Source organism: Stigmatopora nigra, unplaced genomic scaffold (genome assembly GCF_051989575.1).
Source record: "Stigmatopora nigra isolate UIUO_SnigA unplaced genomic scaffold, RoL_Snig_1.1 HiC_scaffold_27, whole genome shotgun sequence".
Lineage (NCBI taxonomy): Eukaryota > Metazoa > Chordata > Actinopteri > Syngnathiformes > Syngnathidae > Stigmatopora > Stigmatopora nigra.
This window is the reverse complement of record NW_027551606.1, coordinates 2,068,111-2,140,199: the sequence shown is the minus strand read 5'-3', so window position 1 is coordinate 2,140,199 and position 72,089 is coordinate 2,068,111. Positions and strand designations below refer to the sequence as shown.

At 38.8% G+C, this 72,089-nt stretch overlaps 1 protein-coding gene across 1 annotated transcript; it reads left to right on the top strand.

Annotated features, from left to right (window-relative positions):
* Nucleotides 1-37,634: 37,634 nt before the first annotated feature.
* Nucleotides 37,635-71,143, top strand: nkd1 (NKD inhibitor of WNT signaling pathway 1). Its single transcript, XM_077711721.1, has 10 exons — nt 37,635-37,836; nt 37,939-37,971; nt 38,125-38,231; nt 60,607-60,658; nt 63,366-63,472; nt 63,562-63,657; nt 65,730-65,874; nt 67,836-67,911; nt 68,077-68,210; nt 69,709-71,143. The coding sequence occupies exons 1-10, from the start codon at nt 37,812-37,814 to the stop codon at nt 70,233-70,235; spliced, it is 1,302 nt and encodes a 433-aa protein (XP_077567847.1). The 5' UTR covers nt 37,635-37,811; the 3' UTR covers nt 70,236-71,143.
* The last annotated feature ends 946 nt before the right edge of the window (nt 71,144-72,089 follow it).

Genomic DNA, 72,089 nt, shown 5'->3' with positions numbered 1-72,089 from the left:
TGAAGTCATCGTCCCCCCCCCCCTCCAATCCCTCCCCCCATACTCCTCATATCTCCTTCCTCAGAAAGTATCTTTGATGACGTAACAATTCCACAACCTTTGATTCTCCATCCACAGAAGATGTGGCGACCAAAAGACCGGCGACCAAAAGACCGGCGACCAAAAGACCGGCGACAAAAAGACCGGCGACCAAAAGACCGGCGACCAAAAGACCGGCGACCAAAAGACCGGCGACCAAAAGACCGGCGACCAAAAGACCGGCGACCAAAAGACCGGCGACCAAAAGACCGGCGACCAAAAGACCGGCGACCAAAAGACCGGCGACTAACAGACCACAAAATTTGAGTGCAAAAAGGTAAGTTATTGCAACAAACTGAGATTTAAAAGCTTAAGTTGCGCAACATACTGTTTATTTTTATACATACCGTATTTACTCGCATATAAGCCGCCCCGCGTATAAGCCACACCCTTAAAATTGACATTAAATCATTAAATTTTTACGATTTCTTGCATATAAGCCTCCCCCTAATTCACAATTATCACTTCCATATTCATCTAATCTAAGTTAACTCATTTTCAACTTAAAATTTCTTTTATAGTAACAACTTTTGCACAAATTTTAACATCAAAACTGGTTAAAAACAAGAAACTGTATATAATAATATAAATCAATACGGGGGCTGGACTTTGAAGGCATCCTTTTTAACTAGCGGATAAAAAAAAACACATTTATCACTGGATTCCTTCAAAAGACACAAAACCAAACAAGCCAGCCTACCTGATGTTTTTGTTAGCTTTTAAACATTTCTGAGTGTGTTTTTTTTTTTGCGGTTGTGACGGCGCATCGCATTACCCACTGAGTCTTTGAAGGCCCTCATTGCGGAGGCCTGGCCCGTGTGGCCCACGCCATCTGCCATGACAAAAAAAAAAACAGTGTGATGGGGGCTCCTCGCTTTTGTCCACTCGCACCTTTTTTTTATAATGTCATCCCGGCAGGACAATAATGGCCGCTCGTAATTAAGCTTTTCCCGCTTCGCTCGGACCAAACCAGACAATTATCGTCATCCCGTCGCGTTGATGTTCCAGTGTCGGGATTGGACAGTCACGTGGTTTCTTTTATTCTGACCAGCGGGGTGGAAACTGATACTGGCGGACTGGCGGGAGACATTTTGGTTTTGTTGTGGACAAAATAGCTAGAAGAAAGTTGGAAAAAGATAAGAGATTGGTGGAAATGGTAGGATAATAAAGTTGGGAAGTAATTGTAGGGATGTAATAATACAATACAAAGTAGTGAGTAGAAACATTGGCTACTTTATGTTTTCTGTTCTTGTTTACATCAAACTTTTTGGTTGATTCAATTGATTCCCTTTGTCACAAATTCGAAATTTTGCGAAAAATTGCTTTCCTGATTTCACAGTTTTCAGGCAAAAGAAACATTTACATTTTCAAATTGCTATTTTTTTCCTCCTCCTGCATTTTAAAAATCCAATTTACCTCATTTACACACACAAAAATTGTTGTATACAGTTTTTTTTTGCCAAAAACGTATGGCTATCCAAAATTTGTTGAAAACATATCCATTCATTTCCAAAAGGAAAAGGACCCAACAGAAAGTGACCTGAAATGACTAAAAATATAATCGTTTGTATACAGTTTTTGCCCAAAACGTATGGCACACGAAAATTTGTTGAAAACATCCCCATTCATTTCCAATAGGAAAACGTCCCAACAGAAAGTGACCTGAAATGGCGAAAAATATTCAGCAAGTGGCTCAAAATCCCCAAAAACCAATAAGGAATGATCCAAAACATCAAGGAAGTGACCCAGGAATGCCGCAAAATTACCAGGAAAATGACCCAAAATGTAACCCACTGCCCACTATTGACATTTAGAGTGGGAGGGCTTCAAAGTAAGTTATTTCTACTCCCTATTAGAACCATGTATAAAGAGGAGAAAATGGTGATGGCTTATACGAGAGAAATTGTCATTTTTTTATCAATTTTTTGTACTCCTATTAAAAACATGAATATGGAAGGGAAAATTGTGAATCAGGAGGCGGCTTATATGCGAGAAATTGTCAAATTAAATGATTTTAAGGCAATTTTTAGGGTACGGCTTATACTTAGAGGAGGCTTATATGCGAGAAATTGTAAAATTCAATGATTTTAAGTCAATTTTAAGGGTACGGCTTTACTTATAGGAGGCTTATATGCGAGAAAATACAGTAGTTAACAAGACGTGATCAAAAATAACACAAATTTCACAAGATTTCTGCCACATTTCCAGAAATAGTACATCCTAGGATTTAATTGCTACGTTATTCATGTTATCTTTTTCCAATATTGAAGTAAAATAACTGCCTTTTTTTCCTTGTGGGTGTTGTAAAGGCATCGCTTTTTGGACCTCATACTTTTTCTTTATCAAGGCTTTCTTCTCATATGAACTTTTTCAAAGGATCCAACGCACCGTCGTTGGCGCGCTAGCTAGCTTTGAACACCCCCTCCCCAAAAAATCCCCATCTGTCTTCAGATGTTCGGGAGGAGAATCCAAGCTATGATTGACAGAAATCACTGGGTTTCACACCCGTGTACCTTTCTTCTCTCTCCAACCCACACACACCCACACACGGCAACATCCCTTTGTCGTGTGTGACGCGACTGTACCCGCCTATTTTTTTAAAGGGAGGAACCATCAGTTAATAATTGAGTCTAAGGAAACGGAATAATACATTAAAAAAAGTAGCATGTGGCGTCGTGTATATACAACGTGATAAAAGTGAAATATTCATTACAAGGATTTAATAGAACATATGCATGCACAGTGAGAAAAAAATACCATTAAAATATGTCATAAAAATAAAGTCTTTTTTTGGGGGAATAGTACCGCATTTTCCTGACTATAAGGCGCACCGCATTTAAAGGCGCACCCTCAATGAATGGCACATTTTAATTGTTTCCATATATAAGGCGCGCTGGATTATAAGGCGCCCTGTCTATTTTGGAAAAAAAATCTAAGACTTAAGTGCGCCTTATAGTCGTGAAAATACAGTACGTTTTTTTTAGGATTTTTTTGTTTTTATTCTGCGTGGAGGCCACTATTGGTTGAAGTACTATTGTTTATTCAATATATTTTCTTGCATTTATCAGTGTCAGTAAAGATTTTGTTGTTTTCCAGCCTTATTCTATTTCAAACTTGACTGTAGAAGCTAAATACCGTATTTTCCATATTCCGTATTTTCACGACTATAAGGAGCACCACATTAAAAGGCGCACCCTCAATGAATGACATTTTTTCCATATATAAGGCGCACTGTATAATAAGGCGCACTGTATTATAAGGCGCACTGTATTATAAGGCGCACTGTTTATTTTGGAGAAAATTTAAGACTTAAGTGCGCCTTTTAGTGGTGAAAATACGGTAATTGCTATTGACTTCCAGGTATGAAGCACTCACTACTTTACTGTCACCTCTAGAGCCAGCCATTGTTGATGTTTTGGATTTTTTTGTATAAAATGTTGCAATGGGGAGGAGCTATATGATGGAAGATTTTGTGAACTAAGATGGCATCTGCATATTTAACAGTATTGTTTCAGTTCAGGCATTTGTGTTTTTTTTTTAATATCCGACAGTGGTGGTTTTTCGTTTTTGGTTTTCTGTTTTTTCCATAAATAAGGTGCACTGGATTATAAGGCGCCCAGTCTATTTTGGAGAAAATTTAAGACTTAAGTGCGCCTTATAGTCGTGAAAATACGGCATGAGTTTTCTTTAAAATCGCTTAAGATTTGTTCAATGTTGACAAGCCTGAGCAGTTCGGTAGCTTGTCGAGGGGGAAAAAAAAGGGGCAAAGGTGTTGAAATGAAGAGTGGCCTGCTTATTAAAGGGGGCTAAGGAATCCCTCATCTCTGAGGGGGGGCTGTGCAATCTTTGACAGAGCCACTCTCGCTCCACTGAAGCGATGGTAGTGAGCCCCCTTCTGTCGCCCCCACCGTCAGATATCAACTAGCTGTCAACACTTGTCGTCATATGGTCACTCGTGTGGAACGTTCACACTTTTGAATCTCTCATTGTTATGATACCAAAGTCATAACTAGAGCTATTCTACTCATTCTTTGTCCTTATCGTTCCTAAATATCAACAACATGGGGGTCTGTCCTTTAAAGAGGGCGTCTTTGTAATAATACAAGAAAATATAGTATTTAATTTGAAAAGAAGATTTTTTTTCATAATTGCAAATGCCAGTTCTTAATAGAACATGTCAACAAGGAACTGTTAGCATAATAAAAAGAAAACACCATAAAATGGGTGCATAGTATTTTAAAAACAAGAAATACAACATGACATAGAATTGTATTGAATGGTTTTATTTGGATTACATACGTATAATGAGATTTCAAGTGTCACCATGAATTGGACAAATGTCAACAAAAAAGAAACAGACAAATAAATAATCAATAAATGAGCAACAAATAAATAAGTAGTCAACCTAATAAGTAGTCAACAACAAAAATAAATAGACAATGCACAGATAACAAGAAAAAACTAACAAATATACAAACAAATACAAATAAATAATCAAAAAATAAGTAATCACTAAATAAGTAAAAAATAAGTAATCAAAATAAAAGATTAGTAGTCAACATTAAATAAGTAGGGAAGTGCACAAATAAGAAAAAATGAACAAACACAGATAAATAATAATAAAAAAGAAATAATCACTAAATAAGTACAAAATAAATAAGTAGTCAACATCATAGATAAGTAGTAGTCAACATCATAGATAAGTAGTAGTCAACATCATAGATAAGTAGTAGTCAACATCATAGATAAGTAGTAGTCAACATCATAGATACGTAGTAGTCAACATCATAGATACGTAGTAGTCAACATCATAGATACGTAGTAGTCAACATCATAGATACGTAGTAGTCAACATCATAGATACGTAGTAGTCAACATCATAGATACGTAGTAGTCAACATCATAGATACGTAGTAGTCAACATCATAGATACGTAGTAGTCAACATCATAGATACGTAGTAGTCAACATCATAGATACGTAGTAGTCAACATCATAGATACGTAGTAGTCAACATCATAGATACGTAGTAGTCAACATCATAGATACGTAGTAGTCAACATCATAGATACGTAGTAGTCAACATCATAGATACGTAGTAGTCAACATCATAGATACGTAGTAGTCAACATCATAGATACGTAGTAGTCAACATCATAGATACGTAGTAGTCAACATCATAGATACGTAGTAGTCAACATCATAGATACGTAGTAGTCAACATCATAGATACGTAGTAGTCAACATCATAGATACGTAGTAGTCAACATCATAGATACGTAGTAGTCAACATCATAGATACGTAGTAGTCAACATCATAGATACGTAGTAGTCAACATCATAGATACGTAGTAGTCAACATCATAGATACGTAGTAGTCAACATCATAGATACGTAGTAGTCAACATCATAGATACGTAGTAGTCAACATCATAGATACGTAGTAGTCAACATCATAGATACGTAGTAGTCAACATCATAGATACGTAGTAGTCAACATCATAGATACGTAGTAGTCAACATCATAGATACGTAGTAGTCAACATCATAGATATGTAGTAGTCAACATCATAGATACGTAGTAGTCAACATCATAGATACGTAGTAGTCAACATCATAGATACGTAGTAGTCAACATCATAGATACGTAGTAGTCAACATCATAGATACGTAGTAGTCAACATCATAGATACGTAGTAGTCAACATCATAGATACGTAGTAGTCAACATCATAGATACGTAGTAGTCAACATCATAGATACGTAGTAGTCAACATCATAGATACGTAGTAGTCAACATAAATATGGAAGTGTACAAATAACAGGAAAAAACAAACCAACATGAAGATGAATAATCAATAAATACCATTAAAAAAAGAAATAATCACTAAATAAGTAAAAAATAAATAAGTAGTCAACTTAATAGATAAGTCGTAATTAACATAAATAAGTAGGGAAGTGCACTAATAATAAGAAAACGAGAAACAAAAATACAGATAAATAATCAATAAATAATAAAAATCATATAATAACTAAATAAGTAAAAAAAAAAGTAGTCAACATAATAGCTAAGTACTAGAGTCCACATAAATAATTAGTGAACTGCACAAATAACAAGAAAAAAACAAACAGATAAATAATCAATAAATAATAAAGATGAAATAATCAATAAATAAGTAAGACATAAATAAGTAGTCAACATAATAGATAAGTAGTAGTCAACATAAATAAGATAAAATAAAATCTCAAGGGCTTTTCATTCCTTTGTCCATGTTACACTTTTATCGGCGCTCACCACCAAGCACGGCACTTTAATGGAGAAATAAAAACACTATTTACAAAAGCGTCCTACAAAAACAGCTGAAAAGGGGCAAAAAGACATGCTGGAGAAGCACTTCACTTGTTGACACGCGACAATGCAAACAGCGTCCCTACGGGGGGGAGGCCGTGATGGCGTCTTCTCGACCGTCAGCGCTTTCCAAGCGAAGCTCGTTAAAATGCCGACATCAAAACAAACAGTAAACAGCTGGAGACAAGTGGAGCACTGCTCTATGCTTACATTCACATGTATACATGTATTCCCTATGTTTTATTTACAATACTAAACTTACTAACCCTTGAATTGACAAATACTTTGGTTTAGAATATAACCTTTTTCCCACTGGACACATACAATTATTTAATTATGGAATTTTATCAGTGCTGCCGGATTGGGGGAGTTCAGAAGACTTACTATGGAGAGAAATAGATTCGGTGTGCATTTAAAATATATATATATTTTTTACAAACATTGGCGGTTTCAGGATTAAACGATAAAATTATTTGATTTTTTTGGTGTTTTTTAATCTTGAAGACTCGAATGATCCGAACTGGTATTTTAGCGTCTTAAAATGTGAGTTAATTATTTAATCAATTTGGCATTTCATCAGGGTTGCCAGATTGGGGGAGTTTGGAAGACTGATCATAGAGAGAAATAGATTTGGTGTGCATTTATAATATATATATGTTTTTACAAACTTTGGCGGTTTCAGAATGAAACAATAAAATTCTTTGAAATTTTTTAGTTTTTTAATCTTGTAGACTCTAATGACCCGAACTGGTATTTTAGCGTCTTAAAATATGTGAGTTAATTATTTAATCAATCTAGCATTTGATCAGGGTTGCCAGATTGGGGGAGTTTGTAAGACTAATTATGGAGAGAAATAGATTTGGTGTGCTTTTAAAATACTTATATATTTTTTACAAACTTTGGTGGTTTCAGGATTAAACGATAAAATTATTTGAATTTGTTTGTGTTTTTTAATCTTGAAGACTCGAATGACCCGAAATGGTATTTTAGCGTCCTAAAATGTGAGTTAATTATGTTATCAATCTGGCATTTCATCAGGGTTGCCAGATTGGGAGAGATTGGAAGACTGATCATGGAAAGAAATTATTTGGTGTTGAAATAATAAAATCTGGGTTATTTTTTTTCCGAACTTTGGCGGTTTCCGAATCAAACGATCAAATTACTTGAAACTTATTAAATCTCTTAATATTAATGTTCAGCAACATTGATTGCTAAAAGACACTCTAATAACCCCAAACTGGTATTTTAGCATCTTAAAATGTGTTAGTTGTTGTCAGGAGTCGCTGGATTGCCTCTCCTGACATGACGTCACGATAATTACCAGCTGTGACTAATTACGTGATTAGATTATTTTTGGTATTTAAGCATTGTGATTTTCTGTGGACGCCGTTGGATCGTCTGTTTTCGTCCTGGTGTAGTACTGGTTTAGTTCTGGTTTCGTTTCCTGTTAATCCTCGTAGTCATTGCTGTTTCCATGACGCCCCGCCGCATGTTGTTTTCGTTTGTAATGAGTGGTCAAGCTAAGTTGTTGAAGTTATGTTACCCCGTTCAATAAATCAACCTACAAGAGCTACAGACCTGCCTCACCTTTCCATTCCTTCGGCGACTCTGCATCTGGGTTCAACTTCCCCTGCGATCGTCTCGCACTACGCGGCGGCGATCGTAACAGCACGATCCAACCATTATGGACCCAGCGGAGCGCCACCCACGCTCGCGCCGACGCACTCGGCGACGCAAACCATCCACCTCGAAGACACCGGACTGCTTGGAATGTATAAGAAACCCCTCAGAATCGTTTAGGAATTTTGTAATGGACACACCGTGGTGCGGGGCTCTCAGGCACATCATCGCTAGAGATGAGCCACAGCTAGGAGGAGAGTTAGAGCCGCAGCGTACTCATACGCCCCACCACTGCTATGCACGCCGCCCTGGGAAGCCTTTACCGTTTCATCATGAGGCCCAGGTGCGTACAACCACCAGAGGCCGCCCAAGTTATCTTATGCCTATGCCCAGAGGTATTGATTCACCATGGAGGGAGCCTGAAGACTCTGGTGAGGAGGACATCGTTGAGGAAATTGATTTTTTCGCTGGCGTTTCGGAATCCGATGATGAATTCTTTGACCAATTCGGACCCCGAGACCTTCCACTGGAGGAGGATTATCCCGATTGTTCCCCCGATAATTCCTATTACAAATACCCCGACCAGCAATTGCAGAGTGGGCTGGCCACCAATTGTGGGGCGCGGCGTGGTGGCGGGGGTGCTGTGCAGTCCTCCCAGAGGAGGCGCCGAGCGCCACGCCGTAGAGCGAAGCGAAAGCAATGCCTGGACACACTAACCACTGTCCAAGTTACGCGCCCGCCCACGTCCTTCCAAGCTCCTTTTCCGACCACGTCCCTCCAAGCTCCTTTTCCGACCACGTCCCTCCAAGCTCCTTTTCCGACCACGTCCCTCCAAGCTCCTTTTCCGACCACGTCCCTCCAAGCTCCTTTTCCGACCACGTTCCTCCAAGCTCCTTTCCAAGTGCCCGAAGTTACTCGGCCGACCACGCCTTTCCAAGTGCCCGAAGTTACTCGGACGACCACGCCTTTCCAAGTGCCCGAAGTAACTCGGCCGACCACGCCTTTCCAAGTGCCCGAAGTTACTCGGCCGACCCCGCCTTTCCAAGTGCCCGAAGTTACTCGGCCGACCCCGCTGTACCAGCAGCTCCTAAGGACTATGCAGTCCTCCCCGATCCAAGTGGCCGAAGTCACTCGGCCGACCACGCTTTTCCAAGTGCCCGAAGTTACTCGGCCGACCCCGCTGTACCAGCAGCTCCTAAGGACTATGCAGCCCTCCCCGTTCCAAGTGCCCGAAGTCACTCGGCCGACCACGCCTGTCCAAGTGGCCGAAGTTACTCGGCCCAGCGCGCCGTTTCAAGTGCCCCAAGCTCCTGTGCCAAGGCCACGCAAATTACTCCCGTTGCCCTTGGGGTCGCCGGTCGCACCCGTACCGAAGCCACGGATCAGGTTTCTGGTGACGGACGGCCAATCTAGCACCGCTCTCCCAAGCACCGCTCTCCCAAGCACCGCTCTCCCAAGCACCGCTCTCCCTAGCACCGCTCTCCCTAGCACCGCTCTCCCAAGCACCGCTCTCCCTAGCACCGCTCTCCCAAGCACCGCTCTCCCAAGCACCGCTCTCCCAAGCACCGCTCTCCCAAGCACCGCTCTCCCAAGCACCGCTCTCCCAAGCACCGCTCTCCCAAGCACCGCTCTCCCAAGCACCGCTCTCCCAAGCACCGCTCTCCCAAGCACCGCTCTCCCAAGCACCGCTCTCCCAAGCACCGCTCTCCCAAGCGCCTGCCCGTCCAGCGCCTGCCCGCCCAGAAGTGGCGACGATGCTCCGGCGCTCGATGAAGACGGGGCCGGCGACGTCGAGAGTGGTATTTCGCCGGAGTCCCTGGAAGATGGGACTGGCGACATCGAGAGAGGCAATTCGCCGGAGTCCCTGGAGGAAGGGGCTGGCGACGTCGAGAGTGCCAATTCGCCGGTGCCCCGGGAGGAAGAAGCCGGTGACGTCGAGAGAGGCAATTCGCCGGAGTCCCTGGAGGAAGGGGCTGGCGATGTCGAGAGTGCCAATTCGCCGGTGCCCCTGGAGGAAGAAGCCGGTGACGTCGAGAGAGGCAATTCGCCGGAGTCCCTGGAGGAAGGGGCTGGCGATGTCGAGAGTGCCAATTCGCCGGTCCCCCTGGAGGAAGAAGCCGGTGACGTCGAGAGTGGTAATTCGCTGGTGCCCCTGGAGGAGGAAGCCGGTGACGTCGAGAGTGGTAATGCGCCGGAGTCCCTGGCAGTAGGGGCTGGCGAGGTCAAGAGTGGTAATTCGCCGGAGTCCCTGGAAGAAGGGACTGGCGACGTCGAGAGAAGCAATTCGCCGGAGTCCCTGGAGGAAGGGGCTGGCGACGTCGAGAGTGCCAATTCGCCGGTGCCCCTGGAGGAAGAAGCCGGTGACGTCGAGAGAGGCAATTCGCCGGTGCCCCGGGAGGAAGAAGCCGGTGACGTCGAGAGAGGCAATTCGCCGGAGGCCCTGGAGGAAGGGGCTGGCGATGTCGAGAGTGCCAATTCGCCGGTGCCCCTGGAGGAAGAAGCCGGTGACGTCGAGAGAGGCAATTCGCCGGAGTCCCTGGAGGAAGGGGCTGGCGATGTCGAGAGTGCCAATTCGCCGGTCCCCCTGGAGGAAGAAGCCGGTGACGTCGAGAGTGGTAATTCGCTGGTGCCCCTGGAGGAGGAAGCCGGTGACGTCGAGAGTGGTAATGCGCCGGAGTCCCTGGCAGTAGGGGCTGGCGAGGTCAAGAGTGGTAATTCGCCGGAGTACCTGGAAGAAGGGACTGGCGACGTCGAGAGAAGCAATTCGCCGGAGTCCCTGGAGGAAGGGGCTGGCGACGTCGAGAGTGCCAATTCGCCGGTGCGCCTGGAGGAAGAAGCCGGTGACGTCGAGAGAGGCAATTCGCCGGAGTCCCTGGAGGAAGGGGCTGGCGACGTCGAGAGTGCCAATTCGCCGGTGCTCCTGGAGGAAGGGACTGGCGACGTCAAATGTGGTAATTCGCCGGAGTCCCTGGATGAAGAAGCCGGCGACGTCGAGAGTGGCAATTCGCCGGTGCCCCTGGAGGACGGGGCCGGCGACGTCCAGAGAAGCAATGATCCGGGTTCCTGGGAGAAGAGGGCTGTCCACCCCTCGAGCAAACAGGGTAAGGTGCCCGACCGTACTAAACTTCTAATATTTCCTGAAGGCAGGCAGTTTGGCAAAGACTTAAGGGACCAGCTGGGATGCCTGCCGGACCGACCACTGCCTCGTCTCGTTTCTGGCTGGCGCGGACGCCCGCCGGATCGACCTCAGCCTCGTCTTGTATCCGGCCTGCGCGGACGCCCGCCGGATCGACCACTGCCTTGTCTCGTTTCTGGCCGGCGCGGACGCCCGCCGGATCGACCACTGCCTCGTCTCGTTTCTGGCCGGCGCGGACGCCCGCCGGACCGACCACAACCTCGTCTTGTTTCTGGCCGGCGCGGACGCCCGCCGGATCGACCACCGCCTCGTCTCGTTTCTGGCCGGCGCGGACGCCCGCCGGATCGACCTCAGCCTCGTTTCGTTTCTGGCCGGCGCGGACGCCCGCCAGACCTGCCACTGACTCGTCTCGTTTCTGGCCGGCGCGGACGCCCACCGGATCGACCACAGCCTCGTCTTGTTTCTGGCCGACACGGACGCCCGCCAGACTTGCCTCTGCCCCGTCTTGTTTCTGACCGGCACGGACGCCCGCCAGACCTGCCACTGACTTGTCTCGTTTCTGGCTGGCGCGGACGCCCGCCGGAGCGACCTCTCCGTCTGTTCTTGGGTTGGTGTGGAAGACCACCGGACAATTCTAGATCTCCCACCCACCCTCCCTGCTTGTTCCCGTTTCTCATGTTGTAATTGACCTTGGGACGTCTAGAATCCGTCCCTTAGAGGGGGTGTACTGTCAGGAGTCGCTGGATTGCCTCTCCTGACATGACGTCACGATAATTACCAGCTGTGACTAATTACGTGATTAGATTATTTTTGGTATTTAAGCATTGTGATTTTCTGTGGACGCCGTTGGATCGTCTGGTGTAGTACTGGTTAAGTTCTGGTTTCGTTTCCTGTTAATCCTCGTAGTCATTGCTGTTTCCATGACGCCCCGCCGCATGTTGTTTTCGTTTTTAATGAGTGGTCAAGCTAAGTTGTTGAAGTTATGTTACCCCGTTCAATAAATCAACCTACAAGAGCTACAGACCTGCCTCACCTTTCCATTCCTTCGGCGACTCTGCATCTGGGTTCAACTTCCCCTGCAATCGTCTCGCACTACGCGGCGGCGATCGTAACAGTTGTGATCTGTAATATTTCTAATTTGAATGTAAATCGTCAAATTTGACAAAATTCTTTCTAAAAATGACATAATATTAAAATGGAGTAGAAGCACTTTTTATTGATTATATTTGTTTTGGCTGAAAAATGATGTTTTTTTTCTAATTTGGCTATGAAAAATGTACTGTTGGATTTTTTTTAGGAGCAGTTCATTATAGATAAACACTTCTAATATGACAGTTATTAAAATAAAAAAAGGCATTTTGGGTAATTTCATTGGATCCACTTTGAAGCAACGATAAAGCCTGGCTCAAAGGTTCTTGGCAATCACATTATCTGGATCACGTGGACACTTGAATCAAATGAATATTAACATTTTGGATGTGAGCACGCGAGGGGCTTTAGGGCTCCATCGTGGTCGGAGGCGCATCCGAGGGGGGAAAAAAAAAAAGGAGCTTACATTTTCTTTAAAATTAAAATCGAAGGCAGCCTTTGATCTTTTAATCCGCCTGCTCGTAAGGTTGCGAGATAAGCAGCCGTGACTAACGTCTCTTTTTCTAATAGTCTTGAAAGAGCCCACGCCACATAATGAGTCCTTTTAGCCTCTTTTGAAGACATTGAAGTCACGTCCATATTTAGTGGATCTGCTGTTTAATAGACGCATTTGGAGGTGGTAGTAAAGCTTCGACGGGAGGGTCTTCAGATTCGTTTCTACCTCTCTTTTCTCTTTATTTCTTGGGTTTGTGGAGCCCAAGACATTGCTTGAAAGTTAGAAAGCTTAATTACCGTATTTATTTGAGAGTATTGCGCACCCGTGTATAACGCCCACCCATAATTTGTGACTAAAAATTGGTATAGTACATTTTTTATTGAGTTTTTCTCAGAGCATACCAAGTATTGCATTAGTACTGGTAACTGGGAAATGCTTAACACTTTTAAAACATTTATACACAACATGATTTGGAAACCTGGTATAACAAACTACAGTAATCCCTCGGTTATCACGGTTAATGTAGACCAGACATGGTCGTAAAAAAACAAAAAATCGCGAAGTAGGGTCACCCCTATTTAAAATGATTTTTTTTTAGTAAACTTTAGTAAAATATATAATATTCCTAAACAATACTTTGTTTTTAATGTCCAAAATGGAATATTTAGAGTCAGGAATGTTGTTGATGTTTTTTTATGATTGCATCCTTAAGAAGCCTTTTGACACTCTATTGTGATTACTGTATTTACTCGCATATAAGCCGCAATTATCGGCCAAAATTTTTTGGACTGAATCGAGGGTACGGCTTTTATGCGCATAAAAAGACAACAATGCATGAAACTTCAAGGTAACAAAGACGAAATGCCATATGCCGGACAAAGACGGGTTTTACGTCTCCCATTATAATGGATACGGATGGGACTTTTTCCACCGGTAGAGGGCAGTGTTTCACCAAGAATTTGTGTATACGCACCCGAACTTTGAGGCAGTTTTTTGGTACAAAATCTTGCGCATTATACTTGAATAAATACAGTAGTCTCTTGTAGCTTATTGGTTTGAGACGTTAATGAGGATAGAACTTTGGGTGCAACATTTTCTATGCGATCTCTGCATGGAAGAATCTCCTTCAGTACGCCACATCTCAAGAAAAGCTTTGTTACGCCGCCTCAATGGGTGTCATGTGGTGCCCTGTGGTTAACATGTAACACAACTGATGCTATTACCTTGTTAAAGGCGCTCCCTGCTTGGTGAGCCTGCTAATATGTCTTCTCCCACTTGTAGAGTATTTTTAAGGAGCTCTAAATGGGGACAAAAAAGGTCTCAATTATTAATATGCTTTGTTTAGCTCACAGGTATCAAAATGACGGCCAAATCTAGCTTGTCGGATCATTTTGCACGGCCTGAGAAAGTATATAATTTCTGTTTTATGATCAAATTCAAATGAAGATTATAGATGTATAGTGAATATTTCCTGTTTCCTCATTTTAAATCAATAATTGCAGTAGATTTGTACTATAATTTGAATGTTCAAAAATGATTTATCGATTAGCACGATTGGAAAACCTGTCAATTTATTAATCCATAAATTTTGGGAGTCTCAATGGAAGACATCATGGCCCTCCACAAGGGTCGCACAAGGGTCGCACAAGGGTGCTGGAGCCTATTCCAGTTGATTTTGGGCACCAGTTGGGCGACACCCTGAATTCTAAGGCCAGCCAATCACAGGGCACGATGAGACAAAGGACAATTATCGTATTTTCACGACTATAAGGCGCACCGCATTATAAGGCGCACCCTCAATTAATGACATTTTTTCCATATATAAGGTGCACTGTATTTTCAGGGGCACTGTATTATAAAGCGCACTGTCTATTTTGGAGAAAATTTAAGATTTTTGAGTGCGCCTTATAGTCGTGAAAATACAGTAATTGCTATTTACTTCCAGGTATGAAACATTCACTACACAGTTGTAAACTAAGATGGAATCTGCATAATTAACAGTATTGTTTCAGTTCAGGCGTTTGTGTTTTTTTTAATATCCGACAGTGGTGGTTTTTCGTTTTCTGTTTTCTACATATTTCAGGCGCACTGGATTATAAGGCGCACTGTCTATTTTGGAGAAAATGTAAGACTTTTAAGTGCGCCTTATAGTCGGGAAAATACGGTATTCACGCTGGAAGCAATTTAGCAGAGTCGGGAGCATTGTCAGGGACCCATACCACCCTGGTTATAACCTCTTCCAGTTGCTGCCCTCTGGCAGACGCTACAGGTAACACACAGTATGGACAAATAGGCTTAAGGACAGCTTTTTTTCCCCACAGCCATCATGACTCTAAACTTGCGGTAGCACGACACACAATCCCTTCTGTGTAATAACTTCGGGGTGAGGTAACATGCCAAAAATGTTAAAAAAAAATATCCAAATGAGAATATTTAATATCCTCTCTACTTTTTGGTCAATATAAAAAAATATAAGGGAGTTTATATCTTTATGTGGTTTGGATCTTCTTGCTTTGCCTGTAGTTCTTGTCAAGTACTTTTTATAATCTTGTGCAGCAAGGGAAAACAAGAAATCCTGCCGATGAACTCAGGTTGGCCTTCGTCTTCACTCACTCTGCCGCCTCCAAACAACGCCAGGAATGCTTCTAGTGATTGATGTCGTCTGTCTCCGTCTTTTGGCTGCATCTTTGCTCGCAGATGTCAGCAACATGTTGCCGACGATGTGCGAACGAGAAGTAAAAAAAAAACATGGACGACATGCCATAGACGATGATTACAATAGCCACCATCAAAGTCCCTTGAGATACTCGTTATAACCTCTAGGGGGGTTCTTCACCAGACTTTGATAGATTACACATCATTGAGCCATAAGACATTATAATTTTCTTTCAATAATTACCGAAAAAAAAAATCGCAAAACAATTTTAATCCGATTTTCGTTGTTGGCCAAGAAACCAAGAGTCACTTACGAGAAATGATGTAAGCAAAGATGGGATTTTTTTATCTGATTACTTTTATGACCCTTTACTGTGGTAGCCAGAATTGTAGTAGTTGTTTTGTTTCCAAGAAATTAGTTTAGCGGAAAAATGGTTATTACGTGTTGTGGAGGATATTGCTTTAACCCAAAGATCAATGATACTTTTTTCAAGTGCTTCCGGAAAAAATCCTGCTTTTAATATTATTAATATTATTTCTTTTGTATTATTTTATGGTAATTCTGCTTACTACAATTTGCCTTTTTAAGCAAAAATCTCCCCGGATCCCTGTTTTACGGTACTTCCTCCTATAACCCACATTCAAATCACTTACTTTTATAATATTACGACACATTACACGATATTAACAACGAGTCTTGACAACTTGAGACATCCGCCCTGTGCTGGTCAATCCAACCATCATTGGTTTGAATTATGAAGAGACATACCGTTAAATAAATTTATTTATTGTACAAATTTAACTGTTATGGACCTTTGTGGGGCTTTGAATCCTTTTTGACAAGATTCCATGACTTTAACGCCACATTCCAACAATTAGCAAATAGTTGTTGAATTTCAACATTGTCAACTCTGTCCATTTTACTCTTTATGTAACGGTACTTAAAGGTATTTATTGTACAAATTTAACTCTTATGGACCTTTGTGGGACTTCATAATCAATATTTGAATACTTTTTGACAAGATTCCATGATATAATTAGTGTAAAAACTTGACTTTAAGGCCACATTCCAGCAATTAGCAAATAGCTGTTGAATTTCAACATTGTCAACTCTGTCCATTTTACCCTTTATGTAACGGTACATAAAGGTATTTATTGTACAAATTTCACTGTTATGGACATTTGTGGCACTTCATAATCAATCTTTGAATACTTTTTGACAAGATTCCATGATAAAATTAGTATAAAAACTCGACTTTAAGGCCACATTCCAGCAATTAGCAAATAGCTGTTGAATTTCAACATTGTCAACAACTCTGTCCATTTTACCCTTAAATATGATTCTCGTAAGACGTTTTTACACCTTTATGTTCCAAATACTTCTTCGAAGTGGGTCTTATTTGAACGGAATCATCCCTTGGGTCCGTCTGAGGGGCCATTGCGTCGGTTCTAGCACAAAAAGCAATCGTTCGGGCTAATTGGCGGCGTGGCGCAATAGATGGCTAGCCCATCCCCGGTCTATCTTCCATCAAACGAATCACGACTGGGACGCGATGGTCATGTTTTATTCACGTCATTACGATGTTGCTGTCGTCGAAGCCGGTTTTTGAAGATGAAGCGACTGGCGTCAATTAAAGCCATCGAGTCTTTTTGAAGCTGCTGTGATCAAATATTGTTTCCGACGATTGTTTACTCGCAAGGAGTAGGGAGGCGCTCCGGTTCATTCCAGATCACTTGGAGGCGCAACATCACAGGGTGCAAGGCCGCAAATGTATCAGAGGGACTGCTTTCAAAGGCACGTTTGAGAGCCAAAAGCTTTGGAATGCGCCTAATCCGCAAACCGGGCCTCCGTGACAATGTGCTTTCAGTTTTTTGTTGCGATGGACACGTGCGGTCCTGATTTTTTTAGAGATAAAAACAACAAAAAATGTTGTGGCCATTGATTTATTTATCTATTTTATATTCTATAAGTGCTTCTTGTTTAGATCAAGCTAGAGTCTAAACCGATGTTTGACCAAAGAAACAGAACATAACCAAGACTGGTCACCATTTTGAAAAGGTTATTTTTTGAGGATTTAAAACTGCGTTGGTTCTTTTAACTTATTTTTGGGTCTCATAAATTTTGACTGAACTTTTAGGGCCCACAGAATATGTTATGATATTATTATATTTATATCTCAAATGAAAGAACTAGGAAAATATGTTTTATTCTCCCTTTTCTCATTTCTTAATTCTAATAAGGAGATAACGTTGATGAATTTTGAGATTTTGTGAAACTCAGTACTCACCTCATACTCTTACGTTTTCCTGTATTTTATACGTTTTTGATCATTTCAAATTGTGTCCGCCGTATACAGCTTTTTTTAAGTACACTTTTTTTTTTTTTAAACCGATCTGGTTTTACCCATTTCGGTTCTAATCCAGATATGAAACTCAGGACTCACCTCATACTCATACGATTTCCTGTATTTAAACGTTTTTGATCATTTTAAATTGTGTCCGCTGTATACAACTTTTTTAAGTACACGTTTTTTGTAAAACCGATCTCGTTTTACCCATTTCGCCTCTAATCCGGATTGTCTCGGTCATTGGTAGCAGACGAAAACGTCATTGTCGGCTGCTAATATTGTCATGCTTTAGCACCTTTTCATTATATAAATATAGCGTGTCAGCAAGCAATGTACCCAGAAAGTCAAGCTATCAGCGTCATACAGCGATATCCACAGAATCTTGAATTTAGTGCATTTAGTCCACTTGGGAGAAAATTTTAGACTTTTAAGTGCGCCTTATGTAAGTAAATACGTGCTGCATTACATTTGTACAGTTATTTATCGCTTAATAAGGCGAACTGTAATCATTAATAAGGGAAGCAATTGGTTTCTATACTGCATAAATCCAGATCAAGCTGTCAGCGTCATACAGCGATATCTAAAATATCTTGAATTTAGTGCATTTAGTCCACTTGGGAAAACATTTTAGACTTTTAAGTGCGCCTTATGTAGGTAAATATGTGCCTTGTTACATTTGTACAGTTATTTATCACTTAATAAGGCCAATTGCAATCATTAATAAGGGAAGCAATTGGTTGAGGTTGGCAGGTATGTCACCTTGATAGAGAACATTTGAATTTAACACCGTTTTTTAGCTCTTGTTTGGCTTCTAACATCTGAATAGCAGCTTCGTTTTTAAAAACATACAGAAAACATGTAATGATTGCATACCTGCCAACCTCTGCCGATAACTGCCCTTATAAATGATTATGATTCCCCATACAAACCCCCGTACGACGCATGTTTACTCGCTGTAACTCGTTTCTTACTAGGTGTCTCCTCCATGCTTGCTTCCACGATATTTACTCTATGTATATCTACGCATGCGCATGTCATCCTTTATCGATATTGCCGTATGCACCGCTAAAAAAATGGAGGATAATTTTTGCTGGTATACCGGGACAATAGTAACGATCGATGACAGTAGCGTCGTTGGCTACCAGCCTACGAGACTATCTGGATTTTTGCCAAAACGGTCTTGTTGGGATCGGTTTTCATAAATATTGGCAATTTAAAAAAAAATCCATGTACAAAAGGCGGTGTATGTCGTACATGATTTGAAATGGTAACGTATAAAAATGTATAAAATACGTATAAAACATACAAGTTGACAGGTATGTGATTGATTGAAAATGCTGTAGTGTTGCTAACGCTACAGCTACAAAACCAGCATCGTGGCCTTGGTGTTTATCGAAGCCTACACATGAAGTACAAAGAAGAATCCCCTCTTTAAAGTGGACAAAATTCTATACTGCATAAATCCAGATCAAACTCCAACATCCAACAACAACGACATAAAAAACCTGGACGTTTGATCACAATCTTAAAAGCGAATCAGTGACAAGTTTCGTTTTTTTGTTTTGTTTTTCAAGGCAGGCCAAACAATGAAAGCGAGGAGTCCGCGTTTAAGCGGGTCGACGCATTTTGATCAGCCCGGTCAAGCCATTGCGCTCCTCAAGAGGATTTACGTGCACAGACGACATGAAAGCAGTGAATCCTCGAGAGGTTGAAGTTCTTCGTTTAAACTTAAGAAGATTTAGATCAAAAGGTTAGAAAGGGAGGGTGGAAGAAGAAAAAAAATACACTCACAGGACGGGATGGAAGAAAGAAAGAAGAAAAAAACTGGTAGCCTTCATAGTGCTAAGCTGCACAAGTTCACAGGCATGTAGGACGCAGGAATCGCGTAGATGAAAGAGAAGAAGACTGTCCGTTCATTTGGATTCAAACTGACTGAACAAAGCTGAGAGAACGATTGCTTTCTTGCAGTTAAAATGGCTCCAATTGATGAAAACAAGAGGAGCCAAAATGGCCGACTTTTCGCTTTTCGGGAGTCTACTTATGCCAAATCTACAATTTATTAAGTTTTATGAGCTATATTAAGGGATATATTTTCCAGCATTTGGTTCTGCAATCAGGGAACTTATGTGTAAAATTAATCTTTAGTATTCAGGGAATAATTTGTGGGACAAATTGAATCTTTTTGACAAACTTTATGTTGATTGATAAATATTCCATTAGTAAGAACTGTTGTTCAAGTTAATTTTTAATAATTGATAAAACAATGTGCTATAATTTTTTTTGGTTGGCAGGCCACCAATTTAGTTATCTGGAATAGGCTCCAGCACCCCCCGCAACCCTTGCGAAGATAATCGGTACAGAAAATGAATGACTATAGCTCGTATATTATGCTATTATATTAATTTTTATTTCATTGTTTTTAATTCCTTTTATATTTTACATAAAATCTTTATGTATTATTATGGTTACTATTAATAAAAATGTGTAGTAATATTTATGTAATTTTATTTGGACATTTCTAGGCAGAACGAAGTAGTTGGATTTTGTTTGGGTACTCGTGGTTCCTCCAATACCTTAAAAAGAAAGATCTTATTAAATATTACAACTATTTTAGAAACTTAAAAAATATTTTTAAAAAGTTGCTAATAGGATAAAAAAAATCACGGAAAAGTGAAATCGCGATATCCGAGGGAAGACTGCACTGTACTTTGTCTACTACCCATAATAAGATGGGATAAGCCGCAGCACCCCCACAACTCTACCTGGACATCTCAAAATCATTTTACCTTTCCACCATTACCTCGAAACACTTTCAATTGAGAATGACCCTCTAACAGATATAGATATGGGCAAACTACGGCCCGCGGGCCACATCCAGCCCGCTATGCCTTTTTAATCCGGCCCGCCGACATTGTCCAAATGTTTTTTTTTCCCCAAGATGGCGCCGTCACGCGGAAGCCAGTGGCAATAGCTCTGTCCACTCTTATTTGTTTTTCATGTTTTACAGCCCCTCTATCTTTTTTTAAATTACATTTTAATATTTCTTAATACATTCCTTTTTACTTGACTTTGTACTTTATACTTTTTACCTTAATGATGAGTGATGAGTATGTTAATACTTTAGTCCTTTTTTTCTGTTCATGTTTCATATGCACTGTTAACGGATGCACTTTTTTTATATGTATCCTATCTTGTGCTGACCCGGCCCATCTGTCATATTTTTCAAGTCAATGTGGCCCCCGGGCCGAAAAGTTGCCCTATAACCTTTGATCAAATGGTCTTTTTTCTTATTTTTAGTGTATATACCATCTAACTATTACCCTAACACCCAATCCCCACGATGAAGTCGCACCTCACCCTCACTTTCCACGCTCTTTGTTGACAAGGCAAAGACATTCCAGTCAGTCCTAGTCCCGCATGGGCGCTCAACAGGCTTTTTTTTAATTCCATCTGGCGTCCATACAAAGCTCAATCACTGGCACTTTTTGGACGAACCGGTACGGACTTCTGGTGCCAAGCCAGCCGCGAGCCGTTGTTCTTTTCATCCCCCGTTAAGCCACTTGGCCCGAGGCAGCGGCGAGAAGGATACAAAGAAGAAAAGGAGGCCGAACGGGGACTCTCGATACTCTCACATCCCCCTGTACCGCATCACTCTCTTTCTCCCCATGTGCCCCGTGAATCCTCTTCATTTACATGTATGCCAACAGGCCTTTTAATGCATTTAAAACTTGGACGGGGTTCAAAGGCAGCTATAATTCCTCCAGAAACGAGTCTTTTGAAGACTTTATCTTGTTCTTTTTCTTCTGGCTAATCTTGTCGCTCCTCGCCACGCCACGCCAATTTTCCTCGCCGCCAATTAAGCTAGGACATTAGCATAAAAACGTTTTCCTTTTTCGTAAGAATGCCATTGAATAGTATGCCCTGGTCTAATCTTTTAGTCTTTGTCTGTTTTCCTACTGTTGCAAACAGGAATAACAAGGCCGAGGACTTCATTAATAACACGTCCACACGTTTTTTTCTTGCTAACTGGCGCTTTTTCCCCCAGCGCGCCGTCACCGATTCCAGTTATTAATGTGCTGTGTGTCAGAGCCGGCTTTCGTGTATCCCCAAGACGAAAGAAGAAGAAGTAGCGGCGTAATTGCCATGAGAAGCACTATAGGAATCAATTAATTATCGGTAGGGCGTACGGAAAATGGTTTTTTATGAGCTACAAATGTGTAAATGTGACCCAGAGGAAATTGAAAGCGCAATTTATTTGCTCAATGTAGATGACGGGAGGCGTTTATTGTTGTTTGGGAGTTTTGGAAATTATATTTAACAATGTTAAGGGTAGATTAATAGGATGTTGATGATGAGAAAACACACAGGAGTGAAGTTAGTTTTAAGTTAATGAATTGACACCCAGTTTTGACCTCAGTTTTCTTTTAAAAAACAGCAGAGAGTCCAAAAAACAGTTTGACGTTCCCATTGGTTGTGACAAGAATGACTTCTGGACAGGTCTTGATGGCTTTGTTGTGAGGAATCACCAAATTGTTGAGTTAGATCTGAAGTAGAAGTAATAGTAGTAGTAGTTGATCTACCTAGTTTCTCCATATCTGGATGTCTAGAAATCAACGTTAAAACCTCAGGCTAAGCTAATGTTCCAGCTGCTGCCCTCTGGCGGACGTTAAAGGCCTCACAAAGTACAGACAAATAGGCTTAAGGAAAGTTTTTCCCCCCACATCCATCAGGACTCTAAGCTTTCGGTAGCACGACACACAATCCCTTCTGTGTTATAACTTCAGGGTGAGGTAACATGAAAAGACGTTGGGCGGTGATCTGCCTCCTACTGGCTGACTGAAGGTAAGTGGGATGTATCCATCATGGCAGAATGCCAACGAGTCTGAAATGATCACTTATATTTGGGTCTTTTGCCGGGAGAGCGCACCTTATGAAGAAGTATTACCAATTTTGTCTTATGCAGCTGGGTATGATGACAATTAGGCTTTTGTCGAGTCAATGATGATGACAAAGCCTATATGCGATTATTATTATTAATGCTAGGCCTAAACGAGTCACAAATGTTGAATGGTTGAGTACATTGTAGAAGGGAACAAAACATTATATTAATGATAAAATACTGGTAGCTGAGAGGTAAGGTTTGGGTTGTGAAAACCACATATGCTCAAATAAGCAATATAGTGTTTCATTAACTGTAAGTTTGACTTTACAGATGTATTTATTTAATTTCTGGAGTAAGTACTGTGCATGTAGAAGTTTACAAAACCCATCTTTTAGGATTTATGGGCTAATTCTTTCACTGGTGTGAATACGCTTTAAAATAGCATGCTAAGGTTTGATTGACCTGTTAGCTCAGCAGTTAGCATGCTTGACAACCATGGTGCTTGTACTAATTGAAACCCAAGTCGGAGAAGAGAGAGAACAATTATAGTGATGTGATTGTTAAAATGTTCTTTTGATGGTAATTTTCTATTACATTTTTTCATTATTTTGAATGGTGAAAGTTCATCATGAACTTAAAATGTGTGAAATGTGTTCATTTACGCCCTTTTGAGCTGCCTGTAAGTAGTTGAGATTGATTCTTCACAGCGATGAGTCGGCACCGGTGTCAGTCGAGAGAGTCTAAGTCAATCGCAAAGCGAGAGCAAACTGGTTCATTTGCAAACTCAATAATTTCCTTGTAAAGGAAGAAAGAAGACTTTCCCGTGTAGGGAGCAAAGTGACAGAATCCCGCCGCCGCCCCCCGCCATCAACCCCTGGAAGATAAAGTGGGCGAGCACGCCATTAAGGAGCAAGTCGCTCGCGCTGATCGTCAGCATTAGAAGGCGCTTTTAACTCCCGCTAGCTGTCAGCAACACTGGCAGCTCCAAGGCAGCTTTAGCTTCGACTCGGCAGCTTTGCTAGAGAGGCGGCGGCTTTGGGGCTGCTGGAGGAGGGGATGACAAAATCAGTTTCTTGTGCGGAAGATCTGTAAAAAAAAGCGGGTTGGGGATCAAAGAAGGCCTAAGTGGGTCAAAATTACCTTGACCGTCTGAGAGAAGTCACATTTTCACTGGTGGGGGGCGGTGGTAGCGCTGGGTAATCTGCAATGTAGAGAACAGATTAACATTTTACAAAGAAGATTCCAGCCCAAAGTCATCAGATCAAAGCACCCCCCCCCTTCTCATCTCGCTCGCACATGGATGGATGGCTTGTTATCAGAAGTGAAAATATAGTGGAACCCCTTCTTACGAATGCTTTTACATATAAGATAGAGTCATACCTCTACTTACGAATGCTTTTACATATAAGATACAGTCAAACCTCTACTTACAAATGCTTTTACATATAAGAAACAGTCATACCTCTACTTATGAATGCTTTTACATATAAGATACAGTCATACGTCTACTTACGGATGCTTTTACATATAAGAAACAGTCATACCTCTACTTACGAATGCTTTTACAAATAAGATACAGTCATACCTCTACTTACGAATGCTTTTACATATAAGATACAGTCATACCTCTACTTATGAATGCTAAATAATAAATAATTTTCCTTATCATTTTCCCTAATTTTTGTGGGTTTCCTCACATTTTTTTATACAAAATTGGGACACTTTGAGCCATTTTAAAGGGTTTAATTGGTATTTGTTTGAGGACCGTGAAACGAATGAGAGAATTTACATATAAAGTACACCTCTACTTACGAAATTTCCAAATTACAAAAATAATCTTGTAACCAATTCATTAGAGAAGTAGAGGTGTGACTGTATTCAGGTTAGAAAAAGGCCACATGCCTCCAATTGCCGAGATGGAGAAGCATCTCTATGATTCTGTAACTGAGGTTAGCGTGTTGTCGCTGGCCGAGTGGAGTAGTGGGAGTATGGCGCCACCCTGACCCAAAAACATAGAGAATGGTTCTTTCATAAACAATCCCAAGAACGAGTAAGTTTTGGTCATTTTAAACTCACATTTGTAAATCAGCCATGATGGCTGTGTCGGCCACACCGCAAAATTTCAGCTGTACTTTCAGAAAGCAGTGCCATTGTTTCTACTCCTACGTGCGACATGTTTTTCTTTTTTGTACTCCACTGTGGGATGAGCATTGTCCAAAAGTAATCCAATCTGTTTTGGGAGGAGGGGGGAAAAACAAAATGGCTATCGGTGAGGCAGAAATAAACCTTGGCATTTACCCAATGGCAGTGCTTTGTGTGAGCAAGACAAGTCAGAATGGATTACAGTAATAGCTGTTGGGCCCTGTTGTGAATTATAAAAAAAAGTATGGATTAAACAACAAAATTAGGATTAAGATTTTTGCCAAAACTGGATATGAAATTAATTTACCGTATTTTTACGACTATAAGGCGCACCCTCAATGAATGACATTTTCTTCCCATACATAAGGTGCACTGTATTATAAGGCGCATTGTATTATAAGGCGCATTGTATTATAAGGCGCACTGTCTATTTTGGAGAAAATTTAAGACTTTTAAGTGCGCCTTGTAGTCGTGAAAATACGGTAATTGCTATCGACTTCCAGGTATAAAGCACTCGCTGACTACACAGTCACCTCTAGAGCCAGCCATTGTTGATGTTTTGCATGTTTTTTGTATAAAATCTTGCAGTGGGAGAGGAGCTATATGATGGAAGATTTTGTAAACTAAGATGACATCTGCATATTTAACAGTATTGTTTCAGTTCAAGCGTTTGTGTTTTTTTCTTATCCGACATTGGTGGTTTTTGGTTTTCTGTTTTTTCCATACATAAGACGCACTAGATTATAAGGCGCACTGTCTATTTTGGAGAAAATTCAAGACCTTTAAGTGCGCCTTATAGTCGTGAAAATACGGTAAATCTTACATTTAGGTAGCATTTTTTTTACTGTTTTTGCTCCACAAAATGCCTCTATTTCAGTTTCCGACACAGGCAAAATGTTAGCGGGAATTTCCGTAAAAGTATCTCTCCGCACTCCATTAGTGTGTGTCGTAATTTGTGCCCTTGCTAATTTGAGCCCGGCCTTGGGTGCATGTTGAGTCGTCCCTCTTTAAAAGCGCCTTCAAAAGCATTTGAAGCCTGCTGCTTGCCTCGTTTTCAAAGCTGCAGCTGTTTTTTTTCCTCCTGGTGTTTGGCGGCTTTAATTGATGTTTATTTTGGCATCGGCGGTTCCGATTCTTTCATGCAAATGGCCTACATGTGGCGCAGACTGGGTCAAGAGAGCTCTCGGCCTTTTACATGTGAAGAGTGCTTAACAAATGTATCATTCACATGAGACGAGATGGTTTGTACGATTGCTAAACGGCAGGCGCAAATCACAAATCCACATTCAACATTGAGGCTAATGATTTTCCCTTATGTTCGCTATTCAATCAATCAAAAGCCATAAATTCCACTGAAGTACAACTTCATGGAGATTTTTTTGTATTAAACAGTGTATTAAAAGATGCTTTGAAATGCCAGATAAATATGTAAAAAGACTATAACGTAAGAAACATATGTATCTGGTGAGGGAGCTTTGCAAGTGTACACATGGGCGGGAATACATTCAACCTGGCAACCCTCCGAATGTGAATTTATTATCAGTAGCCACTTTTACACTGGCTGTTAAATATTAATATTAATTATTTGATATTTTCTGTGGTCACTGGGCCTTTTTAAAAATGTTTTTTATGATGCTATGACTTTTCTTTTTCATCTCTTAATGATCACAAAATGGGTGAAGAAAGTAAGTCTGCTCATTTTCTGACTTTAGAAATAGTAGAGCTCCTGTTTTATTTTTTAGACTTTATAGTTCAAGAGTTAACATTTTATTTCATGTCACTAAAATCAGATAGATTTTCAACTTGATTAGATAGGTACTGTAATTTAAAAGTTTGAAAGTGATAGCCTAGTTCAAGGGTGTCAACTCGATTTCATGTGGGCCAAACCATTTTACATGTAATATTTAAAAAAATATATTATAAATGGATTAAAAGAACTGGATTAAAAGCCCTGAATATTATTTTTTTACAGATCAAAAACAATGTTTATTTTAGCTTTTTAAAAATATATTTTTAGATTTTACTAAATTATTTTTGAACTAAAAACACAGAAAAAATTGATTAAAAATGACAATTATTGATTTAAAAGGGGTAAAATCAGGAAATTTAATATACATCTATACTCTTCATTTTAAAACAGAAAGTCGGCACTCATGATTTACTTTCCCGGGCCACACAAAATGACGCGGCGGACCAGATTTGGCCCCCGTGCCGCCACTTTGACACAGGTGGCCTATTTAAATGTGGTGTCATGTTTTGGGATTAGCAGGAAAATTAGCTAGCATTCTAGCTAGCTTCACATGTAGATAAATCAGGTCGGAATTTAAAAAAATCACACATATACAAAGTCAGTTAGAAAGGTTATTTGAGGGTAAAAAAAGGAGGCTTTATGACAAAGAAATCAGCTGATGACTATTGTCATCAACATATTTTGTCGTGGCTCACGACTCGCCTTTTTCCCAGCAGCCCTTTCAGCCTCGCAACGAGCTGGGCTGTAATTGGGAGCAGATGAGGGGGCCCCTGCGTGCCTCCGCACTGATGTCAACCCGGCTGAGAGAAACACATGGAGGGGCTGGGAGACACTCAGGGTGCACGTGGCCCCAATCAAATCCGCCATATTCCTTACTGTTCTCCCCAAGAATCACGAGAATGCTTATAAAACCTGAAAACGCACTCAAACCAAGGAAAGAGCATGTTAACCACTGAGGTGTCATCATTCAAGTAAGACACATTCCTGTTTATAAAAGCCAATTCTGTTATATTAAGACTTTGGGAGGCCGATTGAGTCACTTTTTGTTGAAAAATAACAATACCACTAGTTATTTACCGTATTTTCACAACTATAAGGGACACATTTCATTTTTTTTCCATTTTTAAAGCACACTGGATTATAAGGCGCCCTGTCTATTTTAGAGAAAATTTAAGACTTTTAAGTGCGCCTTATCGTCGTGAAAATACAGTATTTATACTTTTAACCCTACTTGCATCTAGGCTGAAGTCGCTAGAGACGTTAAATGTTTTAAATACAATGTGGACAGTGTATTTTTCACCCTAAACTGATCCCTGTCTTGTTTGTTGGTGGATAGAAATTAAATATGTATTTGATGTGGGTGCAACATGGATTGGCAAATCACGTTATGTCATGAAAGGGCGATAAATATCACAATTGTTCGATTGTGTTGAGTACAGACAGACTTGTGAAAGAATGCGCTGACATTAGAAACTACATATTTGAGATTGAGATTAGATTTGGAAGAAAAAAAAGTAGAAATTAACCGGCATTGCATACATGCCATCAGTGATTTTTCATTCAGCCAGTAAAATATACATTAAAATGTAAACTGCTGTTGATTAATGTGTTTTCACGATTGAAAGGCGCACCACATTTAAAGGCGCATTGTCAATGAATGACACATTTGACATTTTTTTCCATATATAAAGCAACCTGGATTATAAAGCGCCTTGTCTATTTTGGAGAAAATTTAAGACTTTAAGTGCGCCTTATAGTCGTGAGGCGCACTTTTCTTATCTTAAATTTTATTTTATTACATAAACCATAATGTCATTGCAGATTATAGTTGATATTTCAATCGGGTTGCCTCCCAACAAGGTGTTTATTAATGGCGTGCCGCATGTACTTCCTCCTCCGCCTGATGCAGAATGACATCGCCTTTGACCTCCCCCTCATATAACCCCCACCTCGATGGCCTGGAACTGCCACTGTTGTCTGTGGGAACGCCATTTCATTACGTTGGAGATGAATTGTCTTATTGTGGAAAGCTCTAGTAGAGTTGGCCCTGGACATTGGAGGAATCATGCGGTGACCTGGCTTTAAGGGTCAGTACACACACTGTTTGGAAAATATCTCACGTAACGCATCGCTGGGCTGACTCGGAGTCGAGGGCCCTCTCGCAGCCACGCCAATGAAATAAACAAGAGGTGGCGAACGCCGAGTGAGATGGCGTGTAATGTCGTCAAGATAGTTTGATTGTGAGCGGTGATTGACAGACAGCAGCTATTGCTGTAATATTTTGTAGAAATGCAAGTTCGTATCATATTTCTTATGAGCGTTGAGCACCTAGATAACAAATTGGACATCATTTTTTGAAATTTGAAATACTACTATATCACCTCATAATGCACCAAATTTCATTTTTTAAGACTTTTAAGGCTACATTTAGAATAGTCTAAATGCAGAAATACACTTTTTGTAATATTCATTTATTAATTTATTCCTTTTGCTGTTTCACAGTTCAAGTGTGAACTGAATTAAGACAATATGACAATATGCAAAGTTATAATCTAGTGCACCAGTGTCAAAGTGGTGGCCCGGGGGCCAAATCTGGCCCGCTGCATCATTTTGTGATGCCCGGGAAAGTAAATCATGAATGGCGACTTTCTGTTTTAGGATCAAATTCAAATGAAGAGTATAGATCTATATTAATTTTCCTGATTTTACCCCTTTTAAATCAATAATTGTCATTTTTAAATCATTTTTTTCTGTGTTTTTAGTTCAAAAATCATTTTGTAAAATCTAAAAATATATGAAAAAAAACTCATTTTTTTAGATCTATAAAAAACGGAATATTCAGGACTTTTAATCCATTTATTAAAAAAAATATCTAAATATATCTAAAATGGTCCCGCCCAATGTGAAATCAAGTTGACGTTAAAGCGGCCCGCGAACCAACCCGAGTCTGACACCCCTGATCTAGTAGTTCTGATTCAAATATCACTTTAAAGCCCACCTGTAAATCTGAAGGGGCCCCTCGATTGATAACTTACTCAGCCTTACCCTGGCCCCTCCCACTTCATATAAGGGGCCCCTTAACACACATTGAAGCCGGGTCCTGTTCAAATTTGATTGGCTACTGTTTCCTTAACAATTTTAAATCTACAGCATAGAATTTTTATCTTTCTCTGGGATTGGAACAAGGTTTTTTAAGTAATTTTTCTTCCATCTCGTGACAAATACGTTAAAATTAGGCAATGCAAATTATAACGTCAATGCCACACGAACTCAAAATGTGCGTTAAATTCCGAAAATCCAACCTAATTTGAATATATTCAACAAAATGTGACTTATAAAAGCCTACGACTGTTAAAGATAAACATATCTGATTCAGGTCACTTCAAGTTTTGGGTTCTGAACATAGTTTTGTTTACTGTTAACAGACGGGCATGGTTATAAAAGCATTGTAAAGACTTAAAATAATAATTTCACCAAACAAAATACATTTGTGTGAGGCAGTGCCCGTAGCTACTCGGCAACAACAACAAAGACAAATTTGTTTCTGTATGAAAGCAATAAAAGCAACACTTTCTTCAGTGGCTATGAAGTGCCTTCTCACATCTATCCATTCTCTGAATCGCTTATCATGAGCAAATAAATAATAAAGCACATGTTTCCTTTTACGGCACTTTTTCTGGCGCAAGTGGAAAGTCGGCCTTGAAGAATAAGACATTAATAACACAACAAAGACATTGGCTGCGTCGCTTTTCTCCCTCCAGCTGGCTTCTCTCGCTCAAAGCTGGAATTTTCTTTTTTACATTGTTGTAGAGCCCCCAGAGGGAAACCAAAGCTATTTATGAAGACCCTACACATGCACGTATATCATGTGGCCAAATTTGTCCCACTTACATCGTATATCTTAGGTCCTTTCGCACTACTTACGGAAGCTTAATATTTATTTTTCCCTGCGTAAATTTCATTCGATAAACCGTGACTTACAAATTAAATTCCACCCGAAACTAGGCTTAAAAGTCAACTTTACTCATATTGTTTATCATAATTGTGTGTGTGTGTCTGTGTGTGTATATATGTTTGTATAATAATATATATGTATGTGTGGGACAGCTCGTAATGAGTATAAGCGTGAATGGTCATTTGTCTACTTGTGCCCTGCGATTGGCTGGCCACCAACTCTGGCCCAAAGTCTCCAGCACCCCCGCGACCCTAGTGAGGATGAACAAAAATATTAAATAAAAAAATACAACAACAAAATACAACAAAAAATACAACAAAAAATACAACAAAAAATACAACAAAAAATACAACAAAAAATACAACAAAAAATACAACAAAAAATACAACAAAAAATACAACAAAAAATACAACAAAAAATACAACAAAATACAACCAAAAATACAACCAAAAATACAACCAAAAATACAACCAAAAATACAACCAAAAATACAACCAAAAATACAACCAAAAATACAACCAAAAATACAACCAAAAATACAACCAAAAATACAACCAAAAATACAACCAAAAATACAACCAAAAATACAACCAAAAATACAACCAAAAATACAACCAAAATACAACCAAAAATACAACCCAAAAATACAACCAAAAAACATTCAACAAAAAATACAACAAAACAACAACAACAACAAAATACAACCAAAAAATACAACCAAAAAAATACAACCAAAAAAAATACAACCAAAAAATACAACCAAAAAATACAACCAAAAAATACAACCAAAAAATACAACCAAAAAATACAACCAAAAAATACAACAGCAAAAATAATCTCTACATCTAATCCACACAAAATCTAGTATACTGTTATACTGTATTTAATGTCCTATAGTCAATACATGGGTTCACAGAAAAATCCCTAAATTAACATTAACCCTCTGCAAGCTCTTTGCTTCTTTTTACAGTTATAATATCAGATCATGGATTGGTCGCAGGGTTGGGTGTGAATTTTGCAACCGAAATAATGCTGAGCCCCTCCCCTTCTTCTATTTAACCCCTTGCTTCAGCATGAGTCTCTTTGAAGCCGTTCTATCCTGGTGGCTGCTCTTATCTCAGGAAGCCATTAGTTGATCTCCCTTTCTTTTCTTTCAATAGAGTCAGCTTTTATGGCCCAGCAAGCTTTTTTGGAGAGCTTCCTTCTCCTCAACTTTACTGATCACCCACCCTACCCCACCGCCCATCCCATCCCATCCCCGTCTCCCCCTTCTATATCCTCACCCCCGCAACACATGACAGCCTGTGTAATTAATGAGCATCATAAACCCTCTCTTTTCTATTAGCTCGCCATTAGTAAACCTGGCAAGCCTGTCATTTTGGACAAAAACACACAGCTCCTTCATTTGATCACCACATCAAAGAGGGAACCCCACTGTTTTGGGCTGAATACACTAATTGTGTCCTCGTTCTGGAGAGCCCCCCCCCCCCCTCTACCGCCCCAACACCGCTTCAGAAAGTCAGCTAGAGCTCAGGGCAGATCGTAGCCATGTATTGATTTGGTCATTCTACAAATGCAGAAAACGATACTGTAACTGTCAATCATTTCATTTCTAATACCGCCAATGGCTTCAGGTGAAATATAGTCTACGATCTAAACTGGTCGCCAGTCAGTCGTAGGACAGACACTCACTCGCACAAACTCAGTGGGAATCAAACATTTCAACCCATAGAGAGGACATCTTTTCACTAATCTGTAGTCCTACAAGTGCAATCAGTGGATTACAGTCAGGCTGTTTAACCTGGGCCTGGGTGGGTTTTCTCTGGGTACTCCGGTTTCCTCGCACATTACAAAAACTTGCATGGTATGTGGGTTGGACACTCTAAATCGCCCTTTGGTATTAGTGTGAGTGTGAATGGTTGTCTGTCTCTTTGTGCCCTGTGATTGGCTGGCCACTGATTCAGGGTGTGCCTTGCCTCTGTCCCAGAGTCAGCTGGGATAGGCTCCAGCACCCCCGCAACCCTAGTGAGGATGAAGCGATTCAGAAATGAGATGAGTTGAGATGAGACGAAGACATACCATATATTACAACAGCATCAACGTCTAAATGTAAGCACATAACATTGATATATATTATATGCATCCATTTATGAGGATTGTTCACATGAAGGCACCCAATCAAAATTTCCCATGATATCCTGACTCCTGATTGGCAGAGAATAGAGGCCAGACTTGGAATAGGAAATGAATCAATCATAAATGCCGCCCACTTTAACGTCAACTTGATTTTACGTGGGCCGGACCATTTTAGATATAATATTTAGATTTTTTTTTTCATATATGTTTTAAAAGAACTGGATTAAAATCCCAGAATATTCAGTTTATTTATAGATCTAAAACAATGTTTATTTAAGCTTTTTTAAATATATTTTTATATTTTACAAAATTATTTTTGAACTAAAAATACAGAAAAAATGGCTAAAAAAAATACAATTATTGATTTAAAAGGGGGAAAATCAGGAAAATTAATATCATCTATACTCTTCATTTTAGTTTGATCCTAAAGCAGAAAGTCGGCACTCATGATTTACTTTCCCGGGCCACACAAAATGATGCGGCGGGCCAGATTTGGCCCCCGGGCCGCCACTTTGACACATGCTATAGAGGAAGAAACCATGCTTTTTATAACATACATTAAATGTATTACCTCACTAACTACATATAAAGTTATGCAAATATATGTACAGTACAGTGCTGCACTCATATTTAACATATTAGTAATATTTTGTTTTGATACTCCCCTTGCTGGTATAAAAAACGGAATTTATTGTATTTGAAGGCATGTTTGGCCTAAACCTATTTAAATTTAGCTTTAGTTTAGCAGTGTTTACAATGTCTAAATTGAAATGCTAAAAATACCCACACCCGCATGGGAATATCCCTAAATCTAGGTTTCTGTTGCCATTTCCTGGCATGCTGAATGGGCCGCGCACGTCAGGCGCGCTTGAGCCTCCCGTGCAGACCCTCCGCCTGACACGTTGCATGCTGGGTTGCCACAATGGGCCCCCGAGTGAGGAAGCGACACTGTAGTCCAGCTCCGATTGTCTTGTGTTCTTTACAACAGCTTTTGTTCCTTTGGATAAAAGAGACATGTTGGAGCTTTTTTACGCGCCCAGCAGCTGTCTTTCTTCACTACCACGTCAGTCTACTAAGTTGCTAGGTAGACATGTAATTGGGATAGTTTTATACCACGACTTCAATTTAGAGATGTTTTTTTTATTGGGTTCCATTACCTGTGGCAAAGTGGCGGCCTGCGGGCCAAATCTGGCCCGGCGCATCATTTTGTGTGGCCCGGGAAAGTAAATTATGAGTGCCGACTTTATGTTTTAGGATCAAATTCAAAAGAAGAGTACAGATGTATATTATATTTTCTGATTTTTGCCCCTTTTAAATCAATAATTGTCATTTTTAATCATTTTTCTGGGTTTTTAGTTCAAAAAGCATTTCGTAAAATCTAAAAATATATTTAAAAAAAGCTAAAATAAACATTGTTTTAGATTTATTAAAAACGGAATATTCAGGGCTTTTAATCCAGTTCTTTTAATACGTATATAAAAAATAATCTAAATATTATATCTAAAATAGTCCAGCCCACAAGAAATCAAGTTGAAGTTAAAGCGGCCTACGAACCAACCCAAGTCTGACACCTTTGGTTTAGATGTTTAAAGTTGTGGCCCAAAGGAAAGTACATTTTCAGCATGTTGTACGAGTTTTTGAGATTTTATTTGACCTTTATTGAGTATACGTTTATCAAATTACGTCTTCAGTGAATTCATTTCTCCGATAATTTTGATCATCTGTCTCAGATGATTGCGAATTCAATTTAATTTTAGTTAGAAACATGAAGTCAAGCACATATTTTTAATTTCCCAGGCTACAAAAAAAAATATGGTCGGCTGCAGATGCCTAACACGAAGCTCTCAAGCCACAAGCGGCTCCCGACCAAAATAAATGTTTTTTTTTTTTAGTTTCATACCACATTTTTTCTTCCTGTTCTTTGCATTTTTTTTCTTAAAACACACTCAAATTCACCAGGGCCCATTAAAAACAACTAATAAATTATATTTAAAAATTCATTTGGCAGTTTGGATTTTTTTTAATGCTTCTAATATAAAGTAAGGTGTGGCTCTTTGAGTCACAGTTTAAAATGTTTCCTGTTTGTGTCTAACTTGTTTGCCACCCAAAATCTAGAGGTAGCCAACCAATCACAGATAACTTCAACTTTACAGTTTAAATCCTCAGAGAATACACCCAAACAAATTCCACAAACACCAATCCAGTCTTCGAAAAAATACCACAATAACCCCCAAAATGGCTTCCACCAATACTGTGGATTAATCATAATCACTATCTTTAGGCTTCAAAGATGGATACAGGGGGTGTCAAAGCTACCCCTCATTCTCCCCCATTTTCAAAGGACAGGAAGTTCTTTACATGGTCAAGCGTTTTTTTCCCACAATGTTCGGGTCCATTGCTGCAATAACAACATTTCATCTGTATGTCTGGTTCAAAGGCCGGCCTGGTTCCTCTTGGTACAACATGTGATGATAGTCAGAATGTGGGAAAGCGCTGAGTGGCATCCCCCAGGAGGGCCACATGTGGCCATTAGTATTTTAACTTGTGTGAAACATTTTGTATGTAGTTTGTATTTGGGTAAGAAAAAGATTTAAAAGTGAAGCCATTTTTGGGAGGCTTAAAATATCTAACTTGATGCCTTTATTGAGTCATTGTTTCTATCTTGGTCAAATATTAAGACATATTTTAACTCCTGGTTTCATTCAGTTTGGCTCTTTTTGATTGCTAGCTTGGTTAGCTCAATTAGCATTACCCTGTTAACTGTTGAAATAATTTTATATAACATAGGGAAAGAGGATTATAGTCTTTTAAAAAGAAAAAAAATACCATTTTAGGGAGTAAAACCTGGCCAAATTCCACATTTTTTAAATATTTGGAGTAAAATGTAAGCTAGGCTAACCCTATTAACCTTATAACTGTTGAAATAATCTTATGAAACATATGTTTAGAGGTTTATAGTATTTTAAAAAGAAAAAAATAAACAAATCTAGCTTTTTATGGAGTAAAACCTGGCCCAATTCCATATTTTTTAAATATTTGAAGTAAAATTTAAGCTAGGCTAACCCCGTCAACCTTTTAACTGTTGAAATATTTTTATAAAACATTAGGAAAAAGGATTATAGTCTCTTAAAAAGAAAAAAACAACAAATCGCATCCAATTTAACATTTTTTAAAATATTTGAAGTACAATGTAAGCTAGGCTTGCTAATTTAGCTTTGCCAAGCTAACTTTCTGTTAAGACCACAGGCAATTCATTTAGTAATTTGGAAAAAAATAATTTTACACATTCATAATTCAATTTATGTCCTTCATGAGACCTAAAATAATGAAAAATTCACTTAAATTAGCAAACTTCAACACAGAATTTGTCATTAATGATGTCGTGGTACAGTTTCCGCACTTTAGCGCTTGTTAATATCGCTATTTTCCGTGCCCTATAAATAAAATTAAACTGATTTGAGTCATTCATTTATTTTTAAACAGTGAATCTTTTACCACAAAGCCAGTTTGAATCATGTTTCATTAAGATAACGACATGGGATCCTTCAAACGTGACAGAAAACATTGTGTCGATGTAAAAATTGGATGAAAAAGAATATCACACGACAGAACGGGCTAACCGGATCCTTTTTATTCTCATAAAACATACATAATAGCACCTGTTTTTGAATGGGCTTGTATTTGTATGACAGAAATGGGACAAGAAGCATCAATGTCATATTTTTTTTGTCGCAAAGACGTCCATCCGTCTGTTCGTCACATTGCGCCTTTGCTGTCTCCGTGGCGTCTGTCTTTCATTATATATTTGACAGCTTCAAAAGAAGCATGCGCCTCCTTTCATCTGCTGCCTCGGCCCCCTAAAAAAAAAAAGGGAAAAAAAAACACTGTAGATTTTCCAAAAAAAAGAGCTTTTCATGTCAAAGAGCAGATGTGTGCTGACCACGGGCCCCCCTGCGACACCCCACTCATCCCCTGGGAGCCTGGCCTTTAATGCTGATATGCTTGATTAGTAACCACTCAAAGTGTTTTTTTTTCTCCGCTCTTGGGGATTTTAAAATTAAAATTTTATTTAAATCGCTATCGAGTTGGCTGTACAGATGATATAAAACATCAATAACAATTATGACATTAAGAGCTTTTGATTTGATTAATGTGGTACTATTATCTTGTATTATGTTCTAGGATTATATGATTGATTAGTGGTTATAAAAAGGCTTCATATTTTATTTGTTCATTATTAATCAAAATGGCGTGGATATCAAAGAAAGCCAATCTGTTAAATATTTATATTTCAATATGTTATGTCAGTTTTAGTGGTGTTTGGAACTCAAATGATGAGTGGTTGATGGGTTGGCCTCGCAGTTCTGGGGTCATGGGTTCAAATCCAGGCTGGTCTACCTGTGCAGAGTTTGCATGGCCCGCGTGGGTTTTCTTCGGGTACTCCGGTTTCATCCCACATTCCAAAAACATGCATGGTAGGCTGATTGGACACTCTAAAATTGCCCTAGGTATGATTATGAGCGTGAATAGTTGTTTGTCTCATCGTGCCCTGTGATTGGCTGGCCACGATTTTCGCTCTCGTGCGTGGAGTTGGCTGGGTTAGCCTCTAGCACCCCCTCGATAAAGCGGTTCAGAAAACCCATGAATGAATGGAAATTGGATTGGATAACTTTATTCATCCCGTATTTGGGAAATTTCATTATCACAATAGCAAGTGGGTGAGAATGCATATACAGGAAATGCATTTTAGACATAAATAACTACATAATAAGTAAGTTGATAAAAAAATAAATACATGAATAAATATATAAATACATATATAAGCGTGTTGCTAAAAATGAACCCGGGTAGTACCCTATTCTGAAAAAAACTCCTTCTGCCAGTTTCTTGATTTTATTTCTAAGAAAGCCGGATGTGTTTTATTCTGAAAGCACGTGTGCGGATGTTGTTTTCTGTATTGCCTTAGCATCTGGCAACCAGTCTAACTTCACGTCCTCAGATGCTTGTGTGCTCACTCTATTCACGGACGTAGTAGTATACGAGCGTTCCACCTTGTTATCCCCCCTTTTTACCCGGACTTTTTTTCGGATATCTCTCTTTCTCTTCACCCACCCTACATTTTTACGGTTCTTTTTGGACTATATTACTCATCTGATGGTGTGCACCGATGCCGAGAGATGGGTAAACTGCACTCGAAACATGGTGAGCCTTGTTTTGTGTTCTTCCAACTATCATAGTTGGCGTGCTTTTAGAGTGCTAATACTATCATTTTCTTTCTTTTTATGCTCCAAATTACGAAAAAAGCCGCTATTTGTAAAGCGAGGGAGAGCCCGGAAGGTAAGAAATATTCTTTTACGGAACATTTGGAAGAACTTAATGAAGCTTGATGTGAGAACATGTGCACGGACCCCCCCTTTCTAGTTCTCCCTTCATTTAAATTACAGATCTAACAAATATTATTATATTCATATATTTTTTTTATTTTCTCAGGTGATAGCTTTGTAGTCAATGCTTGTTTGGCTCGGAAAGGATTGGACGACTGGCTGGTAAAGCAGCAGGACTGTCATCTAAAAACCAAGTGCACGTTGACCACCCGGGTGAGTCAAAACCGAGGGTCCCCCTAACCTCCCCTTAACCCCCACCGCACCCCCAAGCCTTTTCATTCCCTTTCTGCCTTCTTTTGTACGTTTTTTTTTTCTTGGGGAGGGTAGGAACTGCACTCCTAAAAAGTTTTCCAAACCTCTCTGGATATTTCATTTGAGCCATGGTACACAAGATATATGGATTTTTGGTCAATATTTTCTTCCGTAATGACTCCTTATTGTATCAATTTTAATAAAATTGAAATAATTCAATATATTTATGGTTTTCCACAAGCACCAGGAGTCAAAACACCTTCTAGATACTTCGTTTACATACGGTACACATGCTAAAATTTAGAATTTTGACATTTTTTTTGTGGATTAAATTTGCAATATTTACATTTTCTGTAATTGGCCTGTAAATACAGTTTGAATCTTATTCATAGAACTTTGGCGTATAGAGTAATATGTCTTTAAAGGCTCACATTTAATATTCCATCTGTATTTGTCGTCTAAAAAAATGCAAAAAAAATTCTGGCCCTAGTTTTGTGACCAAAATGTCCCCAAAAAGTGTGTCAGCATTGGCAAAAGGACTTTGCTTGCTTGACATATATATATATATATATATTTGGTATATGTTTAGTTACTGTGTTGCAAGGCCAAGGGTTCAAACCCTGTTTCTGACCTCTCTGTATGGAGTTTGCATGTGTGGGTTTTCTCTGGGAAGCCCGGTTTCCACCCACATCCCCAAAGCATGCATATGTGGTTCATTTTAACACATTGAATTGACTCTAGTTGTTTGAATGTGAAATTATGTTTATTTTCTATGTGCATTGTGATTGGCTGCAACAGTTCAAGTTGTATACATAGGATAAACAGTAATTAAGATTAATTGTAATAAAAAAATGTATACAGACCAAGATCAAGCCAAAAAAACGTCATTTAGATTAGCACTAGATTAATAAAAAATCACTTCATCTCTAAACTTGTTAACATTTGAATGAAAAACAAATATATATTTCATAGTACTGTGTAGTACAATATGTAGTAATGAAAAACAAATATATAGTACATAGTACTGTGTAGTACAATGTGTAGTAATGAAAAACTAATATATAGTACATAGTACTGTGTAGTACAATGTGTACTAATGAAAAACAAATATATAGGACATAGTACTGTGTCGTACAATGTGTAGTAATGAAAAACAAATATATAGTACATAGTACTGTATAGTACAATGTGTAGTAATGAAAAACAAATATATAGTACATAGTACTGTGTAGTACAATGTGTAGTAATGAAAAACAAATATATAGTACATAGTACTGTGTAGTACAATGTGTAGTAATGAAAAACAAATATATAGTACATAGTACTGTGTAGTACAATGTGTAGTAATTAAAAACTGTGTAGTACAATGTGTAGTAATGAAAAACAAATATATAGTACATAGTACTGTGTAGTACAATGTGTAGTAATTAAAAACTGTAGTACAATGTGTAGTAATGAAAAACTATGTAGTACAATGTGTAATAAAGAAAAACTAGCACAATGTAGTACAATGTACTATAGTACATCTTGCTTTTAGGATTCCTTGCCCAAATTTAACAGATTTTTCCTTAGCGTTTATATAAAGTGTTATTAAAGCGTTTTAAGTAACATTTTGGCTAATCCCGCTCATAAATGAACACACCACGGTGAAAACGTGCCATCATTTTGAGTCATAATTAAGCCTCCTTTTTTATGAAAGGGTGGATTTCAACCATCCACTTTTATCTCTGTCGAAATCCAACATTTTGGATGGAGGTAGCTCGGAATTTTTTTTGCATGCTTGCTTGGCGTGTATAAATGTGTATTTACTTGTTTGGTTTCTCAAGAAGGGGGGAAACAAATGGCGCTTTTCAGCCTGTATAAAAAATCCTTTATGAAAAGGACGACAATAGATCAAGCGAGAGTTCAAAGCATTTCGGGGTGACAGTCTGGTGACACGTAAGGATGGGAAAAGCCAAGGAATGTTGGTCATGCTCGGCATTTTTGTCTTTTGGCTTTGCTGTTGATACGCACAGTGTTGTTGTTGTTGTCAAGTGAGGGGGAAATCCTTTGGAATTGCTTCTGAGGAGCTTTAAAGCCCCTTTGGTTGGCATTGGCGTTCTCCAAACGCTGAAAATCGGTGGTCGTCATAAAGGAATAGTGGCATAAGGTTCCCCCGCCACCCACGTTTTGTCTATCTACTGATTGCAGCTTGCAAAAACAGCTTTATTCTTCCCATGAGGAGGAATTTGGGATTTCTGAGGCTTGTTACGCTTCGGAAAGGTCACACGGTTGCTTTTTGAAGCAACAAGATGTAATAATTAGCCTTTGCGATAGGAGTGTTTATTGGTGTGTTAGGGGAAGACCATCTAATCCGGCGGGTCGAAAGTCCTTCGTGGTATTTCATTATGGTTGTTTTTGAACGCCTCACCGTTAGAGAGGTTGTCCATCTGAAGCATAAATGGACAGTGTTGTATTTTTAGGAACTATGGGCGCAAGTTCATTGGTAGAAGCATTCTATGCAGAATGATGCTCATTAAAGATATTGGGTTAGCCGAGCTTTGATGATAAAAATGGTTTCATTGTTTAAGATGCTTGTTTTCGATTGAGATTATTTCACTGGAGTTCTTTGAGGGACTTTTAGTTCATTTTCTCGGAAGACTTTTTTGTGCAGGATGCCATGTTAGACCCGCCCCCCAAATTTCTGGTTATTCGGCGAAACTTAAAGTAATCAAAAAAATTGATAAGCAAACCAACACATATTTCTGCCTTATATGGCATGAAATATGTTATTCTTACTCACAGACTCTGTGTGTCTGTAATTAACTTTGTCTAAATCTGTGCAGGGTGCCATGTTAGACCCGCCCACCAAATTTCTGGTTATTTAACGAAACCTAAAGTAATCAAAAAATGTGATCAGCAAGCCAACACACTTCTGCCTTATATGGCATGAAATATGTTATTCTTACTCACAGACTCAATGTCTAATTTTGTGCAGGGTGCTATGTTAGACCCGCCTACCAAATTTCTGGTTATTCGGCAAAACCTAAAGTAATCAAAAAGTTTGATCGGCAAACCAAGACACATTTCCACGTTATATGGCATGAAATATGTTATTCTTACTCACCAACTCAATGTGTGCCTGTCATTAACTTTGTTTATTTTTACGAACAATGATGTGATTGGATAATAGATAGTAGCATTCATTTTTACTAGCTTGTCTTATTAAAACAAAAGTATTTGCACACAACTAACTGAGAGTATCTTCTATTTTTTTGTTTTGTTGCTATCTTTTCAAACAATAAATATTCCCTCCATTTTCAGATATAGTCTAGTATGTGAAAACTATATTTATATTTATACTCTATTTTAGACTTTTGCTTTACAATTCTACCATGCAACATTATTTTGCCCCATCCAACATGGACGCCATAATCCTTTGAGTTCAAAACATGAAGAAAGGTTTCTCCTTTTTAAAAATATGTATATGCATTGTTTTTTATACTGTATTTTAGACTTTTGCTTTACAGTTCCTCCATGCCACATTATTTTGCCCCATCCAACATGGACGCCATAATCTTTTGAGTTCAAAACATGAAGAACAGTTTCTCCTTTTTAAAAATATTTATATGCATTGTTTTTTATACTGTATTTTAGACTTTTGCTTTACAATTCTACCATGTAACATTAATTTGCGCCATCCAACATGGACGCCATAATCCTTTGAGTTCAAAACATGAAGAAAGGTTTCTCCTTTTTAAAAATATTTATATACATTGTTTTTTATACTGTATTTTAGACTTTTTCATTACAATTCTACCATACGCTATTTTGCCCCATCCAACATGGACGCCATAATCCTTTGATGTCAAAACATGAAGAAAGGTTTCTCCTTTTTAAAAAAATATTTATATGCATTGTTTTTTATACGGTATTTTAGACTTTTGCTTTACAATTCTACCATGCAACACTATTTTTGCCCCATCCAACATGGACGCCATAATCCTTTGAGTTCAACACATGAAGAAAGGTTTCTCCTTTTTAAAAAATATTTATATGCATTGTTTTTTTCTATTATATATTAATATGCATTGTGGTTAATAGCAAAGACGACATAACTAAAAGCACCACAACATATGAAACAATCATTATTGGTGTTGAATATATATTTATACCTTTTATGACTAGCATTAACGGGACTTAGTGGCAGCAATGTGGTATGTGGCGGTGATGCGACAGTGACTGAGCTGTCTTGGCAGGTGGGTCTTGACATATGACATTGGGGTCATGTGATACCCCGCGTGCAGCCTGTTGTACCTCCCCCTCCCTTATAAATATCACGTTGTGAATTATGCGCATCCTAGATGTAGACCTTGAACATCTCACAACAGTGCCCATTCTCTCAACCCTTTTTCAAATGTTTGCGACATTGTCAAGATTTTTTTCTCTTTTATATTCCTGCAGGAAAATACAAAGTCAACCCCCCGCCTGTTTAAAATCCCCCTTTCCACCCCCAGTTGGTGCTCCCTTCTGCCCTCGTAGACTCCATCTGTTTGGTGCGTTTACCCGGTGGCCTTGTGTTGCCGGATGAAACGAAACGGCGTTTGAAAGTGGGCACTCCCAGGGGCGTGTTCCCATTGACAAGTGAGGTTCCACATGTGTACTACATACATACAAGGATCTCCTTTTCGTATTATTTAATTAAAATAAATACTTTTTTTCCAACTGGTGCCGTAGCTCTAGATGCGTTTAGATTAATAAATGTTAATCTGAATTGTTTGTGCACTTTAGATTGTGTAAATATGTAAATACACATGTTCATTTTTTCACAACCATGTTCTATTCCTACGGCATTCATTCCTGTCGATCTGGGCCAACTGCTCTTCTTATTAATGATTGCAATTCCCCTTATTAAGACATTTAAAAAAACTGCAAATGCAAAACGGCATGTTTACTTACATAAGGCGCACTTAAAAGTCTTACATTTTCTCCAAAGTGGACGGGGGGCTCAATCCTGTATGAACTAAATTCAAGATTCTGTAGATGTTGCTGTATGTGATGCAGACAACTTGACTGTCTGGGTACATTGCTTGCTGACAGGGTATATTTCTATAGTGAAAAGGCATGTCAAGTTTGTTTACAGTTTAGAACTGTGGTTAGAGTGAGACGATCACACTTCCCGACGAATCTATTTTAAATATATATAGCATATAAAAGACTTGGCACTTTATATTTAGTTGAGTATTTACTGTAAATTACATTGAGCTAGCCTTTAACAAGCGATCAGCTGTTTATTTCCACGCCCAATAGCAATATCATTGTGGAAATTGAATTTTTTTTACTGGAATAGGATTTACAATCCCTCATAAAATTTTTGGAATCACCAGATTGGGTGAATATTCAAACCCAATGGAAAATCTGTGGAGGAATCTGAAGAAAGTCAGATTGATGGAAAGATTAGTTGTGTCTTTGAATGATTATAACATATTTTTTGCATTGGAATTTAGGGATTTATCATTTTCCCAACTGTTCGGTTATAAAAAGTAAACATTACTGACTAATGCTCTTTCTTCTTAATTTACTTTAGTTTTTCCTCCAGTCAGAAAGTTGCCATTTGAAATAACCACTGATTGAAATGACCAAAAAAAAAAATTAAATAAGAGATGTTGCCATTAATGTAGTACAGTGTTTTTAATAGCAGTGTTCTCGTTACCTCTGCGTCCTGCGTCTGATACGCACAGTTTTTCTTCCAGACGCACAATTTCAAGTAATGTGCTTTTTTCGGACGCAAAGAAATTTTTATCAAAAAAAAAACCAAAACACATATATCCGATAGCAAACCAATTTATTCCACATAATCTTTGCGAAATAATTCTCGCGAGACTAGCAGACACTAGCAGACGAAGGAGAGAAAGCGATAGCAAGAGTTTCGTAATAGTGTAAGAAAGATAAAAAAATGTTTCAGAAAAAGCAAAACAGTCTGGATAGTTATTTCGCAGTTAAAAATACAACTAGTAAGAAAAGAACTGCAGAAGATTCGATCGATGATCATGAAGCAAAACGGGGGAAGCAAGGAAAAATACGCACATTTCAAAAGACTTTTGGCTGCAAAGAGAGGAGGATCTACGAGCTGAAAGACTAGTACAATGATAAATAAACCCTAACCCTAAACCATATAATAAATAAATTAAATCTGAATGTTTATATATCGTTGTTTATGTTTTATTTGCATCCGTAGTATGTTGGGACTCGTGACAAGTTTCCTGGGACGCACAGTTTTCAGACAAGCGAATCCCTGGGACTCGCAGTGTGCCAATTGTAAAATTATCACTGTAATAGTCGAGGTCAAATAAGGGGACAGTCTTGACAACATTCTATGCTGTACGAACATTCATTCATAATCCAACGGGACATTTGTTTTTATTTTTCCCATGTTGCTTTCACATTTGCAGTTCGTCTCTCATGTAATCTTAAGAAAGGCAAAAAAAAAATCCTCCTTCAAGGCGAGTTGCCGCTAAACAACTCATCCCGCGACGCCACCTGTTCTTTTTCGTTTTATTTGTGAAGCAAAAGGTTTTTTGGGGGGAACACGGTGGCCCCTTTCAGTCGCTTTCCCCTCAGTTTCCACACTCCATAAAAGACAGGTTGTGATTGGCTGTTGTGTTATTGAAAACCACAAAGCAAAGACCTTCGTTAGGATGCCAAAAGTACCTTCAGACGCAAACTTCTTTTTGTATGAGTTTGAATTTTTATTTTTATTTTATTTTTTTTACTACCACCCCCCTTTTCTACCAGCACCGGCTGGCCTCTTTTGACGTATGGCCCACTCCCAGCAGGCTCTACCCCCTCTGTGATCCCATGGGACGAGGGTCTGTTGTTGCGCTTTGAAGTGGCTACGAAGAGGGGAGGGGACAAAGTTTTGAGGCACATTCTAAAGAGAAGAAAAGCTTCAGGCTTTTGGCGAGGAATTGAAGGGAGGGTTGGGGGGGTCTGGGGGGGGGGGGCACCTGGACATAGAGGGGGCCCATGTGATTTTTAAAAAAGTGTTCCCATGAGAGGATAGGTGGAAATGATGTTGCTTGGGGGCAAAGAGCTGGTCATTGTGATAGCACATTTAGTGTTTCATGGCATTAAAAAGGCTCCTACTTCTGATATGGATGAAAAAAATCATAGAAATTAGTTATTTGGAGGAATATTAGTGCATTGTTTTGCAGAAACATAGCGGGTAGATCGCCAATAGGGAAGGAAGTGGTAGTCTGAATGGTATCTAGAAGAATACGTTTTATAGCGTATTAATTGTTCTTTGGTTTGAAACGAGCAGAACTTGATTTTTATAGTACTGTATTTTCACGACTATAAGGCGCACCGCATTATAAGGCGCACCCTCAATGAATGACATTTTTTCCATATATAAGGCGCAATGTCTATTTTGGAGAAAATTTAAGACTTTTAAGTGCGGCTTCTAGTCGTGAAAATACGGTAATTGCTATTGACTTCCAGGTATGAAGCACTCACTACACAGTCACCTCTAGAGCCAGCCATTGTTTATGTTTTGGATTTTTTGTATGAAATCTTGCAGTGGGGGAGGAGCTATGTGGTGGAAGATGTTGTAAATTAAGATGGCATCTGCATATTTAACAGTATTGTTTCAGTTCAGGCGTTTGTGTTTTTTTAAATGTCCGACAATGGTGGTTTTTCGTTTTTGGTTTTCTGTTTTTTCCATATATAAGGCACACTGGATTATAAGGCGCACTGTCTATCTTGGAGAAAATTTAAGACTTTTAAGTGCACCTTATAGTCGTGAAAATACGGTAGTTCAAAACGTCTATGTTGGTCAGCCCGTTTGAATACATATTTGAAATCATCTCGCAGGCTAAAGATAAGTTAAATTTGCATATTCGGCCATATAAAATTTGCAGTCCGATCACCTAGAAAAAATGGTTTTGGAATGTGGTGTGAAACCAGAACACTTTGAGGAAAACCAACTTACAGCGAGAACATCCAAACTGCACACAGGAAGGAAAGAACCTTAATCTCAGAAGTACTGGGCACACATACTAACCACTTGGCCACCGTAGCCTTGCTCAGGAAATGTAAAAATAAAATGAAGTTTGTTTTTTTTCAACATTTTTACAAGTTCAGTTATTGTCATTTCTTTAAGCATACGCCATATGTTAATAATAATGCCTTGCGTGTGTACTGAGTGTGTTCTGTTTGTTCGGTCTGGAGTCGGATATCCGGATGCACACCACAGATCAAAGTCTTCTTGGAATGTGTGTGGAATCTCTGGGGATTAGCGGCTAGTATTGTGCTTTGTCCTTCCCAAACACACACAAATTTTGCTTGAGGACCGCATTTTTATCATCTTCACGGTTATACACACCAGACCTCATGACCAGTTATGGGTGCATTAGTTCGAGAAGAGGGTTCCGGGGTACAAAACGGGGTTGAGTGGCATCCCCGTGGTGGCGCCGCTGCCGCCGAGATCCTCTCAGCCTCGCGTGTGCACGCTCGTTGGTGCGCGTTTTAATCACCCACTTAAAAGGCTGCGCTCAAGTGGGTGTTTAAGTGTTTAAACCCTGAATAATGTTTGTTTATCGCATTCACTCCCCCAACCCATTTTCCCAGCCCTTGTGGATTATGCTCTGGCCCGTAATGTAAACGCGGAATAATTTCATTTTCTGCGCTGTTAAGTGTCTTCCTAATAGGACAAGATCGGAAAATATTCGTTGTTGGGGTGCCTATTGGCGTTTGTTATGTTTGTGTTGTAAAAAAAAATGTCGAATATTGATAAAAATGTTCCTGTGGGTTGCTTAAATCAACTGAATTAAACTCCAGAGAGAGCTAGATTTTTCTTATGCTAACTGTTGAACAATGGAAGGATTATTGAAATTTCCCTGCAGCGCTGAAATGATGTTCATTAAAAAAATAGTTTTAAATTCTTTTTTACATGTATTGCAGTTTAAAAATTGTCATTAGAATAAAAGCCATTTTTGTTATACTACAGTTCTGTAATTTGACCTAAATACGTTGAAAGATCACAAAGATAAATTGCTGTTGTTGCTTCAAACAATGGATAATGATGTAGCCACAAAATGAAAGGTAATCATTTTGAATCATGACATCAAGATATAATTAGATGGATAATTATGGTGACAGTTAATAAGGTTGGGCGAAAACAATCTTGTTCTTTCACATTGACAATTCTTTAGTTTAAACATTAGAAGAAAGAAGAAAACAATCTTGTTTATTGTTTTGGGAGATTCAAAAAAGACCATTTACCTTTTGTTTCTTAACATTAACATAATAGGTGGCCTAAAAATTATGATTATTTTGTATTTTAGGCTGTTTAGCTTCACTGTTTACGGAATGTAATGACTGCCTAAAAACCAATCAACAAGAAACTGTTTTTAAAGGACTCAATCTGTCAATCTAGCCCTGTTTTCATCTCCACATGCTTATGATTAAATGTGGTCACCAATTTTTTCCCTACCGATTTCTATCTTAAAATCACCCAGCCTTTTGTTGGCAATCATTTTATAAATCTATTCTCGACCCATGAATGGTAATTTAATAAAAGTCTGTGAAGCTTGTCACATCCCTTGTCTTCCACACAAATACATAAAATAGCCTTAAAAGTAATGACTGGAAAGTTTTAAGCATATGTACTTATACTTACCTCACCATATTTACACGCATATAAGCCTCACCCTTAAAATTGTTGAATTTTTTTCTAGTTTTTTTCTTGACTTTCATTCATGGACGTAAAAATTAATTTTGTCCAGCGTTTTATCTGTTTATCTTTTCTCTTTTTTGAAATAAATGATCGTATCGGCCGCATTGTTTTGTCATGGTGTCATGGTGTCATGGTGTTATGGCGTCATGGTGTTCGGGTGTTAGGGTGTCATGGTGTTATGGTGTTATGGTGGTAGGTGCTAGGTGTCATGGTGTTATGGTTTTTCGTCTTTTTCACCTTGCAGTTTCGTGCATTTCCTTTTCTTATGCGCATATAAGCCGTGCCCACTTTTCAGTCATTTTTTTGTCTGACAAATGAGGCTTATATGCGAGTAAATACGTTAATCATTTGACATTCCCATTATGCCAGATACACTTTTTTTTGCAAACCTTTCAAGCCACACACCTTCTTTCCCAACACAACAAAGATAGTGTGCACCCCCCACTGAACACACCCTGAGAGAAAGTCAGAACAAAGGATCACAGTTGATAAATCCTGGCTCTTTTATCGGGATATGGGGTGCCTCCATGCGTGCACTCTGCAGGTTCCGTAAACTCAGCTGGAGTATTTATCCTCCTCGTGTGAGAGAGTGCCGGTGGTGACCAAAGCCAAAAGGCCACCTGAAGCAGAGCGAATCCAGGAAGCAGGCATAGGTAAACAGAGCCTTGAGAGCATTGTGATGGTGTTTCCAAAAGGGGCTCTTTGGCTTTTCCTGTGCCTCTACGTCTCTCAACTGTGTGCTATAAGGGAATCTTTTCTGGAAGAGAGAAAAGACAAACAAACTGTCCTTTGTCACTGTGTTTATTCTCCGCGGGTGCCCAAGGGAGGACCTTCACCATGTGGACACACAAGAAGATCTTTCAATTCATTCTCTTCTTCAAAAGTCGTCTATAGCAGCAATAACGAGTTGCCATAGCTGGCTTAGTGTTTTACTTATGTACCACATATTGAAGTTAATGAGAAGGAATGGGCAACTTTATGTTCTACACTAAGAGTTGATTTCAATATTGGGTAGATAGATGGGTTTTATTGTTTGTTGAAGGTGTTAGTTGTCCATATCCTCATTTTTGAGCCCTTTTGAGCAGTCGTTTTCTTATTTATTTTCTATCTGTGTATTTAATTTGTGTACTTGAAGTTGTTTGAACTATAAAAGTTTAAAGAAGTGGAAAGGAAAATGAAACGGGAATTATTCTCTTTTTTTACCATTTTGGTTTTTAATAACAAAATAGAAAAACATTGTTAATATGCTTTATTTCATCATTTGTATTTCGCAATTCTTTTGAAATAGAAAGGGGAAAAATAGTAAAGATTTTTCTCTTTTTAAACTACAATCAACAAAAAATGACAAAAAGCTCATTGTATCTTTGAATTATTATAAATTAGCTCAAAATAGAAATAGCCTTTGACCTTGGAATTCACAGCCAATGAAATTGCAGATTTTTTCTTTTTATTGGCTACATCACGTGTCGTTAGGCAGAATTAGTGAGGTGCGTTCTTGTTGCTTTCTGGCCCAAATATACAGGCAATGGATCCATTGGACTTATTCTTAAGATCAATTTCATCTGTTCAAACTTGTGACAACGCTTGTTATTTATATATTTTTAATCACATTGAAGTGCGTAATTCTACAAATTTGTTACCCGAAGAAAAATGTGTGTGAGGTTTAATGACATGTTGCATTCGCAGTCAGTTCTTCAAGTTCATTATATAGACAAGCCATTAATTCCAGGCTAGCTATGAATAGAAACGAGCCGTTTGCAAATGGGCGCGTTGCATACAGTACTTCCAGTCTATTTCTGACGCCTGCGTTTACTCGCCAAGCTCGGGCTCTCTTTGTAATTAGAGATTTTAGGTGTGCCGTTAAAAGGTCAGATGCGAGGGATGTTTATAGAGGTGGCGGCTGGCAGGAAGTCTTGCAACACCACTGTGGACACTGTTGGGAAAAACAAGACTTTTGCCAACTTGGCACTCATTTGTCAAACATGAACACTTGAGAGGTTTACAAGGTGTAGGAAATGTGAGTTAAGATAAGACGAACTGCTAGTAAATCACGGTAAATCATTTAGCAAATTTAATCGCATCATATCACTTGCTGCTTTGAAGGAACTTGATTTGTTTTTGTTTTTATACAGAAGAACTGAATTTCTTCAGTGTTGGATGAGTCCAATCTGTAGGGTTTTAAGATTGTTTAGTCATTGGATGCAATTGATGGGGTTGCCTTGAAATGGAGGAACACGGTGTTCAGTTACTGCCGTACTCGATGTTTGATTGTTTCATTTTTGTGGCCCGGAAGTGTGTATAACCAAAGACGTTGTGTACAGTCAGCGTTTAAAGGAACATTTTGACAATTAGAAAAGAATTAGATTCACAAAAAGCAAAACTAAGTTACGATTTTGCCTGTAAATACCTAGCAAAATGCCACTTTAGCCTTGGCACATGTCAGATTTTTATCCACTTACTTGATTCTCATCTATCTAATAACGTAGATAACGAGATGATCAATTCATTTTTTGGCCTGTCCATTATGTCTACAGGTACCGTATTTTCACGACTACAAGCCGCACTTAAAAGTTTTAAATTTTCTCCAAAATAGACAGTGCGCCGTATAATCCAGTGCGCCTTATATATGAAAAAAAAAACAGAAAACCAAAAACGAAAAACCACCACTGTCGGATGTTAAAAAAAACAAACGCCTTGAACTGAAACAATACTGTTAAATATGCAGATGCCATCTTAGTTTACAACATCTTCCACCATATAGCTCCTCCCCCACTGCAAGATTTCATACAAAAAAATCCAAAACATCAACAATGGCTGGCTCTGAGGTGACTGTGTAGTGAGTGCTCCATATCTGGATGTCAATAGCAATTACCGTCTTTTCGCGACTATAAGGCGCACTTAAAAGTCTTAAATTTTCTCCAAAATAGACTGCGCCTTATAATACAGTGCTCCTTAAATATGGAAAAATGTCATTCATTGAGGGTGCGCCTTATAATGCGGTGCGCCTTATAGTCGTGAAAACACGGTAGTTAAACATGGCACAATCAAGGACTTAAATCGGGCTGATTTTACAAAAGATCTGATAGGCGGTGGTAAAACAGTAAGTATTTTAAAGAGAAAATCCTCTTCCTTTGACACTGACAAGTCAGCCAAGTGTTTTCTTTTATCTGTGTAACGTTGAAGTACGTGTCACTTCCTCGGTGCCCTTGCGTTAAGACTTCCTTGTTGTGGCACTCAACTCTGGCGTCAGTCGAATGGCTAATTGTGAGGGCCCTCCAGACTCGTCTAATCGCGCTCAGCGAAACTTAAACATCGAGGGAAATAAGGGTGACTGCCACCAAGTCGTCTGGGCTTTTAGAATTCGTGCTGCTTTCCATTAGTGAATGTGACACAAGGAAGTGCGGCGCTTAAAAGGAGGACGGTTCCGGAGACTATTCATTTCCTTTCGAAGAAATCCAAGCGCATGCTAACAAGCTTGGGCGAAATAAATGTGTCATTTGACCCGTATTTTTAGTTTTGTCATTTTCTTAAGAAAGCATCCCTGTGAATGTTCTGATTACCGTAATTTTCGTAATTTTTCACTATTGGCAGTTCATTTTCGTAAGCATTTGTGCTCCTAAGTATGGCAAAGGGGTGCTGGAACCTAGCTAACCAATGTGTTTATGTTTAAAAGTTTAGTACTGTTGAGTGAATCAGTCGAATTACTGCCTCCGCAGAAAATATTTTCTTGCTTGTGTGGGAAATGGCTGTGTTGTGGTTTATCAAAATATGCTGCTGCCATAAATGGTAATTGCAGTGCTTGTATGTTTTTCAAGCGTCATTAAAGGCATCTACATTAAACTAACAGGTGGAGCCCACCACCCCTTAACGGGATGACTTGCTTGCAAAAGAAACACAATAAAAGTCAGTCTTTGCAGGTGTAAAAGTTGACTAAATGGGTCATTAAATTGTTGGCCTGCTTCACACATGAAACGCTAATATGGGGGTGAGGAGAGTGGGTGGGGATTACTCCAGATCAGCATGTTTGCAAGGCGTTGAAATGAGGGCTATAAAGATGTGGTAATAATCCACTTGGAGATCTCAGGTTTTGTGAGCTTCAAGTGAATCGTTGCGTTTTAACAACATTTCAGTTTTTAATTCCAGGAGTTGGATGGTTATCAAACAGGACATCAGGTGATAATTTAGAGGTTTCACAAGAGTACTTTGCTTTGGATCAAGCTACATCCATGCTCAGATGGAAAATTGCATTGATTATGTAATCAGGCAGTGCTCAATTTTAGTGATCAAAAGTAGAAGAATCTCAGCTTTCCAATGACATGCCAACTATTTCACTGCTACGTTGCATCTCTTGAGTTGGATGACGTTAGCTGATTTACTTGTCTTCTGTTAGCCAGGGGTGTCAAACTTCCTTTGGTCTGCGGGCCGAATACAGCTTAATTTGAGATCAAGCGGTCCGGACCAGTAATAAACTCATTGCAAAATTACATAGAACTAACAATAAGCCCACTTATTTCCTTTGTATTAGTCACTAATACTAATAATTAGTGCAAAGAATGAGTAATTATCAAAATGTTTATTAACAGAATTTTCCTTTTACATTATGAACAATATATTATGAACAAGAGAATAACATAAGAACATAAATAAAGTATGTGCAATTTTAACAACACTTTTGCACAGTGAAACATATATTTAAGTGTGTTGTACATAAAACTGATCACTGCTATCATGTTGTCTGCACGTACTAAAACACTGCGCCCCTAGCGGATAATACAAGAACTAAAATTTTTAAAGAAAATTCATTTTTTTTATACAATGCAGCTTTCTTCCCCGGGCCGCACCAAACCGCCAGACGGGCCGGATCCGGCCCGTCTGGCCGTATGTTTGACACCACTGCGCTAGACCGTGGACTTCTAAAATGATAAAGATCCTTAAGGAGAATGCTAACAACTTTTGGGGTGAATGCATCCACAATGTAAACATGCTCAAACATGATGAATGCCAAGCTTGACTAGAAACGCCGCCTCTGTTGAAGTTCTTTGTAGAGAAACCTGTCAAATGACCTGTATAGTGTTGGTAACACTTGAGGCATGCACAACCTCTGGTATTGCTTACTGTGCATGCTGTAATCACAGTAAAGCTTCCTCAGAACTACCCGCCTGACAGTGGACGCGGGCTCTGTGGCTATAATTTGTTTCCCGAGGTGCAGGAAGCAAGACGGGTGTGCCATGACGGAAAGGAAGTCAAGCGTTTGGCTGCAAAGTCTGTCTGAGAGAAGGTGTCTGTCTCAGATGGGCAAATGGCTATCGGCACTCTTCTTTGGTGGGCTCACAGCAGGGGTCGGAAACACGGTGCTCCCGGGCCACATGTGGCTCTTTCATCATTCATTTGTTGCTCCCGGTGTCTTTTGAAAAAGAGACAGTATTTTTGGAGAAAAGTGCAGAGTTATAGCCTTGAAAGCAAGACGTTCCTGTCTGATTTATTCATTTAGCCTATGGAACGGTCTTGCCAATCTCAAGTGTCTAACCCAGGTGTTTCCAAACTCTATTTCATTCCAACCCAACAGGACGATCTATAATCGATGTACCGTATTTTCACGACTATAAGGCGCACTTAAAAATATTAAATTTTCTCCAAAATAGACAGCGCACCTTATAACCCAGTGCGCCTTATAACCCAGTGCGCCTTATATATGGAAAAAAAATGAAAGCCAAAAACGAAAAACCACCACTGCCGGATATTAAAAAAAAAAAATACACAAACGCCTGAACTGAAACAATACTGTTAAATATGCAGATGCCATCTTAGTTTACAAAATCTTCCATCATATAGCTCCTCCCCCACTGCAAGATTTTATACAAAAACATCTAAAACATCAACAATGGCTGGCTCTAGAGGTGACTGTGTAGTGAGTGCTTCATACCTGGAAGTCAATAGCAATTACCGTATTTTCACGACTATAAGGCGCACTTAAAAGTCTTAAATTTTCTCCAAAATAGACAGTGCGCCTTATAATACAGTGCGCCTTATAATACAGTGCGCCTTATAATACAGTGCGCCTTATAATACAGTGCGCCTTATAATACAGTGCACCTTATAATACAGTGTGCCTTATATATGGAAAAAATGTCATTCATTGAGGGTGCGCCTTATAATGCAGTGCGCCTTATAGTCATGAAAATTCGGTAATTAATTGATTACATTTAGTTGATGGTTGTTTTACCGTTGGGTTAAACGTTCTGTGCTGGATGAATTGGATCACCAACCAAGACCCACAATAGCCCTTGAGAACCGGTTGGACCAGAACCCTGCTCCAACCTTGTAGATTGGTCAATTTTTGGAGTGTTGTTGGAAATACATGTCATTTTCCCATTAAAAGAATAGTAGATACCACCATTATTTGTACATTATCCTTGTGCACACTGTAACTGAGGTTCCGGTTTTGCTTGTTTATTTAAACAAGACTAATTAAATACGCTTCAGTTCAATTTTAGTAAGAAATTATCATAGTTTGCACATTCTCTAATGGTTCATTGGTAAAAGGACAGACATGGTGGTAATTATTAAATGCTGACAAAACAGTAAAATGGAAGCACAATGAGTCTATTCACAAAGGAGCGTAATATTACAACTTAATGAGTTGCAGTGAATAAGCCTTGCTTAATATAAAAAATACCATAAATGTGCATGTAGTTGCACTTTGTTTTTGTTGTTGACATTATTAGAATAGTTCATGGCATACCATAATGAAAATATGAGAACTTTCAGAGAATGCAGCCAAATAAAGGGGGTCTAATTGACTTATTTTAGACAAATCAATTTGCCTGTAAGTATTATAATGAAGATGTTAATTGAAAGAGTTGAGACCCTTTGGGAATGGGCGGTCCTTAGGCAGCATTCATACTGTATGGCGTCCTTTTTTCACCCAACAATAATTGACAGACAGCAGTGAAAATAGCCTCAAAACCGTTTATAAAAAATAAATAAAAACTTGATCCATGGCTGTCTGTTTTGTATGAACTAACATCTAACTACATTTTCGCTGTCTTCTTAAACAGGTTTAACAGACAGTAATAAAAAGCGTAAATAACAGATTTATCTTTGGGACGGCGAAGCAACACGGAGACATTTATTTGCAATAACGATCAGTCTCCCCCTCCCTGTGCGCACAGCTTGCGTCAGGTTTGCTTTGCAACGTATTTATCCGAGATCGTTATTTCATGTGTGGAAAACGGATCCGCTTTGAAGACCCAAGTCAGGCTGTGCTGGCTCATATCAAAACCCTCTATCTTGGCCTCATCTCAGGGAGCACTCCAGGGTGGGAAAGGAAAATGTTTAATGACGGTGGTTTGTTTTTATTTTCATGCTGGGAATTGGGAGAATGGCTGCTGTATTGGGGTCTTGGCCTTTTCAAAGTGTGGCCACTTGCCATTGATGGTGAAAGGGAAGACCCATTTCCTCCCTAAAAGTTTGCTGTACAGTAACAATACAGCTTAGACACAGTCTTTATACACTAATTAAATCATGAGAATATTGTCAGAGTATTCACAGATAAATCATCAAGACTCACACTGACCCATAAGTATTGGAATTGTCCAAAAAAAATATGTTTTTAACGGTTTGTTGACCCTTGTTTCCCTCTGGGCTTGCCTTCCTCATTTGACCAATTGCTCGTGATTGATAATCAGCCATTGTCTGTCTATTTAAACCCCGTGTGTTTGTTAGTCTTTGTTGGATCGTCTGCGTTGTTTGTACCATGCCAAATTTCCATGCCAAGTTCCTTGTTGCCCCATGTCTTTCACCTGGGGGTTGATTTTGTTATTTGATTTCTAAATCCTTGTTGTTTTCTAAACACCCTGCCTTAAGTAATTAAGGTTTTGTGAGAGCATTTCATTGCACCAGTCCACTGCCTGCTTCCCTATATTTGGGCTATCGAATTCAGTACAGTAGTTCTCAGGTGATAGTGGGACTTTAATTCTAAAGAGCAGTTTTCGCATTGTGAAATAAGGAATTTTGGCTCTAACCCAAACCCTTGACTATAAGGCGCACTTAAAAGTCTTAAATTTTCTCCAAAATAGACAGTGCGCCTTATAATACAGTGCACCTTATAATACAGTGCACCTTATAATACAGTGTGCCTTATATATGGAAAAAATGTCATTCATTGAGGGTGCGCCTTATAATGCAGTGCGCCTTATAGTCATGAAAATTCGGTAATTAATTGATTACATTTAGTTGATGGTTGTTTTACCGTTGGGTTAAACGTTCTGTGCTGGATGAATTGGATCACCAACCAAGACCCACAATAGCCCTTGAGAACCGGTTGGACCTGCCTTAAGTAATTAAGGTTTTGTGAGAGCATTTCATTGCACCAGTCCACTGCCTGCTTCCCTATATTTGGGCTATCGAATTCAGTACAGTAGTTCTCAGGTGATAGTGGGACTTTAATTCTAAAGAGCAGTTTTCGCATTGTGAATTAAGGAATTTTGGCTCTAACCCAAACCCTTGACTATAAGGCGCACTTAAATGTCTTAAATTTTCTCCAAAATAGACAGTGCGCCTTATAATCCAGTGCGCCTTATATATGGAAAAAAACAGAAAACCAAAATCGAAAAAACACCACTGTCGGATATTTAAAAAACAAAAACACCTGAACTGAAACAATACTGTTAAATATGCAGATGCCATCATAGTTTACAAAATCTTCCATCATGTAGCTCCTCCCCCACTGCAAGATTTTATACAAAAAAATCCAAAACATCAACAATGGCTGGCTCGTGAGTGCTCCATACCTGGAAGTCAATAGCAATTACCGTATTTTCACGACTATGAGGGGCACTTAAAAGTCTTAAATTTTCTCCAAAATGGACAGTGCGCCTTATAATACAGTGCGCCTTATATATGGAAAAATGTCATTCATTGAGGGGTGCGCCTTATAATGCGGTGCGCCTTATAGTCGTGAAAATACGGTATAAAATGTCGGCAAATAGACAAATTGCAACCTGATCAGCTGTAAATCACAACATGAGTTAGTACCCATTGACCTACATTATTTTGGCACCACATCACATAACCACCACAGTCCTGAAGGTGTTTCCTCCTGCTGGTTGAGGAGCCAAGCAGGAAGAATCCGCTCAGTGGAAGCCCAAATAGAATTTTTCCTGGGTTTTGAGGGCGCTCCAGTAGCCGCCGTCGCCAAAGATCCAGAGGCTTGCATTGCCTGGGACTCTGGCGCTTGATCAGGGGAAGCTGTCGTCGGCTGCATAAATTGTCAGCTTGTGTGGCGGCTCGCCGAGGCAGAAAGCAAGCAGACCAAAGAGGCCCTGTGGGACTTTCCCACAATCACATACAAGTACATATTAGGTATAATTTAATGTAGCCTTATGCTTTCAAACACGAGGAAATATGCCAGTAAGTCCATGTTGCCAGTGCCAAAGTTTACATGGTGCCAAAGCCTAATTCCTTGTCGCCAAGAACTTGAATTTCTTTAGTTCCTCCATTCTCTAGGCAGGCAAAATATTAAAAAAACATCATGAAAAAGTACCTCAAGATCATTACATTTGGACTAATATCTTGAGAATAGACATTTTTGTAGATATACCATAAAAACAAAGCAAAATAAATAGATGATTGATAGTTACTTGTAGTTTTAATTGTGAATAACATTAAATGTGATGGAATCCTTGACTCCATTATGTGTATAACTGGTCAAATTTGCCAAATACTTTACACCTGAAAGCCAAGCTAAACAACCCAGACCAGTGAAGCATGTTGTAAAAGGGCTGGCACACAAAATTCTATGCAACACTTAGCCATAAATCACTTTGCCGAAGGAATTTGAGTAGGATTCTGCAGCAACTCGGTATAGCTCTGACAACCATGTCTGCTGAGCATTTTGTCTGCACGTTTAAACATCATGTCTGGAAAATTGGTTTTGCTGGATGCGACTGTTTGTACAGAGACATTGTTGGATTATGCCCAGAATCTTGCATCAAGTGCCCACAGAAACTTTGGATCATGTGCCGTAGTCTACCATCAGGGGAGTTTAAAGACAGCTTTACTTTATTTTTGGAGGAATTCTTGTGTGTATTTTGCAGTCTGTGTTCTACAGTGTTTCGACCATTTTTTTTTAAAGATTGACCTGCCAGCCAGTTGTGGGTTAGCCATAAAAATACAGTACCGTATTTTCACGACTATAAGGCGCACTGCATTACAAGGCGCACCCTCAATGAATGACATTTTTTCCATATATAAAGCGCACTGTATTATAAGGCGCACTGTCTATTTTGGAGAAAATTGAAGACTTTTAAGTGCGCCTTATAGTCGTGAAAATACGGTAATTGCTATTGAATTCCAGGTATGAAGTACTCACTACTTTACAGTCACCTCTAGAGCCAGCCATTGTTGATGTTTTGGATTTTTTTGTATAAAATCTTGCAGTGGGGGAGGAGCTATATGATGGAAGATTTTGTAAACTAAGATGGCATCTGCATATTTAACAGTATTGTTTCAGTTCAGGCGTTTGTGCTTTTTTAATATCCGACAGTGGTGATTTTTCCTTTTTGTTTTTCTTTTTTTCCATATATAAGGCGCACTGGATTATAAGGCACCCTGTGTATTGTGGAGAAAATCTAAGACTTTTATGTGCGCCTTATAGTCGTGAAAATACGGTATTTAAATACCCATGTTTCTTGTTGGTTTACTACAGTCCCTAATAGTACCATGGTTGAATCCAATATTGTCAGCTGCTGTTAATAAGAACTGGACTGAGTCAGTTGATAATGTGATTGAATAGGAGTACTTTTAACAAGTGTTTTCAAATATTTAAATGTGAATACTGCTTACTCATGGAAAAAAATCTGCTAGTCTGAAATACAACATGAATAGAAAAGCCCAAAAAATGACATTTGATTCAGCGGTCTTACAAAACCAATTTTAAGACATCAAAGATTTAAAACAAGGAGAACGATTACCGCACTAAACAAAGCAACTCTCTTGCAAAATAGGAGATGAAAAGATTTTGAAATGGCTTCTGGGTGAGTTTAAAAATAAAAGCCAGTTTTTTGTGTCAACGTTTCCAATGTTAGCAAAAGCTATGTCGTCTCAATTTTCTTTTTGGTGATCAAGCTGTTGTGATTGGCTAAATATACCCATGATTTAGGAGCTAAAGTAGTATTACAGGTACTTCTGCTATATATTACAGTATCAGTATTACAGCACTACTACTGTGCTGTTTTTAAAAAAAAATCAATCGACAGTGTTCCAAAAAGTTGCTCGTAATGTTTAAGTACGTAATTGTGCATAAGTGGAAATGAGTATGTGTGTGGGTGTGTACGTTTTAGAGTAACAAAAGGACTAGGATATTTTCTTTTATCAAGGCTGACCAGAAGAATTCCAGGTGTCACCCATTGCATACTTAATAAAATGGCTTCCATCCATCACCAGAGACAACAAGCAATTAGAACATTCTTGTTTCTCCTGTTTCTCATGTTGTTACGTTAGTCTATTCATCTTCCGAAAACATAAATGTGGCCTTTATCTTAGTCTGTGAACGCTTACTCTGGGGACAGCCAATTAGTTACGTGATGAAGTAGGGAAGATAGAAAGGAAAACAAATCATCGGATAATTTTGGTGTTCTTAAAATGTGCTTTTTAAAATGATTTACAATGATTTTTAGCTAAAGATGGTAGGTGAGAAAATGTACTACCATTACAAAGTTTTTGGGTCACGTAGTACATTTGGTGTTTCCTTGAAAAGTCAAGCTTTGTGGAATGAAATGACCTGAAAAATGTATCCATAAAGACAGAATGCCTAATTACGAGTTCGAAATCATTACTTATTTGGATCTTTTGCCGAGAAAACGCACCTTATGGAGAAGTACTACTAATTTCGTCATACGCAGTTCATGGTATGATGACAATTAGACTTTTGTTGTTGATGATGAAGGAAAAAAGCCAATGTCAGATTATAAAATGAATAGATAATATAGTTATCGAGTTAAAAATAATGATTTAAAGAAAAAAAAATCCGGTATTCAAATTCGGAGTGGAGTTTGCATGTGGGTTTTCTCCGGGTACTCCGTTTTCCTCCCACATTCCAAAGACAAGCATGGTAGGCTGATTGGACACTCTAAATTATCTCTAAGTATGACTGTGATTGTCATAGTTGTCCGTCTTCTCATGCCCTGTGATTGGCTATTTACCGATTCAGGGCTCCCCTAGTGATGATAAAGCGGTTCAAAAAAATGAATGAATTTCTTGAGATCACCTAGTGAAATTTTTGCTCCACACTTACACGTGGCGTTGGGATTTTGTGGGCGTTCCTTTAAGAAAATATACCACGATCCTGGTCACTGGACTTAAAAAGTTTTACGAACCCCTGGTGTTCGCAGTAGCTTTGGCAAGACTGCCAGTATAGCATTGCGCGTTTCTGGCCCTACAATTATCTTCCCGTACTGATGCAAAACTCTGTTTGTGTAGGAATGTCTGACAGCCAGCGGTTGGATGTTGGGATGCCACTCGGTGTCGAAATGCCAGGCTGTGGATTTGCACTGTTTGTTTTTATGTGCCAGAAGGAGAGAGTTAGTTTTTAACGTTTTTCCCCCTGTTTCTCTCTTCCAGGACTCTATCAATGAATCCCAACGGATTGGTGATGAGCACTATCGCTTAGAAGGTAAGACATCATTAATTGCATTGATACAACGCTTTTGGTTCAAGCGGTAATGTTTCAGGAATATTGAAAATTCTTGAAGTTGTTCTTCCATTCCCATTATTGTTAAGGTTTTATCCCCATAAGCCCCCAAATTGGGTTGATGGACCCCCAGTTCTTTAATTAAAAGGGTTATCCTAGCTAGTGGTTGATGTCTAAGTGACCCAAATTTGAATTAGTATCAAATCAAAGTCCGACTTGAGTAACAGCTACTGACACTCACAATTATTCACTCAATTATCAGAGTTCAGATTGTTAAACTCTATTAATACACCTAATAATTTTGCCTAATTTCCACAAAGTTCAGGTTTGTAAACTACTGTAATGTATAATAGATTTTGTTATTTATTTGTTTTATACATGTAGATACTTTATTTAGTTAGGCCAAAAAAAGACTAGTCTTGTTTTGTGTTTTTTTACAGTTGTTGAGGGATCAAAAAACACAAAAATACGTTGTTTTTGACCTAAAGTTGTTTTGCCACGTTTTTTTTTTATGAGAAAAAAATCATTTTGTAAAAAATCTATGCTAATTAAAGACCTAGAAACATTCTTTTTCTGGTCAATAAACCATCTACTTTTTTCCTTTTAGTTCCTTAAATCATCACATAACAGCATTATATTGGCCTTAACTAGTCAATTTAAACACTCCTAAATAACCAACAAAAAAACTGCCTCGAAAACAGCAGGTCGTTGGTTAAAAAGTTCCAACACCTGGAAACAGTCTCGAATATAATTTTAAAAAAAGGAATAAACCATCTAATTTAAAACCAGTCGAGAAGTAACCCAAGACGATAAATACTTTTTGTTTACATGTACGCTGGCTAGCAATTACCCTTGGCCGCTAAGAAAAACCTCCAAAAAAGACGGATTAACTCCCTTGATCACCAGATGAAGAAAATATGACTTTTCCTACCCACAAAGGCAAAGTCATCCTACTCATCCCCATGCATTTAGCTTTGGAATTGGGACAGTCGGCAGCAGATATGTTATAACACAGTAGTCAAGCTGGATGAGCACTAGGTAGCATGGCAGCGTTCCCAACCTGCCAAGTTTCCGTGATTGCCCTCGCCGTGCCCCTCGGAGCCAATCCCGCGGCAGTTTTTCTACCGTATGCACTTCTAAAGCGAGGAGGTGGTGGTGGTGGTGCTGATGGTGGGGGGGATGGGGGGGCTTGGTTCAGTGATCCCACATTACTGTTTCTCCTCCCGGCGTTTCATTAGCTATCTCGCCACCATATTGGGCCTGCCACCGAACAGATTTGCCCCTCGTGCTTACGATCAAACAGCGTCAGCCCCGCCTCTTTCAATCTCTAGAAGAAGAAAAAAAGAAAAAAACTTCCCCGGGATGTTCCCTTTCATTTCCGGCCCCCCCTCGACACGACGGGGATGATCAGAAGGCTCTGCTTTGATCCGCTTTCGGATGGCGCTGGAAGAAAGTGGGCCGTCTGTGGCGTTGTCTGTTGGCCCCGGCTGGCGAGCAAACAAACAGTGTTTCCGATTTGACTCGGCTTAATTAATTAGTGATTCTGTTTTTTTATTCCACGGGTTGCTGCTGGACTGATCTTCTTCCAGAAGGTTGGAGAATGACGACTTCAAAGTAGGGATGGGAGGAGTTGTTAAAAAGGGAGAGGGAGAAAAGGGGGTGTGGTTTTGCAGATGTGGCAAAAGTCGGTTGCTACTTGGGGAAAATATGGATTCGATGTCCAAAGGATTAACATATACATGTCTGGGGAATGACCGATTTATTGGGGGAAAATGGGCATTTCAGGGATTCAATTTGTAAACAAACATATTAAAAAGTCAAAAGCCTTTATTGTCATATAATAACTGCGTATAATGTTAAAATTAGTGATGCTGCTCAACAAAGTGCGTATTTCCCAATAAAAACACAAAAAAGTAAGGGCAAGGTCATTCTAAAATATTGTACAATCTAAGATATTGCCCCCAAAGTTATTGCACAAAAGGTCAGCATCTCAAAATAATTATTACCCTATTTTTTGGACAAAAAAAACACATTTTATATTTTCTTTTCTTTTAAGGTAAAGTAACATATTTACTATCATAATTGAATAATGAGTAAAGTCATTTATATACTTATATACAAAAGGTCAGCATGTCAAAATAATTATTTGCCATTTCTTTGGACAAAAAAACATTTTATATTTTCTTTTCTTTTAAAGTAAGGTAACATAGTTACTATCATAATTGAATAACGAGTAAAGTAATTTATATATCTATATAACAAAGAAGGTCAGCATGTCAAAATAATTATTTCCCTATTTTTTGACAAAAAAAAACACATTTTATATTTTCTTTCCTTTCAAAGTAAGGTGACATAGTTACTATCATAATTAAATAACGATCATTTTTCTACCTATTCCCAGAAGTTTAAAGTTTCAAATTTTATACAAAAAAATGTGATAATTATCATGATAACAATTTTGTTCTACTTGTAGTAGCATTTCATAGCAAGGTTACTCACTGAAGCCTATAATCATTTTGCCCCAGGTTCCATAACTAATGACAGTCTTATTAAGCCATTCATTGTGTCATTTTTGTGCAATTACAGCTATTTTGCGAGTATGGAACCCCTTTTTACAAGCAAAAGTTTATCCTCAGGTTATGACCGCACCCACCATTTTTTATACTTTATTCTTTTCATCTTTTTGTAGTGGCTCTGCCTCCAGAGAAGACAAACAGCTGCTGTTTAGATGACAAGATCATGCACGATCGTAACGTCCAATCCCCCTCGGGCGGGCACAAACAACTCCAATTTGAAGTGAGTTTGTCCAAAATGAATGGAACTTCCATTGAATGGCCATTGGCGGAAACAAGACCAGACTGATAATGCGCTATGTGGTGTTTTAGGAGCTGGAATGCGCTGTGTCCATGGAGGAAAACAACCGACAGGAATGGACATTTACCCTGTACGACTTTGACAACAATGGAAAAGTTACCAGAGAGGTACTAGTCTTCTACCCCAAAGGGTGGGCTTTAGGAGAAGAGATTTAGACTCTGAAGGCTCGAGGCTTTGATCAATGAAATAACAAGTAAATCAGACAAGCATCTGCCAAAATATCTCCTCCACCTTCACCAACATCTGGAATTTTCTTTTATTAATTAAGCCACAGACATAAAAGTTATCTTATTTCAGGAATAAAACATCAAAGTATGAGTGTGTACCTCCAGCAAGGCTCGAATACTTCAGGGGGAATGAGAGATGTTAACAAACAGCAAATATCTACGAGGCTCTCCTGTATTCTTGATATTTAATGAGACATATTTAAAGGAAAAGTAGTGGTTTTACACAGTAATTACATGATGAAAGCTTGTCAGAGTTTTCAAAAATAAATTAAGATAGATCCAAATTTTATCAGATCCGTTTTATATAACGTTTTATGACTCTGCATAGTTGAAACCGATAACGTAGTGGAAGATAACTAGGTGTGGGATTTATGCCTCAATGGAAAAAGGGGAAAACAATGGCTAAATTGACGTTAGCACGTGTTAGCATTTTGTGGATGTCTTTTGAAGTAAATTGGATTTAAGAATAATCAATTTACACAGTACTAAACCTATTGAGCAGATTTTTTTTAATTATTACTTTTATTTGGCGAAAAACTGCAATGGAAACACTGCTGCTTTTTTTATCTTAGAGGATAAATACATGAAGAAAACAGGCAGACTTAAAACTGTTTACAGTAATCCCTCAAAAAGTGCGGTTAATTTAGACCAGACGGAAAACCACGATGTAGGATCACCCCCATTATTACACTCAGAATACATGTTTTTGCGCCTATACAGACATACAAGTGCAATTATCGACAAGTTTATATTTATTAAATAGTACAGCTATAAGCATTATCAAAAGACTAATGTATTCATATCTAAATATAATGTATATACTTATGTAAATACTTTATAGACTGTACAAAATAGTTCATTTCTGCTTAATATAAATACCATTAAAAAAATATCAGGTTAATGGCAGTTTTACTCTAAGTCAGCCATAGGCAAGCTACGGCCCGTGGGCCACATACGGCCCATTAGGCTTTTTAATCCGGCCCGCCGACGTTGTCCAAATAGTGTTTTTTTTTCCCAAGATGGCGCTGTCACACGGAAGTCAGTGGCAATAGCTCTGTCCACTCTTAATTTGTTTTTGTGTTTTACAACCCCTCTATCTTTTTTAAATGACATTTTAATATTTCCTAATACATTCCTTTTTACTTGACTTTGTATTTTATACTTTTTAGTTTAATGATGAGGGATGAGTATGTTAATACTTTAGTCCTTTTTTTCAGTTTATGTTTCATATGTACTGTTAACGGATGCACTTTTTTATATGTATCGTATCTTGTGCTGACCCGGCCCATATGTCAATTTTTTAAAGTCTATGTGGCCCCCAGGACGAAAAGTTTGCCCACCCCTGGTCTAAGTCCTTTGTCTTCTTGGCATAGGTACATTGTCCATGATATCTGAGGGATTACTGTAATAAAATACAACATCACCCTGAGAAACAGCGAATAATTCTTATACATTTTTGGTCTATGTATGAATATGTGGCATAAATACCAGTTAAAACCACATTGCGACCAAAAAATTGGACAAAAAAGCAAGTCTGCTCTAAAGCCACCACATTGAGATAAAAAAGTGGACTGTCAAGAACCCTTCTCCAGACTTGTTTAGTCTTCTTTTCCTGCCGGGTAACCCGTGCTCGGTCTGTTGAGATCCAACAGAACACCCAGAAAGCGTTATGTTGTGTGCATGTGAAGCCTTTGCCGGTGGCAGCGAGACTCACGAGACGGCAAATTCTTTCTTCTCTCGCTCCTTTTCATGCCTTTTCGCGCTACAGGAGTTTTTCCATTGGTTGTCAAGGCCTGAAACGGAAGCCAGCACTCGTTCTGGCATTTTTGCCTCTTTTGTAGTAGGGATCCACTCACCATAGGTGTATAAGAGACCGTATAAATACACGTTAAGCTCATTTAAATTTCTTATGTGTAGAGTAGGCATCTTACTCTTTGTGAATATTCTTCCAGGACATCACAAGTCTTCTCCATACTATCTATGAGGTGGTGGATGCCTCCGTCAATCATTCGCCAAGCAGCAGTAAGACTTTGCGAGTCAAGTTGTCTGTATGTCCAGACTCGAGCCAGCGGTGGAGGAGTTGCACGCAGGGAACAGGTAGGCCTGCAGCAATTTTGTTAAAGTCTGCTTTGATGTGGGCCACTTTTGTTTCCTTCACATGGTCGTTATGTTGGCCCACCCATAGAAATATTTAACCTAACTAGCAGTTAAACATAGGCTCCTACGATCTATCGAAAACTAACAATCATCTTCCATACCGCCCATCCTTGAAAGGGAACCTTACCTTCAGGCAGCCTAGACCCTAGATTGGTCGCCAGTTAGTCGTAGGGCATGTAGAAAGACAGACAACCACACACTCACTATCACACCGAGTGGCAATCGAACCCAGACTACCCACACCAAAGTCAGGAAGGAGAATCACTGCACCATTGGGTGGGAAAACTAACTTATCAAATGAATCAAACTACCTCTGACTTTTGAAAGACGACCAATCGTTTTTATAATTTTTTCTTTATGATTAGTAAAAATAAATATGATTTTTTTTAACCCTTATTTCTCCATTTAAATAAATAGGAAATATTCCAATTTTTATCTCATATTTGTCCATTATACTATCTTTTCATGGTTTTATTAAACAATTGAGACCATTGTATATGTACATGCATACGTATATGTATATATTTATGTATGTGTATGTGTGTGTATGTATGTATGTATGTATGTATGTATGTATATATATATATATATATATATATATATATATATATATATATGTGTGTGTATGTGTGTATGTATGTATGTATGTATGTATGTATGTATATATATATATATATATATATATATATATATATATATATATATATGTATGTGTATATATATATGCATATGTATATATATATATATATATATATATATATATATATATATATATATATATATATATATATATATATATATATATATATATATATATATATATATATATATATATATATATATATATATATATATATATATATATATATATATATATATATATATATATATATATATATATATATATATATATATATATATATATATATATATATATATATATATATATATATATATATATATATATATATATATATATATATATATATATATATATATATATATATATATATATATATATATATGTATGTATGTGTATATATATATGCATATGTATATATATATATATATATACATATGCATATATATATACACATACATAAATATATACATATGCATATATATATACACATACATATATATATACACATACATAAATATATACATATGCATATATATATATACACATACATAAATATATACATATGCATATGATAAGCAAAATACAGAACATATTCACCATTTTCACTTTTTTATCAAAGGGCTACACAGTTTTTTGTTCATATTTAATTAAAAACATGATGCCCTTCCACATGATTCATTTACTATTGCGTGCCACACAAAATGATGGGAGGGGCCAAATTTGGAGACCGGGGCTGTCAGTTTGACACCTGTGACCTTTATAAGTGTATAGGAGGAAAAAAGAAGTCAGAAATTAGGCAACATTTACCTTTCCTTAGCACCCCTCATGAGTGGAAAAAGTAGCACAAAAATACCGACATCTGTATTTTTACCCGCTGCCATCTATCCTGTTGTTGCGGTTATAAATACGCCTCGAGAGATTCCGACATGGCCCGTTTGCCTTTTTGCTAATTCCAGCCCTCGTCAGATCTGCCGTCTTTATTGTTAAACTATTTCTCAAGTCTCTAAAAAACTACCCCCCCCCCCCCCCCCTATTTGATTTTTGAATATGCCGGGAGTTGAAAATAGAATAAATGAAGCATTGTTTTCTTTGTTTTTCCTCATTCTCTGTAAATCTTCAAAGAAAAAACCCAGAAACAAAGGTCGCTTTCTTCTCGTATGACTGTTATTGTCTACGCGTCATTATATGTGCACTCACTCTTTCTCGTTGATAATAGCCTTTTGGTCCACCCCCCCCCCCCCCCCCCCCCCTCACACAGATGCGTCCCACCCCAGAGACCGAAACGACAAGTGCGACCCCAAAAGTGCGGACAAGAAAAGTCGAGCGCTGATAAGGTATCCCTTTTTTTGTGTGTGTCAAAGTCATCATCTCGGAGAGAGTTTCCCAGATTTGTAAACCCCCGCCAACAATGTAAAGAAAGCATGGGATCGAGTGTTTGGTCCATGACAAAGCTCTTGCTAAATGAGTGCTCTGACCTCCCCCCAAAACCCCCGTAACAGGCGCCACCACAGTGACCAGCACAACCACGCCCAGCCCGGCTCTCAGCGCAACTGCGTAGACGAGAATCTCGAGCGACGGAACCACTACTTGGACCTGGCCGGCATTGAGAACTATACATCCCGCTTTGGAGCTGGTCAGTGGACGTATATGATCTATGGTTACTTAAGAAACAAATGTTCAATCAACTAGAGGGAAAAAAATCTCAACTAATGTCCAACAAATGTTTTCTTGTAATGTCAAATTCGTCTTTCTTAATACTAGAACATGGCCCCCAACTTTTCCCGAATTTCCCAAGTTTACCCGAACAAGTAATACAAACTCTAGAACTCCCGACAACCTTCCTAAACTCCGGAAATCCCCAAAAATGGTCACCTAAATATTTTCTGAACCAACCATTTTGAAAAAGTACCAAATTTCCAATTTAAATGCCTCGAAATTCACACCATCGTTAACGGTTCTGCATTTTACTACCACATTTTACTCAACTGCACTGTAAACCGGATAAATTCAGTAACTCAAATGCATTGTGAATCATCCATTTTGTTAATTGATTCATCTTGTGCCACTCCAGAGTGGCAATCGATTCAGAATCAATTGCATAAGTTGCCTCTCTCGCTTTAACATTTTCATTTTTGTTTCTTTCCATTGGTTTTGCACACAGGCGATTTAAAAAGTCAATTTTCTGGCGTGTATATATAACGAGCAAGTACTATAGTAGCCACCCCCCACATTTTGTGCGGTTTGCTCCAAAAAAGACCAAAAATAAACAACACCAAATCTCTTTTTACAGTGATATGAGCTTTTATTGCAGGGTGTCTGTGGCCACCAAAAAATCCCCAAATTAGATTTTCCAAAATGGAGGCATTAATTATCTTTAAACATGGCACATAATCCTTAAATCCACCCTTGAAAGACCCTAGAGATGTATCATCAATTAATTAAAGTGTGCATCATGTACTTTTCCCAATTAATATTTTTGCAAAAGATTTAAGTACCATCATTCAACAGTCAAAATCACACAAAAAACTAAAATAATATAAAAGTACCGTATTTTCACAACTGTAAGGCGCACTTAAAAGTCTTAAATTTTCTCCAAAATAGACAGTGCGCCTTATAATACAGTGCCCCTTATAATCCAGTGCGCCTTATATATGGAAAAAACAGAAAACCAAAATCGAAAAAACACCACTGTCGGATATTTAAAAAACAAAAACGGCTGAACTGACATAATACTGTTAAATTTGCAGATGCCATCTCAGTTTACAAAATCTTCCATCATATAGCTCCTCCCTCACTGCAAGATTTTATACAAAAAAAATCCAAAACCTCAACAATGGCTGGCTCTACAGTTGACTGTGTAATGAGTGCTTCATACCTGGAAGTCAATAGCAATTACCGTATTTTCACGACTATAAGGCGCACTTAAAAGTCTTACATTTTCTCCAAAATAGACAGTGCACCTTATAATTCAGTGCGCCTTATATATGGAAAAACTGTCATTCATTGAGGGTGCGCCTTATAATGTGGTGCGCCTTACAGTCATGAAAATACGGTACATGAAAGAAATGTTGAAAACACACCTCACACTAATGAACCACTGATTCTGTTTTTGTCCCACTCTGCAACTACAGAGCAGTCCAAGGCAGAACCCCAAAACCGTTCATCCAACCAAACCCGCTCGCGATCCCACGAACCAGAAAACGGCCACACCCACCATCCGCCAACCCTCCACCATCGCCGTTTGCAAGCCGTCGTCGACGCCACTCCCCTGGAAGGCAACCACCCCGGACGCAAGCGAGGCCAAGACTCTGGAAAAACGGTGGTACGCTCCCCCAAAACCCACAACCGCACCCCCGCAGCTCAACTCAGCAGCCGGGTGATGCGGAACAGGGGTGGCCCCGTCCCCCCGGCTCTCCCCAGCCAGACCCCACCTCACCAGTCATCTGCCCCTTACCGCAAACACAAACAACGCTCCAAGGACCACCAGGGTTGCCATGCACTTGGCGCCATTGTCGGACCCGGGTTGGAGAAGGAACAGGCCCGGGATCTTCCCGGGGTTCTGGTCTACGAAGGCCGGCTGGCGCAAGTGGTGCAACGGCACGAACACCACCACCACCATGAACATCACCATCACTACCACCATTTCTACCAGTCTTAAACGGCCACACCCACTTTGGGTTCCTTCACACTTATGAGCAACACTTGTACTTATCCTGCACGGCTGGCCTACTTTGGAATATTTTAGAACCTATTTTAGACATAGCCGGTTTGGCAGGTCGTTGGTGGCTTAGGCTGAGAGACCACTACAGTTACCCTCACTTCTACCACACCTAAGGACAAGTCCACCACCAATGCTACTACAACCTAATTGGGTACCCATGGGGTACTCCATAAACACAAGGAAGTCGAGTACACCGAAGCATTAGACCATCCCCAGTTTTAGGACCCTCTTGGAGCTACTTCAACCAGTCCTGAATCCAGACAAACTCTGAACTCTGGGAACTTTTCCTCCAAAGGGATGGATCGGTCAATGTAGTATGGACTTACTATCCCAAATACCCGTACAAGTATGATCTCTTCGATCAGTCTTTGGCGGCTATGCCATTTTTTTAAACCCTCCTTCGACACAAGAAGTGAGTTTTTAAGCCCAAAGGGGGACCCGTTCAGATCTTTTCGACTTAGAAAGGGCCTCCCTACTAGAGTACAACCACTTCCCACTCTGGGAGACCTTTCTAGACAAGTGGAAACTGGGACTGACACAGTAAGTTAGGGAAGTATCAGGGGACATGTCTTAGAATCAGTGTTATGGACAGATTAGACGATGGATCAAGGACCACAGTACTGAGGAGGGCGACGTCTGGGACCGTAGAAGGGTCCCCTGAGACCTAAAGTCTCAAAACCCATTTTTTTTTTACACAGATGTAGTGCTAATGGAATGTACTGAGGCCAACCAACCCAGGAGAACTTTTCTAGACCACTAAAACCAAGAGCCCGAAGTAGGACTGTGATGTAAAGATATTATGAAGGACTGTTCGTGTGTGTGTGTGGGTGGGTGGGTGGGTTTGGGTGGGTCGGTTGGATGGGTGGGTGTGTGTGTGTGTGTGTGTGTGTGTGTGTGTGTGTGTGTGTGTGTGTGTGTGTGTGTGTGTGTGTGTGTGTGTGTGTGTGTGTGTGTGTGTGTGTGTGTGTGTGTGTTCACCACCGTCTGTCAGAAAAAACACTTTGTGGCCGTGCAAGTATTTAAAGTGGAAAATGAAGAATCCAATTTGAGTATCCCTTAATGGTGAAGGTAAGGTTGGAAAAAAAACCCACATTTGCTGCTACCTCTAATTTAATCCTAATTTTGATTTCTTTTTTTTTATTCAATCTACAGTAGCGCTTCTTATGTTGACTAACGCTAACTGTATATAGGGTGTTTATATATATATATATATATATATATATATATATATATATATATATATATATATATATATATATATATATATATATATATATATATATATATATATATATATATATATATATATATATATATATATATATATATATATATATATATATATATATATATATATATATGTATGTATGTATGTATGTATGTATGTATGTATGTATGTATGTATGTATATATATATATATATATATATATATATATATATATATATATATATATATATATATATATATATATATATATATATATATATATATATATATATATATATATATATATATATATATATATATATATATATATATATATATATATATATATATATATATATATATATATATATATATATATATTTGTATATATATACTGTGTATATGTGTTTATATATACACTATATATACATATGCAGGTATACAGTATATATATATTTTTTGTTGAATTTTATAAGCTTTATTGATAATGTGACATCAGCGCTGTAAAGCTCCGGTTTTTGCTTCCACATTTTTATGACTGTGCAAAAGACTCCTTTTGTATTATGGTGACTCACACTCTTTT

Coding starts and splice junctions, on each gene's coding strand:
- nkd1 (XM_077711721.1), top strand. CDS start 37,812: ATGGGTAAACTGCACTCGAAACATG. Junction 38,232..60,606: donor AGTGCACGTTGACCACCCGG/GTGAGTCAAAAC, acceptor TCTCTCTTCCAG/GACTCTATCAATGAATCCCA. Junction 63,658..65,729: donor ATGGAAAAGTTACCAGAGAG/GTACTAGTCTTC, acceptor ATATTCTTCCAG/GACATCACAAGTCTTCTCCA.